Below are 72,089 nucleotides of genomic sequence, written 5' to 3' on the forward strand. Positions count from 1 at the left end.
TTACCTCAGGCCTCAAAGAATTTCAACACAGAAACTTCTGAAGAAATTGAGTTGCTTGCAGTAAAAAAAAAAAAAAAAAAAAAAAAAATTAATTTAACAAGAAAAAATGTCATGAGTAAAATCCCACAAAACAATAGGTAGAAGAGTCTAATCTACAAAATCTTGAGAGATTAGAGTTATTTGATATGAATGTTAAGCAAATTTACTTACTGGGTTTTCAGAAATGAAAGATAAGCTTGAAAATATAAGCAAAAGATGATTATACTTAAAAGAAGAATCAGTCATATCTTCTAGAAACAAAAATATATAATTAAAGTTAAAATTTTAAGAGATAGGTTTAAGAGTATATTAGCACAATTGAAAATATAATTAATTAACTAGAGGATAAAAATGGAGAAATTTTTTAGAATGAAGCTTCAACGGATACATAGAAAATGCAAAAGTGCAGTTAGGGACAAAGGCATGGGATTCTGATTAAACAGAGTGACTCTATCTTTTTTGTCTTACTAGGATTAAGAAGATGAAGTCCAGAGCTAATATTTTGCTCAGGGCACTAGAAGCTACAAAAAGTAGGAATGCATATTTGAAAAGGAACCAGATATATTTGAGAAATACAATATCAAAAATAAGAACTCAATCAATGAGTTTAACAATAGTTTAGAGACAGCTAAAAAGAGAGTCAGTAAACTGTCAGAAGGGAAGTCAGAAGAATTTACTTAGAATGAAGAAGGAGAGAAAATAAAAACAGTAGCAAAATACTGAAGAAAGTATAAGAGAAATAGAGGATAGTGTGAGAATGTCTAAAATACATATAATCAGAGCTCCAGATTGAAGAGGAGAGAATGGGGAAGAGGCTTTTGTACTTTTCGGAAGCGTTGAAATACATCAATACCAGACTCACAAATTCCAATAAATCTCAAGTGGGATAAATAAAAGTAAATGTACACTCAGATATATCTAGATATATCTAAATGTGTAAACCTAGATATCATGGTCTAACTTCAGATACAAAAGACAAAGAGAAAATCTTAAAGATCAATATGACTATTACAATCAGAAGAATCAGTGTGTTCTAGGTCCCTGTTCACTAGAATTCTAGGTTAAGAGTTCCATATTAGCCACAGGGTTCTTGGCCTCATTTTTGAAGTCTATCCTTACTCTCACAGTACCCTCATGTTTCTCCTCCTAACCCTGTATTTATATCATTCTGCCCTCTTTTCTCCAATTGTTAGATTTTTTTGCTCAGGTTAATAAGATCTCACTACCCATTTCACTGTTCCAAGAAGCCTGCAGACAATGTTCTTGGGGCAACAGTTATGATCTCTAAGGGGCCATTGCAAAAGGGACACTTCTCAGAGATCCAACCTGTAATATTGTTGTTCTTTGTGTCTAGAAAAGCCACTTCTGTGCAAAGACTTTTCTCAGTAATCTTTTTGGGTACTAAATTAGAGTATATAGAGATAGATAGGAATTTGTGTTAATCTTGAAAAATTATTGGGGCTGATGTCCAACCTGTCAATAGGGCCTGGAAGCAAAAGAGAGGAGAAGGGAGTGATAAATAATGATGAGGGGAGCAAGAAAGTCATTGAGTAGAAAATGGCACTGTAAGCTTGCATCCTCTGGGGATCTCTGTTGGTCTGGAGGAGCCTGTGCACAGTGAAGTGAATCTAGGCCACATGGGTGGAATATTGACTGAGAGAGAGTGGGAAGAGGGGAGAGAAAAGAAGTATACATGTCCAGAAATAGATGGTGGAGAGAAGATGTAAAAGGAGAAAACTGAAAATAAAACAGAAGAGATTGGACTGATAATAGAGAGGGCAAAAGAAGGAAGGAGAAGTAAAGGAAAGAGCAAAAAGAGGAATAGATACTTTTAGGAAATGAGAAAGGCAGTAAAAGGCAGACTAGTAAAGATTTCTAAGTAATGATAATCAAGGGAGTGTTATTGGGAACCCTAATTCCCTTCCAAATCTGCATTCTCCCTCATGTTCTCATAAAAGTTCAATGAAGGCTGTTCAAGATATCTCCTATATGATACTCTGCTTCAGATTCTTGAACCCCCATCTAGACCAAACCTCTCTGCAGGGAGCACAGAAGTCTGGACTCAACTTTGGCGTAGTCCTCTCCATCCAGCCCTATGCCATTTCTCTCCCTCACTTCCCTTCAAGCTCCTATCCTCTAGCTTGAACCCTACAGGTTTTCCAGCTGCAAGCCCAGCTTTAATCCCACCACAATCCCTGCTCTAGCCAGATGTCCAATATCACAGTGGTGGCTTGGTGCCTTCATTTTTGGTGGAGCCAAACTTACTGGATGGAGACAATGATCTCCTCCAAGGAGGGATATTTCTGGCTCTGTATCTCTGAATCTTATATATTCTGGCTTTCAGAAAAGAGAGTTAATGTTTGAGCTTCAGCATCCTCTGCTTCCCCAGGGAAAGACTGCCTTACTGGTCCTGAAGGGGCCAGAGAATCAAGAGGCCAACATTTTCTTATTCCTCAAGGAGAAAGCTTTCCTCTCAGCTCTTCATGCTCTGGGATCCCTAAGCAGTCAATATTGACCCTGAAGGCATAGGGAGAGTCTCGGAGTTAATCACCCCACACAAATTGAATAGGTAGAATGAGATACTTAGGAAATAAAAGAATGATTAATTATATAAAAGCAAAATCCTAGGTCAAGAGGGTTCAAGGCAAAATGTCAGTGGGTACCAAGTTATGATTTTCCGGAAATTTATTGATAAAAAGTGTGCATAATGTACATAAAACCAAGCATGTGCGCTTCTATACTGATAGTTTGTAGTAACTATAAAACACTCAGATCAGCTCCCTAATTTTTTTATGTTTATGACCAATAGTTCTACTTGAATGAAATATTTTCAAGAAGCTCTATTCTTGTGACACTTTTAATATAAAAATCCAAGATAAACAGTTTACGTCATAATATACTCCACTAGTGCCCGGCAGGTCAAAGATACAATGTGGTAATAAATTTTCTAACTATTTCCCTACCCTGTGGCCAAAGGTCCAAGGCTGGAGATTAGACAGAATAAAATTCAACTCCAGGCTCTGCCACTTGACAAGTTGCCTAAATTATCTGTCTCATATTCCTAATTTGTATATTTGTTGTGAGGAGTAAATGTGATCATGTTAGGAAAGCACTTGGTGGTTATTATATTGTTGTTATTGTTACTACTACTATAAAATCTGCTTTCCTGGCACTTTTGGGGGAACATCATTGGTCAATAAAAAAACCTGAAATATCTGCTGCTACTCAACTTGGAGCCTTTTACATAGAAATGCCCATGTCAGAGGCAGTTTAGTCTCAAATTAGTGCCTTCTATTTGGAGCACCAGCACTTACAATTGTTGGTTTTGTGCTCATTTTCTTTTTTGTAATTTTTTTCGCTCATTGTGTCTTAATAAACACAGGTTGTCTCGCACACTGGCAGTCACAGGTGCTTCTGATTGACTCATCATTTGTGGATTACTGCCTGTGTCTTAGAGATTACCCTCTTACTCTCCCTCTGACCCCTCAAAGTCAATTTTGTAAATGCCATATACCTAAACTTTTTAAGTCAGATATCCCCAAATCCCTCCAGCTCTTTTCATTTTGTTGGTAACTAAGATAAACTTAATTTAATAATATTTAAGCTATGTAAGCCTCCTTTTTATTTGTTGGATTGATTCATGTTGGATGGTTGGGAGATGGAGTGTTTTTCAGGCCAATTATCCTCTATCAAGGTCAGTGTTAGGACAACAAATGAACGCTTGAGTCCCTAGAACCTCTTTGTAATCCTCATTTCCTTTATTTGATATTCTTTCTACTACAAATTCAGTCACAAATTTTCTGTGATTTAAACGACATTTATCATTGGTACTTACTTATAAAAACAAGCTCAGTTGAATGTCGTCTGAGAATTTACTCTCAGCATAAAAACTGCTTTATTGACCTTGCCACATCCCACAGAAAATTGTCATGTTGGAATGGGAGGCTCAAGAGGCTGCTAAGTGATTTCTTCTATACTTATTACTTTCCACAAAAGTCATTTCAGTACCAGAGTTCTGTCTTCCGCACAAGACCAACAACTTTTCTAGGACAAAACTTGTCATTGATTGCATAATGTTGGCTAAAACTCTGAAGATGACCTAGTGACTTCTCTTCAACAATAGAGAGTGCCTGGACTTCACATGACTAACAAATTACTCTAGAATTCTGATTTGCAAATTCTTGTGTTTACTTTCAAGCCTTGCTAAGCACTGCCCTAAACATGTATGTCTGCATCATGCAATGTTGTACCTTTATTTTCCCAGACTACAAGAACTGTAATTAGAGATTGTAATTTTCACCACCATTACCCATACTTCTAGCCTTATCTCCACTAAAGAGATGAGCAAATAAATTAAGGAGTTTATTGAATAATGAAGAGTTATGGGCTGGGAAACAGCTATTGGAGGGGTAATACTAAGGCATATGCTATTGATAACACTAAGCAAAGTAGCTGAAAGATGTCCTCCTGAATATCTTGGGAAATAGGGCTTGGGGACAGGTAGTAGCCACAGGTGAATGGTCAACCTGTGGATGGACAGAAGTATTACCTAACATTTGGAAATTGCAATATGCCAAGCCAGTCTTGCTATTGGACCAGTGAGTGAAAACATTACAGGATTTCTTTTTCTAGCAATACCTCCTATAACTTACAAACAGTTCCTTTAAGACTTTTTCCATTGGAGATTCTAATTTGCTACATAACATCAGAAAAACACTAACAGCCAGTTTTATTATTCACTAAGGAGGGATAAAGGAGAGGTAGCATAAAGAATGGCTTCTTCTACCAACATTTACTGAACACTTTTTATATGACTTGCATGTTATTTTCCCCCTTTAATCTTCACACAGATACTATAAGATAGTATAGTATAGGATAGGTTATATTACCTGATCCATTTTACAGATTAGAATACTAATCCTCAAAGAGGTTAAGCAAATTGTCCAACATCAAAACGCTAATGGAGAAGACAAGATTAGAAGGCAGATTGGTGTGATTTTAGAGCAGATCTCTCTGTAGCAACATTATACCATTAGTCTCAAGTAGTGCCTATGGGACAAGGAGTCATTGGAAAAAAATCCAAGAGAAGGTAGACCTCCATTGTCTTTAGATACATAAACTATACAGGCCAGTCCTAATAGTTTTAATGTCTGTCTCAGTTTTCAAACATTGCACTAAGCTGCATTTTCTTATTTTTGGCTGTACATTCATTCATTTAATCAAAAATATTTGGGTATGTCGTATGTATCAGACACATTGCTGGGTGCTGGTAATACGGAAACAAAAGAGGATTGTGTTGGGTCAAAGAAGCAAAGATAAAACTCCAAATTGATATGGTGAGTTCAATAAGTTACACATGGGAATTACAGAAACACGGATGTGGTGCCCTTAGCTCAGACTGGGAGTGGTGGGAGTGATGCACCAGAGAAAGCTTTCTGGAGGTTGCTGACTTCAGCTGAGTATTAAAAAATGAGTAGGAGCTAAAGAGACTGGAGGTTAAAAAGAAAATTTCAGATCTATTGGGCAATAAGAGCAAAGTCTTTGGGCAAGGAAGAACATTAGTTATATTGGGATTTGCAAGCAGCCTACTACTGCAGCAGAAAAGTGTAAGATAGAATATAAGAGGGGAGGCTGGATTAGGAGGTTTACACAGTCGAAGAGGGGAAATGATGAAGTGCCCACAGCAATAATGAGACAGATTGAGGAGATAGCCCATATCACAGAAGAATATACAAGAGAGAAAAGGGAAAATTTGTGATTTGCCAGTTGTAAAGGAAAAATGTATTGGAAAATACAGTGTTTATGACTACACTGGCTGAGTTTAAATCCTTCCTCTGTCACTTATTTCCTTGTGCAATATTGAGCAAGATACCAATCCTTCCTGAGTGTCAGTTTGCTCGGCTACAAAATGCGGGTGATAATGTTATACTTCCAGCATCTTGGGAGAGTCAATGAGATAATGTAGGTATAGCTTCCATCACAGACTTGCACATATCAGATCCTCAAAAACTGCTAAATAGTAGGACCAAGACTTATATAGTGAAATATTTTACTATTACTAATATAAATCAATAAAGACTTGTTGAGCAATGTGCAAAAACTTGTGAAAGATAATATTATGAGTAAAAAAATAAACAGTAGGACTTCCGCTCACTTGATATTGGTGTGCACAACATTAGTAGAAAAATTATTTTATTGCTTGTATTTACTTCCTGTCATGGCTTCCCTGTATATTCCAGTGTGAAAAACGAGTTATTAAATAAATAAACAAAAAGCATTGAGTATATTGGTTTTTAGAGAAACATTTTTCCTCAGTAATTACTTTATTAGAACATACTGCAATATATACTTTATTAAAACATACAATGAAGAGAGTAGTGAAGATGTCTTTCATATTGCTTTAACTGTAAGTTGAACTTTATATAGGTTTCTGAAGACGATAAATCTTCAAAAATTACTAAAATTACTACTAAATTATTTATATTAAGTGCTAAATTTTTATTTCTTTTTTCCAATTTTTGTCATAAAATACACATACCATAAAATTTATCTTAGCCATTTTTAAGTGTACAGTTCAGCGATATTAAGTACGTTCATATTGTTGTACAATCATTACCACCAGCCATCTCTACAATGATTTTCATCTTGCAAAACTAAAGCTCTGTACCCATTAAACAATAGCTTCCAATGATCCCCTCCCACCAGCCCCTGGCAACCACCATTCTACTTTTTTTAACTGCTACAATGTTACATAATGATTATTTTTCACAATGATCACTATTTCATTACCTATAATTATTTGATCAATGTTTCAAAAATCATCTAAAATAAACATGAAAGAGGGCTTTATGCAAACCATGTCATCCAAAGTTTAGCAGTGGATGCAATAAAAGTGCAGCATAGAACCAGTTCTCTGGTCTAATTTTACAAAGGTCCTGGCAGCTGCTGTGTTTTCATTTTAACTTTGTTTAGTCTTCCCGGTGTTTCTGTGAGCTAGCTATTCATCATCTTTGTAATAATTTTTTTCTGCTTAAAACATCTAGAATTATATTTTATTACTTGAAACTATGAACCCTGATTGAAATAGTAATTGAAGAGGTGTGATGGGTACTTCATGTAATAAATATTTGTTGAGTGTCTCCTATGTGCTGAATATATTTGACCAAGATGAAAGGCACAGTCCTGTGCTTTCATTAATAAGTATACAGTGGTAGTTAACAGATTGATGCTGGAGTTAAACTTCCTGTGTTAGAATTTTAGCTTCATTACTTGCCATATGTGAGGACTTTATCAAGTTGTGTTATATCTTTGTGCATCTGTTTCCTCCTCTGGAAAACAGTTATAACCCTGGCATCCATCTCATGTTTATTATGTGTATTAAGTAACATACACAATACTAAGCATGGTGTCTGATTTGTGGTTCTTTGTATATATTATATGCCACTATTAGTAGGGAGTATAATTATGTAGAAGAAAAGGTAGGCAATGAACCACTGAACACAGGTGTGGTCAGTTTCAAAGAAAAGGACTTTCAGGGTGCTATAGAAGCCTGTATTGTTGGAGCCCAGTGTTTTTTTGAAGGTCAGGTAAAGGCATCCGTAGTAAACCTACAGACTGAACAAGAAAGGAAAGTAGGAATCACCTAAGCAAAGAAGAGAGGAAAGAATATCTCAGAAAGTGACAGCTGAACATGCAGAGGCTCTGTGCTAAGAGAGAAAGCATGTTGTATTTTAGAAGCACAGAAGACAATATAACTGAGTAAAAACAGAGGCACATACTGTTATTTAATTGAAATCAACTTAAATCTCAATTTGAACCCTCATCCAGCAGAATAAAGGTATATTAAATGTAGGTTATTATTGCTTCTTTGACCCAACTATGCCTCCTTGAATTCTACATTTGTCCAAAAATCCCAAAGTTTTGTGAAATAGCAGGTACTTGGTAGGTTCCAGCAGTCAAAGACGTCTCCCCAGTTACTAGGCAGTATTTTTTCCCTTACAGTATTATAACTTCAGCAAATCCATTTCTTCTCCTCTTTGTTCTGTCATTTTTATTTATTCATTTATTTTAAGGTCATATTGGCTTACAACATTGTGTACATTTCAGCTGTACATCAGTTTATTTCAGTTTCTGTATAGACTGCAACGTGTTCACCACCAATGTCCAGTTTTAATCAGTCCCCATACATACGTGCTCCCTTACACTTTTCGCCCTCCTGCCACCCTCTTTTCCTCTGGTAAACACTAATCTATTATCCCTATCTATGTGTTTGTTTATCTTCCACATATAAGTGAAATTATATGATCTTTGTCTTTCTCTGACTTATTTCACTCAGCATAATACCCTCAAGGTCCACTCATCTTGTTGCAAATGGTACAACTTTGTCTTTTTTATGGCTAAGTATTCCATTGTTCTTGATCCGTTCACTCATTGCTGGGCACTTGGGTTGCTTCTGTGTCTTGGCCATTGTGAATAATACTGCACTGAACATAGGGGTGCATATATCTTTCTGAGTTTTTGATTTCATGTTCTTTGGGTAAATATCCAGTGGCAGGATAACTGGATGATACAGAATCTTTATTTTTAATTTTTTGAGAAATATCAGTACTGTTTTCTATAGTGGCTGCACCAGTTTGAATTCCCACCAGCAGTGTATGAAGGTTCCCTTTTCTCCACACTCTCTCCAACACTTGTTATTGTGTGTATTGTTAATTACAGCCATTCTGACGGGTATGAGGTTGTATCTCATTGCAGTTTTGATTTGCATTTCCCTAATAATTAGTGATGTTGAACATCTTTTCATGTGCCTGTTGGCCATCTATATATCTTCTTTGGAAATTGTCTGTTCATATCCTCCACCCTTTATTTGATTGGGTTGTTTATTTTTTTGTTGTTGAGTTGTATGAGTTCTTTACATATTTTGGAAATTAACCCCTTTTCAGATATATGATTTGCAAATATTTTCTCCCAGTTGGTGGGTTGTCTTTTCGTTTTGATGATGGTTTCCTTTGTCTTGCAGAAGGTTTTTAGTCTGGTGTAGTCCTATTTGTTTATTTTTTCTTTCATTTTCCTTGACTGAGTAGACGTGGTATTCAAAAAGATATTGCTAAGATTGATGTCAAAAATTGTACTGCCAAATTTTCTTACAGAAGTTTTATGGTTTCAGGTATTGCATTCAAGTCCTATTCCATTTTGGGTTAATTTTAGTGTATGGTGTAAGATAATGGTCTACTTTCATTCTTTTGCACATGGCTGTCCAGTTTTCCAAACATCATTTATTGAAGAGACTTTCCTTTTTCTATTGTAGGCCCTTGGCTCCTTTGATGAAGATTAGCTGTCCCTAGATGTGTGGTTTCATTTCTGGGTTTTCAATTCTGTTCCACTGATTTGTGTGTCTGTTTTTCTGAACATACCATGCTGCTTTGATTACTATAGCTTTGTAGTATATTTTGAAGTCGGGGAGTGTGATACCACCAGCTCTGTTCATTTTTCTCAGGATTGATTTGGTTATTTGGGGTCTTCTGTTGTTCCATATAAATTTTAGGATTCTTTGTTCTATTTCTATGAGGAATGTCATTGGGATTCTGATGCAATAGGGATTGCATCAAATCTGTAGATTGCTTTAGGTAATGTGGACATTTTAACTATGCTTATTATTCCAATCCACGAGTATGGAATATCTTTCCATTTCTTTGTCTTCATTTTCTTTCAGAAATGTCTTATAGTTTTCAGTGTATAGATCTTTCATGTCCTTGGTTAAATTTGTTACTAGATATTTTATTCCTTTTCTTGTAATTGTAATGGGATTGTATTTTTGATTTCTCTTTCTGCTAGTTCATTGTTAACGTATAAAAATACAATGCATTTCAGTATGTTGATTTTGTACCCTGCAACTTTATCATATTTGCTGATTATTTCTAATAGTTTTTTGTTGCGTTCTTTAGGGTTTTCTATATATATAGAATCATGTCCTCTGCAAACAGTGACAGTTTTACTTCTTCCTTTCCTGTTTGGATCCCTTTTATCTCTTTTTCTTGCCTACTTGCTCTAGCTAAAACTTACAGTATTATGTTGAATAAGAGTGGCAAAAGTGGGCATCCTTGTCTTGTTCCTGTTCTCAGAGGAATAGCTTTCGGTTTTTTGTCATTGAGTATGATGTTGGCTGTGGGTTTGTCATATACTGCCTTTGTTATGTTGAGGTACTTTCCTTCTATACCCATCTTATTGAAGGTATTTATCATAAGTGGTTGTTGGTTCTTGTCAGATGACTTCTCTGCATCTATTGAGATGATCATGTGACTTTATTCCTCATTTTGTTAATATGATGTATCACATTTATTGACTGGTGAATGTTGAACCATCCCTGCATCCTGGGAATAAATCCCACTTGATTGTGGTTTATGACCCTTATAATGTATTGTTGTATTCAATTTGCTAAAATTTTGTTGAGGATTCTTGCATGTATGTTCATCAGCAATATTGGTGTATGATTTTCCTTCTTTGTATTGTCCCTGTTTTGTTTTGGTATCAGGGTAATGTTGGCCTCGTAGAATGAGTTAGGAAGTGTCCCATCCTCTTCAATTTTTCAGGATAGTTTAAGAAGGATTGGTATTAAATCTTCTTTGAATGTTTGTTAGAACTCACCAGAGAAGCCATCTGGTCCTGGACTTTTGTTTTTTGGGAGGTTTCTGACTACTGTTTCAATCCCTTTACTTGTGATTTGTTTATTCAGATCCTCTATTGCTTCTCTATTCATTTTGGGAGGTTGTATGATTCTAAGGATTTATCTATTTCTTCTAGGTTATGCAATTTGTTTGCATACAGCTTTTCACAGTATTCTCTTATAATCCTTTCTATTTCTATGATATCTGTTGTAATTTATCCTCTTTCATTTCTGATTTTATTTATTTGAGTCTTCTGTCTTTTTTCTTAGTGAGTCTGGCTAAGGGTTTTTCACTTTTGTTTATTTTCTCAGGGAACTAGCTCTTACTTTCATTGATCCTTTCTATTTTTTTTGTCTCTATTTCATTTATTTCTGCTCTTATTTTTATTATTTCCCTCCATTTACTGACTTTGAGCTTTGTTCTTCTTCTTTTTCTAGTTCTTTTAAGTGTAGTTTAAGTTTAGTTACTTGAGACTTTTCTTGTTTGTTGAGGTAGGCCGATATTGCTAAAAACTTCCCTCTTAGTACCGCTTTTGCTGCATCCCATAGGGTTCGGTATGTTGAGTTTTCATTATCATTTGTCTCCAGGTATTTTTTAATTTCTCCTTTGATTTCTTCATTGACCCGATAGTTGTTCAGCAGCATGTTCTTTGGTCCCTACATATTTATGAGTTTCACAGCTTTTTCTTCTTGTAGTTGATTTCTAGTTTCATAGCATTGTTGTCAGAACAGATGCTGGAGATGGTTTCAATTTTCTTAAATTCTTTGAGGAATTTAATTCTTTGAGGAAACAAAGTATTATTTCCCAACATATCATGTATCCTTAAGAATGTTCCATGCATGCTTTAGAAGAATGTGTATTCTGCTATTTTTGGATGGGATGTTCTACATATATCTATTAAGTCCATCTAGTCTAGTGTTTCATTTAAGACCACTGTTTCCTTCTTGACTTTCTGTCTGGATGATCCATCCATTGACTTAAGTGGGGTGTTAAGAGCCCCTACTATTATTGTGTTGCTGTCAATTTCTCCCTTTAGGTCTGTTAACAGTTGCTTTATATACCTTAGTGCTCCTCTGTTACGTACATATATATTAATAAGTATTATATCTTTTTGTTGGAATGTCCCTTTTATCATTATATGATGCCCATCTTTTTCTCTTGTTATCTTTTGTATCTTGAAGTCTGTTTTGTCTGATATAAGTACACCTACAACCACTTTCTCTTGTTTGACATTTGCTTGGACTATCATCTTCCATCCTTTCACTCTGAGCCTATGTTTGTCTTTAGATTACATGTTTCCTGAGGGCAGCATATTGTTGGGTATTGGTTTTTAGTCCATTCAGCCACTCTTTGTCTTTTGATTGGCGAATTCAATCCATTTATATTTAGAGTGATTATTGATATATGAGGGCTTAATACTGCCATTTTATCTTTTGTTTTCCAGTTGTTCTATATTTCCATCATTTATTTTTATTGTATTTCTGTCTGCCATTGCAGTTTGGTGGTTTTCTGTGGTTATTTTCTCACTTTTCTCTTCGTTTATGCTTTGTGACTCTGCTCTGATTTTTTGTTTTGTGGTTACCATGAGGATTGTACAAAAAATCCTGTAGATGACATAATCCTTTATCTGAAACCCTCTTATTTCCATTAGCCTATGCAGGTTCTGTCCCTTTGCTATTCCCTTACTATGTTTTTGTTCTCACAAATCCTTCTTTATTCTGCTGTGAGTTTGTGAGATAATTGTATTATAGTTATTTTTACCTTTATCTTTTATGTTATAATTGTTTACTAACCTATCCTGATATAGAGCTGCAATATTCTGATTCTGTTTATCTGTTTATGTCCTTGATCAAGGTTTTGTGAATTTTTTTTTTGAGGAAGATTAGCCTTGAGCTAACATCTGCTGCCATCCCCCTCTTTTTTGCTGAGGAAGATTAGCCCTAGGCTAATATCCATGCCCATCTTCCTCTACTTTGTATGGCATGCCACCACAGAATGGCTTTTAATAAGCAGTGTGTAGGTAAGCGCCCGGGATCCAAAGCTGTGAAACCTGGGCCACCGAAGCAGAGCGCATGGACTTAACTGCTACACCAGTGGGCGGGCCCAAGGTTTTGTGAACTTTTGCTTTTCAGTTTCATATGGGGGGGTCCTTTCAGTGTTTCTCATAAGGCAGGTTGAGTAGCAGTGAACTCCCTCAGTTTTTGTTTGTCTAGGAAAGATTTTATATCTCCATCATATTTGAAGGATAATTTTGCTGGATAGAGTATTCTTGGGTGATAGCTTTTATCTTTCAGTGTTTTGAATACATCATTCCACTCTCTCCTAGCCTTCAGGGTCTCTGCTGATAAATCCGCTGAAAGCCTGGTTGGGGTTCCTATGTAAGTTACTTTCTTCTCTCTCGCTGTCATTAGTATCTTTTCTTTGTTATTGACTTTTGACAGTTTTAATGTTATATGCCTTGGAGAAGGTCTTTTTGCATTAAGGTAATTAGGTGTTCCAATAGCTTCATGTACTAGTATGCCTAGTTCTTTCACCATGTTTGGGAAGTTCTTAGCTTTATGATTTCTTTGAATGAGCTCTCTGCTCCTTTATCACTGTCTTCTCTTTCTAGGATATCTATGATCCTTATGTTACTTTTCCTAATTGAGTTGGATATTTCTCAAAGGATTTCTTTATTTTTGTGAATTCTTAGTTCCCTCTCCTCCTCCACCTGACTCATTTCCAGGTTTTCTATCCTGGAGCTCACTAATTCTCTCTTCCAGATGGTCTTCTCTATTTTTAATCCTTTCTAAATTATTTTTCTCTCACTTATTGTGTTCTTCACCTCCAGAATGTCTGTTCCTTTTTGGAATTTCAATCTCCTTGGTGAAGTGCTCCTTCCGTTCATTAATTTTATTCCTGAGCTCATTGAGCTGTCTTTCTGATTATTCTTGTAACTCACTGAGTTTCTTTATGACAGCTATTTTGAATTCTCTGTCAGACCATAATCTTCTGTGACTTCAAGTGTTGTTTTTAGAGACCTGTTCCTCTCCTTCTGTTCTGCCATGTTACTGGTCTTTGATGAGTTGGTCTTCTGCTGGTGCATTTTTGGTAGTAACTACTTTCTTATTTGGCTGCAGCTTGGTTACTTTGGTTCTGAGCAGCTTCTAGTTGTATTTGAGAGCCTAAACTTTCCTCTCTCCACTGCCTCTGCCACGGGTGTCTCAGTGCCCTCCTTGTACTGTTTGTGTCTTTGGGGTTGCTGGTGCCTTTACTTTAGTCTCAAGTGTTGCCACTGGAGTCACCAGGCTGTGAGCACTTCTATTGCTTCTGAGGTTGCCTGGGTCTTAAGTTCCCCTACTGTCTCTTACAGGCTCTGTGTGGGCTCAGATGCCCCATGTGCCACCTGTGCTGCTATTCCTGGTTTACCTGGGAGTGCTGGTTGCACTGTAGCCAGGGGTGCTTGGTTCACAGGTGTCACTGTCACTATAGGGGTCTGGGGATCTGGGGAATTGTGTGCCACCCCCACTGCTGGTGGAGCTGGTGTTGGGGATGCTGCCACTGGAGGCTGGGTCATCAGTTCTGTTGTGGTTCCTGAAGCCTGTGCTCCCAGGTTCCACCTGCCACCGCTAGGGGGGAGCAGGAGTAAGCAGGTCGAGTTTTTTGTTGTTGCTCACTGTGCAGCCTCTGGCCTCTAGTGCTAGCCAGTGTGTTTTTAAAACCTCATGTCAGATTGTCCCACGCCAGCTTGGAAAATCCAAGTTTTGTATATTATTGCCACTGTTGGAATGACCTGGCCACTGCTGTGGGGTGGGAGAGAGGGGGCGCACATGCTGAATCTGTTAGTAGATGGGCAGGCAGCAAATCCATCCACACTCTCCACCCCAGAAAGACTGCTTGAGCAAGCTATGTCTGTTTTCTCACAGGTGTGTGGGCCAATGTGGGGATCCATGTCCTGGATCACTGCTACCAGAGGAGTGCGGAGATGGCTGCTCCCCTAGTTCCACTACCTCCCAGGGGTCCAGTCCACCCACCTTCAGCTATATAGATGCCTGGATCTCTTATTCATCCTGTTGTGCTGTGGAGGGAATCTTCTGTTTGGCAATGGATGTCCAACTGATTGTAACTTATAGGGGAGAGACCAAGGGAACAACTCACTCCACCATGATGCTGACTTCACTCTCTGTTCTGTCATTTTTACTCATTTGGAGGATCCACAGTCTCTCCTTCTCTGAATTCAAAGGCACTATCTTTTGTAACCCTATTCTCCACTTAGCATCAACTCTTCAAAGGGCATAGGTTTTCCCAAAAGACAGGAAGGGACGTTGACCTTCTCTCTCTGATCAATGAACTTAGTAGTTCACTAGGCAGTGAACTACTAAGGAGCTGGTTGCTTATTTGGAATCAAGATGGTGATCAAGAACGTGACAAAGGACCCCTAGCTAGGAAGAATAGAACATTGAAAGTATTCAGTGCAGCCAGCACTGGATATCTTGTACATGCAGAACAAAAACAGTTCTGGAGGAACTTAGAGATTTCAATATAGCAGATATTGCTAGAGAATAACATGACATCAATCCTGTTTCAAAAGATGTCATCAAGTAACTGAAAAAAAAAGAAGCTTTTCATCAATAAATCATTTAAATATGTGGAGAATTATGTAAGAATCTTTGTGGGAAGTATTAATTCATCAAACTAATTTAAAAAGTTGTAAAATAACACAACCTGTTGAGTCAGATTAAGTGTCAATCACTGTGTTTGATTTGGGGGAAAAGATTAAATACGATTCATCTCTGCCTTTGGGGAGCTCATTAAATAAAGTAGGACACAAAAACTTGAAATAGAATAATGTCAATGTAATGTTTTTCACCACAATGAGATGTGCTCGTGGTGTGATTGAAGTACAAGAGAGCAGCACTTTGTGCAACCTGGGAGTTCAATTAGGGCCTTATGGAAGTAAAGTATCTCTATTTATTCTGTGGTTTTGCTTCGTGTACAGGGTGTATTTTGTGAGCTGGTCACTGGAATGTAGAACTAGGAAAAGTGTTTTTGTCTAGAGTAGTTAGCCTTATACTAATATCAGTTCATCAGGGCTTAGAGGAAAAAATATAACATTATTTGTATTAGAAACAAAAAGAGTCAAATCAGTGATCTAAGTTTCTACCTTACAAAACCAGGAAAAGATGAGCAAACATGTTCAAGGAAAGTAGAAGAAAGGAAGTTAAAATAACAGCAGAACTTGATGAAACAGAAAATGAATGGAAAAAAGATAAATTAAACCAAAATACACTCCTTTGAAAAATATCGTTATATTGATACATATATCTACACACTAATCAGTCAAAAAAATAAAAGAAATACAATATCAATACCAATAGTAAAAGGGGGTGTCATTACAGATTCTATCCACTAAAAGGATATAGGAATATTATGAACAACTTTATGTCAATAAATTTGAAAACAGATTAAATGGGCAAATTCTCCGAAAGACACAAATTGTGGAACTTGACTCAAAAAGACATAGAAACTTTCAATAGCCACATATCAGTTAAAGAATGTCAATTTATAAATAAATATAGCATATTAAAAAAAACCTCAAGGCCCAAATGGCTCCACTTGTGGAGTTCTATGGCCACAATTAAGGGAGAAATAATTCCAATCCTTCACAAACTCTTTTAGCAAATCAACAAATAGATGGGTTGGGAACAATTCCAACTCATTTTATGAAGACAATATTTTCCTGATACTAAAACTAGATGACAACACTACAAAAAAGAAAAACACTGACCAATGTCCTTTATTAACATAGACACAAAAAAATCTTTAACAATAAAGATTGACTCCTGAAATATAAAAATAAAATAATAAATCATGACTAACTTTAGTGTTGCAGATTGTTTTTTTACCTCTCTCTGGGCAAGGTAAAATTCTTTACTACACATCTACTCCTTTAGTTCCAAAGATATTTTTTACTATTGCTGTAGCTATGCTTTTCACATCAGCTTCATCTTGGGTCATGGTATCAATCATAAATTCTGCTCTCCCAACAATCAAGTTTAATCCCTTAAAAATATGAAGCCTGGAGAGACCAACAGCTCATCACCGTATTGTATCCTTTTTTATGTCAGGGTGTGTTTTCAGTCAGTCAAAGTATGAGTGAGTTCAAGCTCACTACTCTATCCTTATTTTCCTACAATGGCTTTTTTTCACTTTTTGTCTCATTCATTATCAAGGAAGTATGTGTAGGAAAAAGAAGCAAAAGTATATAGTATTTAATATTACTGGCATTGTGGCATGGAATGAAGCCTTGATTCTGTTCTTACTGGCTTTGTGACTTTAGGTAAGTTGCATCGTGTTCTGTGTTTCAGTTTCATCTAGATATAAGCATAATACTATCTGCCTCGTATTATTATTAGGTGGGATAAATGAGGTTATATATGCCTGAAATATTGTGGAGACCCAGCAGATATTTTCTCTCCAATTTCTTATGTTAGTCCTCTTCTTACTTCTCACCAGACCACTGATCTGTGCCATTTTATTCCCTACCCCAATACTCTAGGTATTAACTCAATTTCTGTGAATCCAAATTCCAATCTTAAGCACACATTGCACAGACTCACCCCTCACGAGTGCTTACCAAGTTCCCTGTCTTCCATCTTAGGGAATCATGTAGCCACTGTGAATTCAGTTATTGAAATTTACTGTATATATTTATTTTATATATATATGGTTTAGAACAGAGCCTTGATACACCCTAACAGGTGTTAACAAAATGTCTTTGAGTATATGTGTTGGGGGGCATTTCTAATGAAGTCTCCAGGTGCCAGAGAGTCTGAGACATTGAGATTGACATGAATAGGAATTCCGTTTGGTCAGTACACCAGTTGGAGAGAAGCTCCAGGGAAATCTCTGTGAACCCTGCTGCCTGCTGCCCGGTCAGTTGCCAGTTCTTGTTATTTCACACAATATTTATGACAGGTCACATTTTACGTTTTTCTCTCCTTCCTTCTTATCCTTCTCTGTTTCAATCTATAAATTGCTTGGATTAATCCTTTAGGCTCCGTTGGACTGACCTATATAACTAGCAACTCTTATTTTTAATTGTTGTAAAATATGCATACCAAAATATTTACCATTTTAACCATTTTAAAGTTTATAATTCAGTGGCACTTAGTACATTCACAATATTGTGCAACTATTACCACTATCTAGTTCCATAAAATTTTCACCATTCCCAAAGGAAATGCTGTACCCATTATGCAGTTACTCCCCATTCTTCCCTCCCTCTTGCCCCTGAAAACCACTAACCTGCTTTCTACCTCTATGAATTTTCTCTGTGAATTTCATTTGGCTATAGAATCACATATGTGTGGCCTTTTGTGCTTAGCTTCTTTCACTTAACATAACGTTTTTAAGTTGCATCCATGTTGTAGCATATATCAGTACTTCATTCCTTTTTATGGCTAAACAATATTCCATTGTATGGATATACCATTTTTGTTTATGTATTTATCAGTTGGTGGACATTTTGCTTGTTTCCATACTTTGTCTATTGTCAATAGTGCTGTTATGAACATCCTTGTACAAAATTTGTTTGAATATCTGTTCCCAATTCTTTTAGGTATATATACAAAGAAGTGGAATTTTTGGGTCATACAGTAATTCTATGCTTAAGTTTCTGAGGATGTGCCAAACTGTTATCCACAGTGGCTGCGTCAATTTACATTTCCACCAGCGATGTATGAGGGTACTCATTTCTCCACAGTCTCTCTAATACTTCTTATTTTCCTTTTCTTCTATTACAGCCATTCTAGAGGGTGCTAAGTAGTATCTAGTTAAGTTTTTGATTTGCGTTTCTCTAATGACTAATGATGTTGAGCATTTTTGAACAAGTACCTTGGCCTTTTGTACATCTTTAAAGAAATGTCTATTCAAGTTCTTTTCCTGTTTTTTGATTGAGCTGTTTGTCTTATACGTTGTTGAATTGTAAGATTTCTTTATATATTCTGGATACTAGACCCTTATCAGGTATATGATTTTCAAATTATATCTCCCATTCTATAGGTTGTTTTTACACCCTCTTGATAGTGTCATTTGATTCAAAAAAGTTTTAAATTCTGATGAAATTCAATTTATATATTTTTTCTTTTGTTGCTTTGCTTCTGCTGTCCAATATAAGAAATCACTGCCAAATTTGATCATGTAGTTTTACCCCTATCTTTCACTCTAAGAGTTTTATCTTTTAGTTATTATATTTAGATCTCTGTTCTATTTTGAGTTTTTTTTTGTATATGTTGTGAGTTAAAGGTCTAATTTTATTCTTTTTATGTGGATATTCAGTTGTCCTAGTATTATTTTGAGGATAATACTCTTTTCCTCATTGAACAGTCATGGCATCCTTGTCAAATCAATTGACCATAAACATATGGGTTTATTTCTCCACTCACAATCTTATTCCATTCATCTGTATGTCTATTCTTATGCCAGTATACTTTTTTGAACACTGTAACTTTGTATTAAGTTTTGCAATAGGGAAGTGTTAGTCCTCCAACATAGTTTTTCATTTTCAATATTGTTTTGGTCATTCAGGTTCGCTTGTTATTCCATATGAATTTTAGGATCAGCTTTTCCTTTTCTGCAAAAAAAAAGACATTGGGATTTTGATAGAGATTGCATTGAATATATAGAACTCTTTGGGAAGAGTTGCCATTTTTACAACATTAAGTCATCTAATCTATGGAAAAGAATATCTTTCCATTTATTTAGGGCTTCTTTAATTTCCTTCATCAGTGTTTTGTAGCTTTTAGCACACACATCTTGCACTTCCTTTTAAATTTATCCTAAGTATTTTATAATTTTTAATGCTGCTGTAAATGTAATTTTTTCTCAATTTCATTTTCAGATTGTTCGTTGCTAGTATACAGAAATGCAACTGACTTCTGTATGTTGATCTTGTGTTGTGTAACTTTTATGCATTAGTTTATTTGCTCTAATACATTTTTTTGTGGATTCTTTAAAATTTTCTATATATAAGATCGTGTCGTCTACAGTTACAGATAGTTTACTCTTTCCTTTCCAAATTGAATGACTTTTTCTTGCCTAATTGCTCTGGCTTGAACTTTCAGTACAACATTAAACAGCTGTGGTGACAGCAGGCATCTTTGTTTTGTCTGTGATCCTAGCGAAATAGTTTTCAGGCTTTCACCATTGAGTTTAATATGAGCCGTAGTTTTTTCCATAAATACTCTTTATCGTTTTGAGGATGTTTTCTTATTTTCTTATTTTTGAAGTGTTTTTATCATGCAAAGGTACTAGATTTTGTCAAATGTTCTTTGTGCATCAATTGGGAAGATAATTTTTTTTTTCCTTCATGTCATTAATGTTGTGTAATGCATTGATTGATTTTCTTATCTTGAAACACCCTTACATTACTGGGATAAATCACACTTGGTCATGGTGTATAATCCTTTTAATATGCTGTTGGATTTGGTTTGCTAGTATTTTGTTGAGTATTTTTCATCTATATTCATAGCTATATTTTTCTGTAGTTTTCTTATTAAAATACGTAGATTTTGCAATATAGCTCCCATTGTGTGTGTGTGTGTGTGTGTGTGTGTGTGTGTGTGAAATGTCTTCTTGAATGCACTAGATATTTTCCAGTAGACTAAATCATATTCTGTATTTTAATACTATTTCCTCAAGGTCAGCCAGAAGTGACAGGTTAGGGATTTATCAGATCTTCCCCGGGTATGTGCATAGTCGTGTACCTTTGCATGTCTTTCTAGTTTAAGAATATTTCAGAGCTTTGAAAAAATCTGTATGGTCAATTTGTTCCCCATTTTTTCCCTTTTAAGTTTTTTGTCAGGCTCTTGTCAGTTGCAACTATTATTCCTGCTGTAAGAAGCTGTAATGTTAAACAATTTCTGTTGATTGATTTTGACTAACAGCCCAGGGGAAAAGGCTGTTCACAGTGAGTCAGCTTTGAGTCAGTTCAAAAAAAGATGCACCATGTGAGATAGAATTTCCTGGGAGCTACCAGACGGGTCATAAAGAACAGTTCTCTGCAAACGAGTCTCCAAGAAACTTTTAGTCCCCATTCCAGGGAAAGTGGAGTTGTAAGAAAACTATAAATGCCTTCTGTTCAGCATGATAAATAGCATGCCCAAGAAGATGCCAAGATGTGTTTCATAGTGTTGTAGAGACAAAGGTAAGTCATATCACGGTTAGACTGTGAAAAATAGCAAAAGGTTTGGAGAGTTTATGGCAAGATAGTATGAAAAGATGGAGGAAGAATGAAAGTAATGAAAACAAGATGAAGAGAGAATACACACTCATACTCAAAATCTCCTGAGGCTGCACTTTTATCTACATGTACTTATACTTATGACCAAGCAAAATCTCACACACTTATATATATATATTCTTCACGAACATATCCTGTATCAATTTACCTATTGTTTCTGACCCCATATACAGACTCACAAATGTGAATAGCAAGAGGGCAAGGTCTAGCTTTCTCTATCTTCTGGAACTGTGTCAGGTATAATAAAGGTGATCAATAAACGCTTTTGAATTAATGAATTCATGAATGGCCCTGAGGGATAGACTTTTGTGAAAATAAGACCTACAGCTATGGTGATGAAGCATCTGAGAAAGGAAATAAAGTTGCATAATAGCAGGATAACCATGAGACTGTGAGATTAGGCAAGAACGAGAAAGTAGGTGTACATTATCTCTTCTCTTTATGCTCATCAGTTCCAGGAAACAGGAATGTGGGAATTTGGGATGTGGTGGAGGTTGGTGGAATAGGGTAGAGTAAGAAAATGCCACACTGAGGACATCACTGCTGGATAGGTGGATATAATCCCATGTAGCACATTAGAATTAGGAGGTCAAAGGAGGGGCTGGTACCAAGTCTTATTTCTGAACCCAGCAGAGATTGGAAGATATATGAATATATGCTGAAATAATAAGACAGCATACATTATAGAATGATTAAGGATTGGTTGCTTTGATCAATGTGTATGGACTGGAAATGAGGTATTCTCGAAGAGGAGGGAAGCACCAATTTTCAAGCCCTCCTAGAAAATCCACAGAAATAGTGGGATAAGGTGATTTTCTTGGGATGTAGCTATATTTTACTATGTAATTTTCTGCTGTACGGAGCCCCTAAGATTGACCGAGACACCAGACCATAGGCTGGTCATCAATCTATTGAATTTTTGTATAAGGTCATTGAAAGGATGAGAGATTCTTTTTTTATGTCCTGACTGGCCATTGTGTTTTTATTTTCACTTTCTCCTTGCTCTTCAGTCTTCAGTCCATCAAGAATAAAACGTATTTCCTTCCTTAGCTGAAGAATTGTTCTGTGAGTCTTAGCATAAGCCTAACCTCCTCCATGGAATTTTTTTTGAGTCACCTCTGTACCTACAACATTCTGTGCATAATTCTAATATAGCGCTTGTAATAAAAATTTCAAATTTCATCTTTGGAATTTTATCTCCCTTATACTGAGTGATCTCCTTAAGAGTTCATTCAAACTTGTGTTCAAATTGCCTATCAATCCTGGTACATCAAGGATCTCTTAAATATTTAATGGAATAAATTGTGAAGAATACCATAAGTGAGACATCCATAATTGTGAATAAATAATAAATACACTTACCTTGTACCTTCTCCACCCACGAAAGGCAGAAAACTATCTCTGATAGATTCACATTACAAACTTGAGAACTTAAATTGTCTCCTCTCCATCTCTAGCGGTCCAAGTTTGCACAATCCCCCCATACAAACCCACACACACAAACGGAGGCATATACATAGTATACAAACTTCATGAGAGAATTTCCCAAATTATCAAATTATCTCTCATTTTTGCTACTCTTCATAGGTTTCAAATGGGTACAGTTAGCAAGGCATTTGTCTTGACATGGGTTTAAAGCAGGTAGTGCTTGCCTTCATATGCATTTGTCTCTGATGGGTGCCTCTCAACTCAGACATCCCCCAAGAGCCGAGTCTTCCTAAATTTTTTATTTTATTTTATTTTATTGAAGTCACATTGGTTTATAACATTACATAAATTTCAGGTGTACATCTTTATATTTAGACTTCTATATAGATTGCATCACATTCACCACCAAAAGTCTAGTTTCCATCTGTCACAAGTATTCCAAAATTTGAGTCAAAGCTTTCTGTACAATTGCACAATCACTTTCACATTTTCTGTACAACTAGTTTTTCTCAAATAAAGTGTACAGCAATGAACTTCTCCCCTGTTTGCTTCAAATTTTTAGTTTAGTATAAGTAAGTTCAGAATTCCCACATATTCTGGATCAGTGCTATAAAAAAACACTTAATTCCTCTATGTTGCCATAAGGGAGACATCCATAAAGACATGAGGGCTGGGACAGAATCTTGGTAGGAACTAAATTTTAGGATATCTAAAATGCTTCTGCCGTCTCCTCATGGATACAGGGCAGAGATATATACGAAAGTTGCCTAGCCCAAAATATTTAATTTCCCCTCCCTCAGCTGGCCTTATATCTAGACAGCTTCTTTACTGAATGTGTTTAACTTATTCACTTTCCAAATGTTAGACATATCTACATGAAAATAATCTCTCAATTCATGATTCATCATAATTACAAAATACTCTTTCTCAAATATCTCCCTCTCCTTGTCATTATCCATTTTTCAAATCTTATGGGTGATTTTTTTTTCAAAAACAAATTATGATTGGAAATGAGTTTATTTTCTGAAATATGACATTGAAATTGCTTTCTGTCCTGCCTCTTTGTAATCAATCCATCTATTTACGAACTTTTTAAATTGAGAACTTTTATGTGGCAGAATTTTTTTCACGCATATGAATAAACAAAGATAAATTGTTTCTTCTACTCTATGAACCAGACCATCTAGTATTCACAAACATCTGTAAAAATGCATAAACAAACCCATGCACACACATACACACACAGGATTATGCACACTACATTTTGAGGTTTTTATATTTCCTAAAATCGGAGTAGTTGAAATTATAAATACCAAAGGAATCACCGTGTATATTAAGCAAAGATATGTGGAACACTATCAGATACACAGACTGTGGAATTTTATTCTTCCCATTTATTTCAGGATACATTCCAGAGTTTGAATTTCCATTTTGCAGAGGATATTCTTCTTCTCTCTTTTCTCACTATCTGTCTTTTTATTAAGAAAAGTGGCAGCAGAGCAAGACTGGTTCTATTCCTGGTGTCATATGATGCTCAGGAGAGGCTAGCAGAAAGTTAGGAGTGTATTTCATCTCTTTTCTTTTTTTAAAAAATTGAGATATAATTGACATATAATATTGTGTAAATTAGTGTACAACATGTTGATTTGATACACTTATATATTACAGTATGGTTACCACCATAGCTTTAGTTATTGCCACTAACCCATCTCATCATTATCATTTCATTTCTGTGATGAGAACATTCAAGATTTAGTGTCTTAGCAATTTTGAAGTATATAATCCAATATTATTGACTAATATCCTTATTTAACCTCCTATCTGAATAGGAACAAAGGAAGATTAAAATGTTACTTTGTGTTTTACCAGGAATCTGGACAAAGGGAGAAGTGGAGAAGGAATCACTAATGGGGGTGGTCAATAATTGCTTCTGATATGCACAACAGATAACTGTGGCAGAAAGAATGTCTACGCCCAATGACACCCAGTTTCATCCTTCTTCATTCCTTTTACTGGGCATCCCAGGGCTGGAAGATGTGCACATCTGGATTGGATTCCCCTTTTTCTTCGTGTATCTTGTTGCACTCCTGGGGAATGCTACTGTTCTGTTTGTGATCCAGACTGAGCGTAGTTTCCATGAGCCCATGTACTACTTCCTGGCCATGCTGGACTCCATTGACCTGGGCTTGTCCACAGCCACCATCCCCAAAATGCTGGGCATCTTCTGGTTAAGCCTCAGGGATATATCTTTTGAAAGCTGCCTTTCCCAGATGTTCTTCATCCACTTCTTTACTGTCATGGAGAGCATTGTATTGGTGGCCATGGCCTTTGATCGCTACATTGCCATTTGTAAGCCCCTTCAGTACACCATGATCCTCACCAACAAAATCATCAACATCATTGCAGGCATCGCTATTCTGCGGAGCTTGTGCATGGTGGCTCCACTGGTGTTTCTCCTCCTGAGGCTGCCCTTCTGTGGGCACCATATCATCCCTCATACCTACTGTGAGCACATGGGCATTGCCCGTCTGGCCTGTGCTAGCATCAAAGTGAATATTATGTTTGGCCTGGGCAACATTTCTCTCTTGTTGTTGGATATACTCCTTATTATTCTCTCCTACCTCAGAATTCTCCATGCTGTCTTTTGTTTGCCTTCCTGGGAGGCTCGACTCAAAGCTCTCAACACCTGTGGCTCCCACGTTGGTGTTATCTTAACCTTTTTCACACCAGCATTTTTCTCTTTTTTAACACACCGTTTTGGCCACGATATTCCCCAATATATCCACATTTTCTTGGCCAACCTATATGTGGTTGTTCCACCAGCCCTCAACCCTGTAATCTATGGGGTCAGGACCAAGCAGATTAGGGAGAGAGTCCTGAGGATTTTCCTCAAGACAGATAGCTAGCCAGTCAGAAGTCTTGGAAGATCTGTTTTAGAATTTATGTTTCCTGAATTGTAAAAAGTAGGGTTAACTTATGTCTAATCAAATAGAAAGCAGGAAGATAAAGGGGAATATTGAAACCAATAATATTATTTACCGAGAAATTGAAACTTGTCTTTAAGAGTAATGATGTGAATATTGATGATGATATTGGAATTTGTATAATATCTAACTTTACAAATACTTTCATTTATGTTGCTGGATCCTCAAGACAGTGCTATAAAATATATAGCAATTTTTCCACTTTGGAGATGGAAATATTGATGTTAGGAAAGGTGAGTGGTTTATTCAAATTCCATTGTTAGTGGGAAGTAGTAATTTAAGACAAAGAGGGTGCCTTCAAATTATAATCTTTTTCCTATATTCCAGGAATTTTATTAATTGAATAGGATGTAGAATAACGTTGACATTCCTTAAGAGATTATAAACAAAGTGGCAGCCAAGATTATTAAAATAATAATAATAGCTCAAATGAATGCAGCCTAATATTAATGTATTCCATATGCAGTATCTATAGAGAGATAGATAGTAATACAAATTTTACACACATATGTAGTACTCACCATGATCCTACTCAACAGTACTATCATTTTCCCCTAGCACATAAGAAAGCAGGCATATTCATGAAATTAGAAATTAAATAAAGGAAAAGGGAAATAATGGAGCCTAGACATGGCCTATATGATCATAAATTAAAATATATTTAATTTATTTGCTTATTTATATAAACTACATATTATTTATATAATACATTCAATCTACCATGTGTATCTATGTATTACTATCTCTATCTCTCTATCTATACCTATACCTGTCTCTATATAATAAATTCTGGAATGTTTCATGTGTGAGTTTTTGAACATTAGAACAGGCAAAGACACAATCTATTGTCTTTAAACTCTTACATTGGGAATAAATAAATAATAATTGTTGGTTCTGAAGTAGTTCATAGAAATAAGGTTTACCCTCTGGGGATTTGGAAGGTGTGTGGTCATTAACTGTTCCATTGATAGAGCGAAGAACCTGAATGATTTTGGAGGAAGATACTTTTAAGGAGAAGATCTTGAATAAGTGCTCTTTGTATCTACTCTGTCTGCCATTTATACAGTTAAGATAGAGAAATAGAGAAAGATGCAGTAGACCATACTGGTGGCATGCTGAGGAAACTATAAAGCAAAGATACTTCAATTCAGCTGTGATTCAATGATCTCCTAGAGAAAGCAGCCATTAGGTCACTCCCTGGGTGACCAGATATGAGCAAGATGTGCTGTGCAGAAATAGTCTGCTCCTTCTATGTGTAGACACCATGCAATAGTAGAGCATCCTCTGCCCTAGAAGCAGAAAGCCGCAAAGGCTTAATCCAAGAACGAGAAGTTGAGCTGACAGCTTAATTTATGTTTCTTTGATTTTGAGTTTGCTCAACAGGGAAGTGTGTTACACGAGACTTGGTGCAGTTATTAAAAATTCCAAATGGTAAAGTTGTTACTTTAGGAGGAAATAGGATAAAGATGCCAATAGAATTGGCAGAGACTAATGCTGAATCTAGTGTGGTGGAACAGGGAAGCTGGAAGGCATTTCTGGACTGTTTCCTTCTGGCCTGTGTCCAAATACTCCACAGTACTAGAGTCTGGGCTCAATTTCTGTTCTTTTCCTGTGGTAGGTTTCAGAGAGTAATGACATGAAGCATCCTATTCCCTTGGTTCCAGCTGTGGTTCTAGTTGTCACATAAAATCTTCCCTCCTCAGGGCCAGAACAGTGACATAGGACAGGCAGTTACTGGCAGAATTTAGGCTAGGAGGCTGTGGAAGTACTTGATGGTTTCACTCTTAGAGAAGATTCTCGGACAATGCTAAGGCAGCTGAGCCTACTCCAAATGAACCTGTGCGGACATGAGTGCTGCAGGGGAGTTTGGAGGCAGACAAATCTCGGCCTGGGGGGGTGCTAGAGAGAAGAGAAGGGATACCAAGAAACCTGGGGAGAGAAAGTGAGATATACTGATGAAAATAAAATGGATAAATAAAAAGGATTGTTAAGAGTGAATTGGTAGATGCATATTCTTTCACAATCATTTCCAGAGAAAAGTCCTAGAGACCCAAAATATGTCTCCATTTCTCCTTTTGTCTCTGCATCTTCCTCTGGTTTTACTTTGTCTTTCTGTCTCTGAATAAATAGTTCTAACAGTTTAAAAATATGTGTTCTGTATATGTGTTATGTGTATATGTGTGCTTGTATATGTGTGTATGTGTATGTTTGTGTGTATGTGTAAGCATGTGTATGTGTTCATGTACTCATAGAGAGAAAAAGGTGGATGGCATTTATATTGACCAGTATGGATTGAATGCATATTGTGTCTCAGTCATTGAACCGGCACTTCTACATAGTGATGGACAAGATATTTTTCTACTCTGACCCTCCTCCTCCAAAATAATTTCTAAATCTAGTTTGGGAAATAGTCATACAACAAATATTAATACAGAATGATAAATGGAATGGTGAGATTATGTGTCAGGTTAGGTGTGGTACGCAGGGTTTATTAGGGAATAGCTGAAAAGAATTCCTTAAAATTATGAAAGAAAAGGTCACTAAGCATTCTAATAATGGTTATGAGGAACAGGGGTGGTTGGGCAGGGGAAGGGTGTCCCAGGCCCAGGAAATGTAAAACAACACTGCAGGACTTTTCAATGTAGATGGATGGAGAAATAGCTGTAAAGATGAATTATTCCTGGTGAGTTTTTAGATGCTGGCATTGACCAAAGGATAGATACCTTTATGTGCAAAGCTGAGAAGTTTGAACTGTACCCTGTAAGTGATATAGACCTAAAGATCCCCTTTAAGCAGAGATCAGACAAAGTTGGATTTGCATTTTAGAAGATTATTTTGACAATTTAAAGGATGGGCTAGAGGGGCATTGATACTCTCAGATGCTTGACCCCAGGTTAACTGTTTCTGTCAGTTACAGAGATATGGCAATTTTGTTCCCTAAGAGAAGCTCCTGACAGTAGAGAAATCCCTTACCTATTCCTTTGTCGTGTCCCTTTTTTTTTTTTTTTTTTTTTTGTGAGGAAGATCAACCCTGAGCTAACATCCATGCCAATCCTCCTCTTTTTGTTGAGGAAGACCGGCTCTGAGCTAACATCTATTGCCGATCCTCCTCCTCTTTTTTCCCCAAAGCCCCAGTCGATAGTTGTATGTCATAGTTGCACATCCTTCTAGTTGCTGTATGTAGGACACGGCCTCAGCATGGCCAGAGAAGCGGTGTGTTGGTGCGTGTCCGGGATCTGAACCTGGGACACCAGTAGCAGAGCGCGCGCACCTAACCGCTAAGCCATGGGGCTGGCCCAGTTGTGTCCCTTTTATAAGAGAAGATCAGGTACCTTATCCTTTGCATGTTGTGCTTCCATCAAAAACAGTCATCCATTACCTAGATACAAAGTCTGCGCAGATGAGCATAAAGCTCCTCTTCCTCAGAGCCTTGTGATGAGCCCCTCAGAACCTGGTGAACTGTAATGTCACCAGCACTTACTGCTGGAGTCTTTAGCTGAGTAATCTGAGAAACACGGGAATTAACTTCTTCCTAAGTAACTAATTCAGTCCTCGAGGCTCTTGAAGGTATCTTTCTCTAAAATGAGAGTTGTTCTAGAGCTCTGCTGACTATAGAGCTTCAAGGCACTTTTCACAGGAGATATTTAGCCTCAGGCTCAGGACAGGGTCTCAGATGAGAAAGGATAAATGCGATGAATAGACATTTTAGATCTTCAAGTGAGTGTTAGAAAGACAGAAGAGATCAGTTGTATAAAAATGAGTGGAAGAAAGCAAGCCATAAAAGAAATATTTTTGAGGTCCTAATTTTTGAAAATACCTTGCATATATTATCTCACTTCACTGATTAACTATTTTTCATTTTATATTTCATTAAGGTAATTTTCATAGTTATTATTTTTCTCCTAATTTATTTTATGTATTTATTTTTACTTAATGAGTTGAAAGCATAGTTTACTCAATTTGTCTTATAATATATACACTAAAGCCTCGACATCTTCCCCTGAGTACTGATTTTGTTGAATACATTGAGCTTTTGTTTATGTTTGAATTAAAGTAGATTCTAATTTTCTTTGGGTGTTCATTGTTAGCCATCATTTTTTCCAGTGTGCATTTCATTCACAGATAAATGTCAGGGCAATTAGATTTTATTGTTGACTTCGAATGTTATTAAATTGTGATAATTGCCCCTAACTTGTGTCATATATAGTTTTATGTTTGTAATTTGTTGGGGTGTGTGAGTATGTGTATGTCTGTGATTGTGACTTTAAGAAATGGTTGTTTGACAATATTTTACATGTATTTAAAGGGAATGTGCATTTTTGATTTTTTTTTATTCATTCAATTTTACTCTTACTTCCTTTTGTGTGTTTGAACAGTTTGTTTCAGAAAAATTTGGGTTAAAGCTTTCCACAATGCATTTTGATATATCAATTACTTTTTTATTTCTATTACTTTTTCCTTCCAGTATTTTGAAATTATATTTTAATGTGGATAAACATTCTTGACTCTTGTGTCTTCTCTTTTTCTCTTTTAATAATTGTTACTTCGAATTATTTTGTTTCATAACAGGTCTACTGGTGTGCCAACATTCGTACTCATTCCATTTTCTCAGTATGTTTTTTAAAAAATAAATAATTTAACAGTGCTTTGTCATTTAAAAACTTTTTATACAAATTTTGTCATACATACAAAAAGTTGAAAAAATAGGACAGAGAACACCTACATAGCCACATTAAACAATTGTTAATGTTTTCTCACATGTGTTTCACACACACACACACACACACACACACACACGTAATTTCTAACAGAAACATTTTATGGTAAATTATGAGATATCATGACATTTTAACTCTAAATTCTTCAGTATACTTATCCATAAAGTATGGATTTTTGCAATATAACCACTATTCTCCACCACATGAGTCTCTGTGTGTACATGTGTCTTTGCATATCTAAGATTGTCGAAAACACCTGGTAGTTTTCTATATTATATATTGCATTATATTGTATTGTATTATAATGCATTGTATTATACTATATTACATGTAATATCATATTTTATTCTATATTTTATTGTATATGGATTAAGCAAATTTTGTTAAGACTATTCCATGAGCAGTGCTCTAAATTTTACATTAAATCACATTAGGATGTACAGAAAGTTCTGTTGTTCCAGAATTAATGATGCTAGGTGTGATTAATGATTAAGTGACAGTTTGACTCCTCCTTTGTGAAGTTTGTTTTAGCTGCATCTGTTTCCTAACACGGTTATCTGCTTCCTATGAAGGTGAAGTTTGTTTCATCCTATGAGAGCAAATTTTCTAGGATAAAATAGGGAGAGGAAAGAAGGGAGGGCTGAGGATAGAATTTCTTATAATGCCAAATGTTACTAAAGGCAGAGTCAGTACAGGAAATGTACAAATCACAAGTATGTGTTCAATAAATTTCCACAAAGTGATAAAATCCGTGTAACCACTACTCAAACCTAGAAGTAGAATTTACTAGCAACCAGAACCCCCCCGGAAAATTTAACTTTATGTGTCCACTTGACTTGGTCACATAGTGCTCAGATCTTTGGTTAAACATGATTTCTGAGTGTGTCTGTGAGTGTGTTTCTGCAAGAGATTAACATTGTAATCAGTAGACTGAGTCGAGCAGACTGCTCTCTCTAATGTGGGTGGGTCTCATCCAATCTGTTGAACGAAAAAGGCTAAGTAAGAAAGAATTCTTATTCTCTGCCTGACTGTGAACTGGGACATCAGTCTTCTGCCTTCAGACTCAGACTTGGTTTCAGGCAGGAACTTACACCATTGTCTCTCCTGGTTCTCAGGTTCTCAGGCTCAGGCTAGAACTTATCTAATCAGCTTTCCTGGTTCCCTGGCCTTTGGATTAGGACTAGAACTATACCATTGGCTCCCCTGGGTCTCCAGCTTGCTGACTGTAGACCTTAGATTTTTCAGCCTCCGTAACTGTGTGAGCCCATTCCTCCTTGTAAATCCCTATGTGTAACCACTGTCTGTCTCTATCTCTATGTTGATCTCTATATCCATCTCTATGTATCATTTCTTTTTTTTCCTTCCTTTCTTTCTCCCTTCCTTCCTTTATCTGTCTATCTCTATCTATGTATCTATGTACGTATCTATCTATCTATCTATCCATCCATCTATTTATCTTCATCTATCTATCTCCTATTGGTTCTGTTCCTCTAGAGAACGCAGACTAATACTCCACTTTGCAGTTCTCACTTACCAAAAAATAACCACTATCCTGATATTATCCTAAGATGATATCACTATTTAATAGTTTTGCCTAGTTTTTAACTTTATATAAATGGAATCATTATAGCATGATCACATTTATATCTGGCTTTTTAAAATCCAAATCTGTTTACGAGATCCATCCTTGTCATTGCATGTAGGAGTAGTTTGCTTATTTCCATTCTTGTATGTTATTGTGTAGTGTGAATATATCACATTTTATCTATCTATTCTACTGTTAACGTTAGGGTTGTTTCTACTTTTGGTCTGTGGTAGGCAGCCTCAAAAATGGCTCATATTGATCCCAATCTCTTGGTATTGATGACCTTAGGTAATCCCCTCCCCTCGGGTGGGGGTTGGATTTAGTGACTCCCTTCTAACAAATTAAATGGGACAGAGTTGGTGAGGTGTCATGAACACTTGGGATGCTTCCATGTTTTAGTTATTGTGAAGAATATTACTGTGAACATGAGCATACAAATATCTCTTCAGGACTATGCTTTTGATTATTTTAGGTATATGCCCAGACGTGGAACTTCTGGATCATATGGTAATTTTATTTTTAATTTTTTTGAGGAAACACCATACTGTTTTCCCCAGTGGCTGTACAATTTTATGTTCCCGCCAACAGTGAACAAGAGTTCCCATTTCTTCATGTCCTTGCTAAAACTTGTTATTTTCTTTCTTTTTTTTTTTTTCATAATAGGCATCCTAGCATGTGTGATGCCTCTCAATTTTTGATGTGTTTGTTTCTGTCTTTTTATAGGGACTAAAGCACTGGTACAATTTGGAACAGAAGTGGTAATAATTGCTAACTCTAATTTGTTCCTGATCTTTGGGGAAAATATTTCAAATATTTTTGGGCATGATGCTTGATGTGGGAGTTTTAGGAACATAGGCACCATGTATATTTATATTTATTCTCATGTTTTTTAGTGAGGTTGTTTCCCTAAGAATTTGTAGTTTTATGTCAAGTAGCAAATTCACATAAATAAAGTTATACATGATTACCTTTTATTATATTTTGGCATGTGTTTGTGAATTAATTCTGTTCCTTTTTTTCCAGGATTGATATTGTTCAGGGTTTTCAAATTTTAGTAGTTTTTCTGAAAATTAATGTTGTACCTTGTTGAGTCTTTTTATGTTATATTTTTTTCTACTTTATTATTTTACTTATTTATGTTTGTTATTCCTTTCATCCTCTAGTATTTATTTTGCTGTTTTGTTCTGATTAGTTAAAATGAATAATCAGTCTCCTTATTTTCAGCATTGCATCTTTCCAAATATATGCACTTGAAGTTGTGCTCTTTATTTGCAGGCAGTTGTGGTTTTATCAAACATTTTTGGAATGAATACTTTCCAAATAACTCATGTGTACTTACCCTGTCACTAGGGAGATATGTGAAAAAATAAAATACATTTTTTTTTCTCAGAAATCTGGTGAGGACATGATATTATGAAGGGGAGAGTGATTAATATTGTGACATGCAAGGGAATTAATAAAAGAGAGTGAGAAAAACGTCTTTAAAGGGTCAGTTTACATTGATCTATGAAAACAGGTGGCCCGTTAACATATTGAGGAGAAAGCAAGTAGTAAGAAATGTATTCCAATGTGTTCAGATTCTCCCTTTTGGAATTACTTTATTATTTATTTGTTAAAGATACATTAATCTGCAATCGCTATATTTCGGACACTCCTCTAATGACTGAGTATACAACTAGGAAGAAGATAGTCATGGTCTCTGCCCTCAAGGAACTAATATCCTTATAAGATTAAGAGAAAGAGAAATGAACACAATATTGTTTTAGATAGATGTAAATGTTATCAAGCAAAATCAAGCCAGCTAAGGGAATAGAGGTGGCAGGATGACTGTTTCAATACAAAGTCAGGGAAGACCTTTGAGGCAGAGGTATTTGAGGAGGGACTCAATGAAGTGAGGGAACAAGACTTTTGAAAACATTGGAGAAGGGTGTTCCAAGTTGTGTAAATCAAAAAGCAAAATAACTGGGATAAGAATTAGCTGCTAATATTTGAAGAAAGATGTAAAGTGCCATGTTCCTGGATTGAAGTGAAGGAAAGAGTGAGTGGCAGGGGATGGCTTTAAAGAGAAATTCAAGGGCAAACTGACCATCTTAATAAGTTTAAATTGGATAATGTGAATAGAGAAGTAAAGGGATGAATAGATTAGTAGAGTTTCATTCCATGGAGTAATATTATTATAAGGACCAGTGAGAGAGCAAAGTGAAGAGGCAGAGAAGGAGGGAGAGAGAGAGATGATTGATGGACAAGGTAAGGTAGTGAAGAATATAAGATAAGATCAGGGCTAACAAATCAGGCTTTTACCTGGGGCTTTGAAATGTAATTTGGAAGGAAGAAATCATACAAATTCTATCATGTTGGTAAAAGAATGGATTATTTGGGAAAATAAAGAAGCAAAGAAAAGTTCTTGTCCTGTAGTCTCAATGTATGGAGAAAGAATTTGAAAAAGAGATTCTCTAGTGGCTACTAATTAAACTATGTCAAAGTCTCAAAGATACAATAGTACTCATCCCAGCAGAAGCAGAGTTTTAATAAAAACATAGATAGATATCTTCTCTTCAGTATATTAAATAATGTGCTCCAGAAAGATTCCAAATGGTGTTACAAACAGTTGCTTTAAAATTTTGTCGGTTCCTTATGTAACAATTTACAAATCTAGTCCGCTAAACAAAGTCCACAATTAAAGGAGATCTGAGGGATTCAAGATAAGTCATTCTCTACCTTAAACCTGTGAGGCTGCTGTAGGGGTAATACCATTAAGACTCTTAGAAGCCTTACAGATTAGTAAAGAAAGTTTATAAAGTATAAACAAGATCCTGGAAGTCTTTTTTAATCTATCAGAAATGGTGTGTGAGAAACTAACTTAAGTCTTTGAGATCTTAACAAAAGTTTTATAGTCACATTCTTAACTTAATCTTTGTCTTGTAGCCATCTCTTATTTTGAGAATGTTTTGCAGTGAGGAGAGGGTCAGAATGAAAATTGGCTTGATTTTCAAAACCTAGTCCTGGTTCCTTTATATCTCCCCTAAACTTTGGTTGAAAACTGAATAATCTCATTTTTAACTCATCTCTGTCTATCCAGTTTTATTATAGATAGATAAAATAAACCATTTGCCACTTTCAACATTCTGCCTAGAAATCTCTTTAGCCAAATCTACCAGTTTGTTATATAAATATTTTCTGTTTTCCATGTTACTGAAGACGACAGTTTGGCCAAACTTTCTTTCACTGCATTAAAATGATCCCCCTTCTTACAGCTCTCAATTCTGTCTTCCTCATTTTTCTTCCTGCCCTCTCTTCAGTCTTCTTAAGGCCCATCAATCTTGCACTCTGTGCGCGGCTCCCAGACTGATGACGCATTTTTTGGGTTTTATTAAGATGGAACCTAATTTAAGGTAGCAGATTTTCTTCTGTTTCTTTTTATGCTTGTGTATAAAGCATTCCAAAACTTAATGGTGTAAAACAACAAATCAAATATTTTATCATGTCCACAGATTCTGTAGGTCAGGAATTCAGAGAAAACATAGCAGGGAAGGCACTTATTTTCTCTAAAAACTCTGGAGTCTCAGTTTGGGTAGCTCAAATGGATGAGATTGATTTAAAAAAACTTGGAGACTGCAACAGGTGGGGTTATGTGATACAAAGCTAGTCTCTTCTCTAAGTCTGGGGCCTAGGCTGGGATGGTGGGTGGATGGACTCAGCTGAGACTCTCTTGTCTGGAGCTAAGCTCTGCAAGTTTCCTTATGTCTGAGTGGCTTCCCTCTGCCCTCTTCATCAGCCTCTTTCCCTGCCCCTCTCATTAAACAACTGGTGGATAATGATGAGTAAGAAGTTAGGCTCACTTTACTGAACTTCCTTCTCTCTAGGATCTTGGCTCCTTGTATCTTTGTTGCCTTTATGGAGTCTTTCACCTAAATAGTTCATGAGGAGTAGGGCAAAGGAATTATAGATATATCATATTTAAGCTGTAACAGAGATCTATATCTAGATCTAGAACAAAAAGAGCCAGGGAAGACTGATGGAACATGTTGTTGAAGAAGATGGCAGATAATCATCTGAACAGCTCAGGTGTTAAACAAAAGCTTAGGCTTTTAATTTGGAAAGCAGAAAAGATACAGAGTCTTATTGGAAAGAAAAGAGTAGATGACTCTTGCCCCATCATTCCAGTGTAGGGAGGGAGGTTTCTTAAGAGAACTCCCCAGTGAATATCACTTACTCTATGCCAAGAACCCAGGTAGACTACAGTCCCCATCCCACTGGAAGCAGGGCTACTGCACCAATATAAATGCTTACTCCTTGCCTAGGAAAGTGTGGACCCAGAGAGATGTCAGATGATGTTTTCAAAGTATATCCTCTTGAGGCATTTGGAAAGCAAGGTGAGGCTGTGTTATCCTTAGTTAGGGCTGTGGCAAATAACATGGGAAATGATCAATGATTTCATGCTAAGCTAAGATAAATTGACGGAAGGAAAGTAAGTGAATAATGCAGAGTTGGGGAAAGGATAAAGGGAACACACAGACAAGCTTTGGACACTGCAAATTTTATACCCATAAACCATCATGGTTACATATGTTTCTACAAGTACATATATCTCTTTGCATTCATAGTCCCACACATGCAACCACACATGAGACGCGGAAGAAAACTCTGTATCAGCTCAGCTACTCTTTCTCACCTTACATACTAGGGACCAAATGTGAACACCAAGAGATCAAAGACTATGTTTTCATGGAATCTAGCACATTGCCTGGCCTAGTAACTGAGATAAACAGGTACGTTTCTGAACAAAGGAATTCTTGAATGAATAAATCATGAAGCATAACTGTTAATGCTGGTAGAATTTGTTTCATGTTGTTTTGTTTATTTTTCTTAATTAGTTTTTTTTTTTTTTTTTTGATGAGGAACACTGGCCCTGAAGCTAACATCTGTGCCAATCGTCCTCTATTTTTTTATGTGGGATGCCATAACAGCGTGACTTCATGTGCGGTGTGTAGGTCCGTGCCCGGGATCCAAACTGGTGAACCTGGGCTGCTGAAGTGGAGCATGCGAACTTAACTACTACGCCACTGAGCCAGCCCATGTTTTGTTTTATTTGTAGTAGGATCCAAGAACAAAGTAAGAAGGTGTCTGAGAAGTGGGATAACATGTGTATAGTTCAGGTCATTTCATAATAGCATATGCCATGGAATGGGAATTAGGCAGAGATAACATGAAAAGATAGAGAGCAGAGTTTCTCAGCCTTGACACTACTGCCATTTTGGGCCAGATAATTCTTTGTTCTGGGGGTCTGTCTTGTGCATTGTAGGATGTTCAGCAGCATCCCTGGCATCTACCTACTCAACACGAGTAGCACTTGCCCCAAGATATGGCAATGAAAAATGTTTTCAGACATTGCCAAATATCCCCTAGGGGAAAAATCACCCCTGATTGCAAACTACTGGCATAAACAATCTCTTCTTCTTAGCTTTATCAAGTACAGAACATGAAATGGTGTTTAAGTGTGTGGGGCAAAGTGAATGGGTAGGTGAAGACCACGGAATACAGTAGAGTAAGGAGTAACATGAAGCAGAACTGAGAAAATGACTGTCTGATGTAAGTTCATTTCAGGGAAACCAATGAACTCATACTACAAGGTAGGGCCAGTGATAATTTTGATTCCTGTTCTCAAAATATACATGTGTTTCTCTCTACCTGGAATAAACTTCCTAAGCTTCTTTGTCTGTAAAAATACGGTTGTTTTTGATCCATTTTACCTCCTCCATGGAGTTTCTTTTGTCCTAATCCATACTCACAACACTTTCTGTATATTTTTGCCATAATGCAACATCTTATTCAAATTTTATCCTTTCATTTATGCCTTCTTCACTACATTGTGAGAGCATAGGTTAAGTCTTATTTAAATTTTCTGTCTAAATTTCTATATAATGTCCCAAATTATCCCTTCTTTCTGCTATTCCTAATAGGCCCTAGATGGACCACATTCTTTGTTAGAGGCTGGTCCTATCCTGAATTATAGGAGGCTATGACGCTTTTTCTGTGCATCTATCTCTGATGGGTATGACTCAAATATGGATTCCCCCAATTTCCAGGTATCTCTCCTCACAATCTATCATTTCCACACTGTTTTCAAAATTGTTTCACCATAGGAAGTTACTCAATAAAAAAACTTCTCCATTCGTGATTGTCTTAAAATATTAATTCAGGATAAATAAATCCAACATTTTGCGGCTCACGCTAGTTATTATATAACAAATCACTTAATAAATTCCTTTTTATTAAGTACTTAAAAGGAGACATCCAGTAAAACATCAAGATCTGGAATAGAGGACAGCTTTGTTGGACTCTAATCTCAAGGGTACCCAAAGTAATACTCCCTTTTCCATGTTTAAGAAGTATTAGATAGGATTTGAATAGAGTAGAGCTCAAAAAATTAGAAACTCCTTAGGTATCCCTGATTAGACTTCCCAAGACAGCTTCTTAGGTTAATTTGAAATTTTGTGGATTCAATGTATAATAAGACCATTTCAATTTAAAATATTTTATAAATCCATGTTTCACTCTAACTTAAAAGTTCCTGTGTAAAACGTCTCCATTTTCTTGTCTTTATTCATCATTCAAAATATTTTGGATGAAGATGACTTTTGGAAGGCCTATGCTACTTTTGGAAATTATGCTACTAATCATCTGGGGCATGCTTGTTGTTATTGCTTTCCTCTGGCTCATTCGTTTAACAAACTCTTTTTCTGAGAATATGTATGCGTGAAATAGTTTTAGGTGCATGAATAAACAAAAGTAAATTTGTGGTCTCAGATTTCAGAATCAAATATTCAGAGGCAATCAGTCAAATATTATATATATCCATATATACATACAAATATATATCTATATATACATATATAGGTGTAAATGGTCCTCAATTTCCCCAATAAAAGAATGGATTGGATTACAAATCCTAAAGCATTTTTTATTTACATAAAATGCAATATGAGTAACATCATCAGATATAAAGAACAAAAACCTTTGTTATTCCTGCTCCTTACCTTGAGCATCCATCCTGATAGACAGATATTCTTCTCCCTTCTCTTCTTGTTCAAGCTTTTATGAATAGGAATGATCTGGGAAAGAGTGAGACTGCCTCTCCATCTGATGTTTAGGTAAGGAGGGCAGAAAAGTTTTGCTAAAATTGAATGGGAGAAAATGAATATTACAAATTATTTTGCATTTTACAAGGAGTCTGGAAAAAGAAGTAAGTGGAGAAAGAATCACCAATGGGAAGTCAACATCTAACAATGATATTCACTATCACCAGCAGTGGCAGAGAGAATGTCCATTCTTCATGACACTCAGTTCCATCCTTCTTTGTTCCTCCTATTGGATATCCCAGGGCTAGAAGATGAGCACATATGGATTGGATTCTCCTTTTTCTTTGTATATCTTGTTGCACTCCTGGGGAATGCTGCTGTCCTGTTTGTGATCCAGACTGAGCGTAGTCTCCATGGGTCCATGTACTACTTCCTGGTCATGTTGAGCTCCATTGACTTGGGTTTGTCCACTGCCACCATCCCTAAAATGCTGGGAATCTTCTAGTTTAGCCTCAGGGACATATCTTTTCAAAGCTGCCTTTCCCAGATGTTCTTCATCCACTTCTTCACTGCCATGGAGAACACTGTGTTGGTGGCCATGGCCTTTGACCACAACATTGCCATTTGTAAGCCCATTTGGTACACTATGATCCTCACCAACAAGATCATCAGCATCATTGCAGGCATTGCTATTCTGCAGAGCTTGTGCATGGTGGCTCCATTGGTGTTTCTCCTCCTGAGGTTGCCCTTCTGTGGGCACCATATCATCCCTCATACCTACTCTGAGCACATGAGCATTGCCCGCCTGGCCTGTGCTAGCATCAAAATCAACATAGTATTTGGTCTTGGGGATGTGTTTATTTTAGTATTGGATGTGCTTCTTATTATTCTTTGCTATGTCAGGATCCTCTATACTGTCTTCTGTCTGCCCCCCTGGGAAGCCCGGTTCAAAGCTCTCAATACTTCTGCCTCCCATATTGGTGTTATCTTAGCCTTTTTCATACCAGCATTCTTCCCTTTCTTAACACACTCTTTTGGTCACTGCATCCCCCGATATATACACATCCTCTTAGCCAATCAATACGTGGTCATTCCACCAGCCCTCATTCCTGTAATCTATGGGGTCAGGACCAAGCAGATTAGGGATCAAGGTTTCAAAAAGATGGTTAACCATCTGTAGCCTTAGAATGTCTTACAGTCCATATTTTCTCCATATGCTCGTTAAAAGGGGTTTATTGTCTAAAAAGATAGAAGGCAGGGACCAAACGTGAATATGAACAGTAATGACATTCCTTTCTCCATAATCTTTTAAATTTAAAGATAATAATGAGTTTATTGAGGATAATATTATAATCCATAAGGACTGCACTTATTACAAAGTGCTTATATTTATATTGTTTGAACATCAGGGTAGACCTATAAAGTAGTTACTCCATTCACAAGTTTTCAGATGAAAGCTTGATGCTTGGGATTGTTAAATGTCTCTTCTGAAAATCCAGCTGTTAGTGGGAGGTAGTTTTAAAATTGTACCACTTTATGAATCGCCAGAAGAAATACGAAAACAACAGAATGAAATTTGCTCAGGGATTGTAGATAATTTTGGTGACAGGATTCTCAAAATTATAACAATGACATTATTTAACTCATTAGCATTTACTGTTCTAAATAGTTTACTTATATTAACACATCTATTTCTTCTGTGAATTTTATTATGTGGTTACTCTTAATATTTGCATTTTCATATAAGTAAATTGTGGATGAGAAAATTCTCCATAACAAATTATGATTGAGATTTTGGCTCCAGGCACTTAGGGGAACAGAAGAAGTCAGAGATTTAGAAATAAAATAAAGAAAGTAGGGAACAGTGGTGCATAATTATGAATATGTATTTACTGAATGAACATTTATGAACTTCTGCATGTACTAAGTTGTATGTGGCTGTTTGGTGATAGACAGATGGAAAGACAGAATCCTATGTCCTGAGAAACCCATCTTGGGAGAGTTAGGCTATTAAAACTTAAGAACATTATGCATAACATTACATATTAATTTATATTTGGGAAGAGTTTTTTAGAAACTTTGTAATAATATTCAATAAATATTCTAAATACTGGGCCAATATATTGAAGACAGCCATGCAAAACTAGAAATATATTTGACTTCCCTTTCTATAATAATCATGTAGCAAATTATTGACTTTGTCCATAAAGGAGGGGTTTTTTGAAACTACATTCATGTGAGTCTGCCAGAGTTATATTATCACTTTTTCTTTAGTTAAAACTTCTGATTCTTCATCCGTTTATGAGCATGAAAATTCTACTGCATGACCAGAAAATGTCATAGGGAAATTTAAAAAGTTAGATATTGCCTTCTAAACTTGCATTTAATTCTGACAAAAATATTGTAAATAGGACAGCATAGATATTCATATATCATACTTGCTAAAAAAATCCATAACTACAGCCACATTTTTTGTATTTAGAAAAGCTAATAGACCAAGAGAACATACCAGGGCAATCGAATAAACAGATATCAGACAAATTAATTTAGTCAAACTAACCTAGATATACTCTAGATAAGGTAGGAAAACTTTAATCAAAGAAAATGTGGTATATATACACAATGGAAAATTACTCAGCCATAAGAAGCGATGAAATCCATCCATTTGTGACAAGGTGAATGGACCTTGAGGGTATTATGCTAAGCAAAATAAGTCAGAGGGAGAAGGTCAAATACCATATTATCTCACTCATAAGTAGAAGATAAAAACAACAAACAAACAAAAACATAGAGACAGAGATTGGATTGGTGGTTACCAGAGGGGAGGAGGGGAGGCAGAAGGGCGAAAGGGATGATTAGGCACATGTGGGTGGTGATGGATTGTAATTACTCTTTGGGTGGTGAACATGATGTAATCTATGCAAAATAGAAGTATAATGATGTACACCTGAAATTTGTACAATATTATAAACCAGTGTAATTGCAATAAAAAATAAAATGAATAGAAAACAGAAGAGCTCATCTACTGGTACATTAACAAATAAAATAATATTATCATATTCAGATATAAGTAGATATAAAATTAATAACATTAATCCTCAGAAATTTAGGCCTTTGGATAAAATAACCACAGTAGGAAAAAAATTTTCTGAAGACTTTTTAGAGGATGAATATACAGCTTGAAAATATGTATTTTAGTAATCAGAGGACGAATATTAAAATTATCTGCTTGGCACACTTAGTGTAGACATTAGTGGTGTTTACCAACATTTCTAGTTTTCTTTTTCTTCCAGCAACGTGGGAGGTTTACGTGTCCAACCTCTTGCAGTTAGACTCGGCCATGTGACTTGCTATGGCAAATAAAATATTTGTAGAAATGACTTAACCTGTGTCAATTCTAAAAGAAAACATTTAAAAGTGATTGTGTGCTTCTCTGTTTTCTCTACCCCTGCTCTTGTGCACCCTGAAAGCTTTTGTTAAGATGCCATGTCATGGGCTGGCCCCGTGGCTTAGCGGTTGAGTGCGCGATCTCCGCTACTGGCGGCCCGAGTTCGGATCCGGGTGCGCACCGACGCACCGCTTCTCCAACCATGCTGAGGCCGCGTCCCACATACAACAACTAGAAGGATGTGCAGCTATGACATACAACTATCTACTGGGGCTTTGGGGGAAAAATAAATAAAAAAAAAAAAGATACCATGTCATAAAATTCTGATGCCTTCATCAGAATAGATCCCTGAGTGACTACAATATAGTCCTACTCCACCCCCAAAGCCTGCATTAGTTATGTAGTATGAAGAAGAATTAAACTTTTGATCCTTTAACACTGAAATTTGGGAGGTTATGGGTGTTACCTCAGCATAAACTAGCCTATGGTGAATGATATCGTATTCATGCGCAGGAAAACTGTTCAAATATATATATTTAGCTAAGAATAACCAAGGTTTTCCTGAAGAAGAAAGTTGGAAGTCTTACACTGCCAGAAAATAAGATGTGTTCCAAAACTATAGTGAAGACCTATAAAAAAGCTATCATAATTGGGAGGGTGTGGTTTTGGTGCAAGTATAGAAAACTAGTCCAATGAAACTGAATGGAGAGTCCAGAAACAGACATGAAGGTATATGCTTATCTGAATTATGGCAGAGATAACATTGCAGTATAGTGACAAAAGATGATGTTTTCAATGAAAGATACTGGATCAATTAGAGAGCCATATGAAAAAGTAATGAATCTTGAAATTTATCTCCTGTCATACAAAAAGTCCTTCTCAAATGAATTGTGGATATAAACTTGAGAGGAAAAACAATACGGCTTCTGGGAAGAAAGAGAGAATATCTTCATAACCTTGGAATAAAGAAGGATTCTAAAATAAGACACAATTACATACACATATACATGCTAACAATATTGGAAACATATTGATTAATCAGTGTATATTAAGTTTTAGAACTTCATCAAATACACCATTAATGGGAGAGTAGGCAAACCAAATGACTTGTCTTACAGAATATATAGAGGACTGCTATACATTGATCAGAAGAAGGAACACCACAATGTAGAAAAATGAACAAAGGACTTGTATGGGGATTTTGCAAAGGAGGATATCCAAATTTCTAGTGAACATGAACAGATGTTCTACTTCCTTAGTCATAAGGTGAAATACATTTAAAATCACTAAGCAGTTCCACTATACACTGACCAGAATGAATAAAATGAAAAACATCAAGTGGTAGCAAATATGTAGAACAACTGGAATCCTCACACATTGCTAGTGAGACGGTAAATTGGTAAAATCATTTTAGAAAACTGTTCGGCGCGATCTCAGAAAGCTAATCGTGTAAATACCCTATGACTCAAAAATTCCACTCCTAGTTATATAGCCAAAACAGGTGTTACACACATTCACCTGAAGATATGTACATCAATGATCACAGAGCACTGTATGTCACGATCAATAATTGTTACGGCTCCAATGTACATTTATTTATTTATTTATTTATTATTATTTTTTTAATTTTTTGTTTATTGCAGTAACATTGGTTTATAACATTGTAAAAATTTCAGGTGTACATCATTGTACTTCTATTTCTGCATAGATTACATCATGTTCACCACCAAAATACTAATTACAATATAGTAGAATGCATAAATAAAGTGTGATATATATATAAACAGTGAAATACTATGGAGCAATGAGAATGAACAAACTAGACATTTAACAATATAGTGAGTGAAACGAGCCAGACAGAAAAAAGTTAAATATATAACTTTGAGGGTTTTTATATATATATAAAATATCATATGTATGTATTTTAAGTTCAAAAACAAGAATGATAACACAATAGCTGAATTTTCAAATCAGATTCACACAAACCAATGCTCAAGTTTCCAATGATTCAAAGAATACAGAAAATCAAAATGTTTCAATGAAACATTCTTCCTCTGGAGAAAAAAGATATTTCTCAATATCAGTCTCCATGTCCTCTCCATAAAGTTCCTTTCTCTCCCTCGGTATTTCTTCTAATTTTTAATTTAACATGTGAGGTTTTCTTTGAGCAATATATGTGTAGAAATTAGTTACATAGATTGAGTTGTTTTGTTTATGGTATATCCCCATCTTATACTACATTACTTATACAGATTATTGATTATTTTCCATTATCTTCCAAGAGAAAAAAACCCTTCACTTCCTAGTGGGCACACTTAGTCTACGGTGTTAGAAGTCAGGATTGTGCTTACTTTTTTGGTGTATTAGTAACTGGAAGCTGATGAGGTAACTTCTGATTTATTGGTAATATTCTGCTTCTTGACCTGTTTGATGTTGACACTTTGTAAAAATTTATTAATCATATAGTAAAATTTTTTATGCATTTTCCTAGAAGGCTGTTATACTTTAATATAAAGTATACTAAAATATGCCTCGAGAAATAATGAACATAAATTTTAAAAGTAACACCTAAAAGTACAAAACTTTATATTTTTGCACAAGACCACATAAAAGAAAACGTTTGTGACTTAGCTAATGCAAAGTTTTCTTAGGTATGACACTAAGGCATTATTCTTAAAAGAAAAATAAAAGATAAATTGGCCTTCATTAAAAAACAAGAACTTCTGCTCTTCAAAATACACTTTTAGGGAAGGAAAAAGCAAACCACAGACTGAGAAAAAATGTTTGCAAAGCACATATATGATGAAAGACTTTTATCCAGAATATATAAAGAATTCTCAAAACTCAATAATAAGAAAAACACTCCTTAAAAAAATGGGCAAATGATTTGAACAGGCGTTTTACCAAAGAAAATTACATGGATGGCAAATAAACATATAAAAAGATGCTCAGCATCATTTGATCTCAGGGAAATGCAAATTAAAAACACAATGAGGCAGGGCCAGCCCCAGCGGCCTAGTGGTTAAGTTCAGCAAGCTCCACTTCAGCTGCCTGGGTTCAGTTCCAGACGTGCACCTACACTGCTCTGCTGGCGGTCATGCTGTGCTGGCGGTCCACACACTAGAAAAAATAGAGGAGGATTGGCACAGATGTTAGTGCAGGGCAAATCTTCCTCAGAAAAAAAAAAAAAAAAACACAACGAGGTAGTTCTACATTCTATTAGAATGGTTTAAAAACAGCCCTGAGAATGCCAGCTATTGGTGAGCATGTGGACCAACTGATAGTCTCATACACAGGAAACATCAATTCCCTCAGCCAACAAGCAGTAATAAAACAAAAATACAAAACAAAACAAAAACAAAACTAGAGTTTATTACTTGCTACAGCAAGGGAAATCACACAGAGTGATGACACGGTGGTAGTCTCAGTAAGAGTGTGGCAGGAAGAGTGGGACATTGGATTTGTGCTTGTTTGGGGTGCTTTTCAGAAGTAGGTGGTTTCAAGAAAAGGGACTAATTCTATTATTGAGTATCTTTTTTATTGAGATATAATTAACATATAACATCGTGTAAGTTTAAGGTGTACAATATATTGATTTTACACATTTATATTGCAACATGATTGCCATTGTAGCATTAGTTAACAACCTCTATTTTGTCATATAATTATCATTTCTTCTAGCGGTGGGAATAATTATGATCTAGACTCTTAGCAAGTTTAATGTTTTTAATACAGAGTTGTTGTCTGTAGTCACTGTATTCTGTTTTAGATCTCCAGGACTTATTTATCTACTACTGGGAAGTGTGTACCCTTAAACAACATCTCTCCCATTCCCCCACCCACAGCCCCTGGTGACCACTATTCACCTCTCCGTATTTTTGAGTTGAGTTTTTTTGATTCCGCATGTGAGAGATATGACAGTATTTGTCATTCTCTGTCTGACTTATCTCACTTAGCATAATGTCCTCAAGGTCCATCCATGTTGGCATAAATGCCAGGATTTTCTTTTTTCTCATGGCAAATGTAATTCCACTTTATAAATATGTAAATCTATAAAGTCTATAAAGTATATATATATATATATATATATATATATATATATATATATATATAAAGAAGATGTGAGATATACATATATCCGTTGACAGATACTCGGGTTGTTTCCATATCTTGGCTATTGTGAATAATGCTGCAATAAACATGGGAGTGCAGATACCTCGTTGATAACCTGTTTTCATTAAGTTGGGATATATACCCAGAAGCGGGATTGATGGGTTGTTTGGTAGTTCTACTTTTAATTTTTGGGAAACTCCATATCTTAATAATTTTTACATAGAAAGTGAGAGAAATGGAGTGAGGGCTAAAACTGTATTTGATAAAATAGGTGTAGTCTCTCGTATTAGCCAGAAAGACACATTTTTTGGGGGGATGGAGGACAGTATTTTTATTTTTGTCTCTGCTCAGACATGATTATGAAAGTGTCTTGTTTTTATTTGATTCCATCATCACTGACACAAAGTGACTTTGTCTGATGTTCATGTTTTGTGAAATTGTTCATGTTAAATGGGTATTATCATGATCAAGATGTTAGTGCCAGACCAGCTGACAGCTGACAGCTGTTGGAGTTACTTTTTTCTTTCTCAGAAGAAAACCAGTCTCCTATGATTCTAGACACAGTACATAATCTTTCTGTGATGTCCTCAAATAATATCTGTTTCTATTTTACTTTGCAGTTTTTATTGTGCCACCTTCCAACTCCTTTTTAAAGGAAATTGAATTAGAAAGCCTGGAGGTCTTACTGGTTATCTGAATTTCTGTAGCTCTAAAGTTAGCACCACATAACTTAAAACCTAACTATTTGCATATTTATACGTGGTTAGTATTATCTTCGCAACCAGAACATAAGCTTCTTGGGGGAAAGATTTACAGATGCAAAACATATCTGAGCACACACTTAGCCCTAAGTAAGTGCTCAATGGCTTACTTGACTTCTAGATCAGTAAGTGATATTTGCTGAAAAAAAAAAAAAGGAACAATCATTAGAGAATAGAATAGCTTTGGATAACAAGATGGGGAAATTACAGAGTGGCTCAGATATCGTTCTTGTGGGACTGGTGCCAAGAGAGTAATTAGAAATGGTGGGTTGTTAGAGAATGAGAAATTCTTGCCAGTTGGAAACCTAAGGAAGAGATTTACAAGTCCCAAAGGATTCCTTTGCTGTGTGCGTTTTTATGCCTATAAACATGTGAATTCACCATCTTTCATGCTCTCCTCCCATGGAGCCCCAGAAGAGCAACTACTCCTGGTTAGGGAGAGGATTTTCAAACTTAATATAAACTTTCCTCTTTGAACTACAGTTACAATGCTGAGACACTGGAGCAGTGATTACTCAGGATGGTGGACTCTTTCAATATTGGCTATACCTGAAGCTGGTGAGTTGAGTATAGCCTTGGCTGCTATATGTATTTGAACATATAGATTGGGAAAGTCTGAACTTGGATCTATTGATTTAACCCCCTCATTATCTTTATATGTGATACAAATATTAATTTGGAGGTGATAAATCAAAATATTTAACATGCTTAACTACCAAATTTCCGGTAGTTCTGTATATTTTAGTGTTTTCTCAATTTTTACAAGTATATCTATTTTTATTCATTTTTTATTTTTATTTTTATTATTTTTTTGGGTGTGCAAGATTGGCCTTGAGCCAACACTTGTTGCCAATCTTCCTCTTTTTGCTTGAGGAAGAGTGGCCCTGAGCTATCATCTTTGACCATCTTCCTCTGTTTTGTATGTGGGTCACCACCACAGCGTGACTTGATGAGTAATGTAGGTCTGCACCCAAGATCCAAACCCACAAACCTGGGCTACCGAAGCAGAATGTGCTGAACTTAACCACTACACAAACAGGCTGGCCCCAAAGTATGTCTATTTTTAATGATAAGGAAAATAAAAAGAAGGAAACTAAATAGTCAAACAAACAATTTGTTTTGTGGAGGTATTGTTGAATTTCTCTCTCTTCCTCTTCTGTTTACTATCTTCTGTCTTCCCCCTTCTCTTTCTCTCTCTCTCTTCTCCTCCCTTCCACTTCTAACTCTCTCTTTTAACATAAGTTTTCTGAACTTTATCAAGTTAGTGGTTATTTCAGAATGCTTTTGGTATTTAATTTCCAAAAAACGACATTTTCAAAATTTTTCCAAATCAAATCAATACATTTTCTATTTTTATTTCATTGTCATTGATGGTAAAGAGCAGCAATTTTTTATACCTTCAGATTACAAATAGTATATATCTTCCTAAAAGCATACAATACATTTTTTCCATTCTGATTTATGCATATATGGCTACATTTTTACATACATATGCACTCTAGATTTAGTCTTCCATATTATCAAGCGATATTAGCATTAAATAAATAAGCTGTAGATAAAAACACAAAACAATTGAAAAATAATAATAAGAGGTTTTTTTAAAGACACCACTTTCCCTTTCCTATAAGCATGACTGTTGGCAGGACTCCATCATGCATTACTCACTGGCTCTTCCAGTTTATCCATCTTTTACTGTTTTTTCTAATACCAGGGTCTAGTTTGGAAAAAGCAAAATAATCCTCTTTCCCACTCCCACATCATGAACATGTATTTATTTATGTAGCTATCCACCTCTCTACCTATTGGGTATGGGTTGGGAGAGTGGATCTTAATTGAGTTGAAATATATCTGGCATATAGCAGTTGCTCCTGAAGTAGGCCTGCTCAGTGTCGTGCAGAGGAACAATTCTGATCTGAGAGAGAGGTCCCCCTTTACCCAGGACTGCAGAATACTTGATGGAACATATTTCTGGTCTTAACACAGATCTTGAGCTTTTGTTGCTCATTTCATGTAGAGATCAAGATTTCCTAGATAGAGGAAATAAGGATCTCCTACATAGGTGACAGGCAGCATGAGGCTGTTTTGCAGCAGTTCTTCTCCCGTTTTCTCTCCTAGTCTATTTCTCTCCTATAGGGAGGCCTCCTGAATTCCCTTACAAGTCTAACAAGTTTACAGGGCTTTGATTAGAGATTTCACAAGTCTCTGGCATCATCCTTTGCCCCTTGCACAATTCTTTTGTTTGGCACTCTAATATAGAGAAAATAACGGTGTTTATGCTGAAACAAGTTGACATTGTAAAAGATTGAATAACTCAGATTTTGGAACATCCACCACCGTGAAAGATTTTATTGATGTCTTAGAGCTGCACAATAGTCAGGAGTTTCATTAGAAGACTAACTTATACATACATAAATCTATCTATCATATTTTACTTCCCATTTCTGATTGCTATGATCGCTTGCTTTTACTAAACTCTCCCTAGAATTTCTGCCTGATATTCTCCTTTTATTACATCACAGCCTCATTGATAGCCCTCCCTTATCAGGAAAACCTCTGATCAAAGAGTTATCTTCTTTCTATCTTATGAGGATTATGGTTTTCCTTCTCATTTCTCCATCCTTAACTGCCAGATATGTTGTGTGATTTCTGTTCCCATCCTTCTAATACAAAGACTTTTGACCAAGATTTAAAATTAGTAATTACCTACTTATTCAGTCTTTCATTAACAACTGTTTTGAGTGGCAGCCATCTGCCAGATGCTGTGCTAGAGAAGTAATGATGAACAAAACCACTCCCTGGCCCCCTTTGCAACTCTGCATGAAGCTTACAATTACATGGGAACTTAGACATTGATTAAATAAATATACAGAGAGATGTGTAGTAGAAGAAGAGGGTCCTAGGAGAGAATATTACAAGCCAACACACTGAATTCAGTAAAGGCCTTTCTGAGAAAGGATAACTAAGGTGCAGATGTGGAGGATAAATAGGAGTATGATGCTGGTTCTTTTCCTCACATCTGTCTTGGGGATCCATTTAATAGGTACATTTTCATATTACAGACTTCATCTTTCTTTCTTTTCTTTCATATGGTCATGCTCTTTTATTCTTAAATTTTATTTCCTAAAATCAGAAGTGCATATTGTATTGTGCAACATCTTAACTCCTGTGGCTTCTAGGAAGAGGTCATGCCTCCCATTATTAACACTATTTCATCTTCTTCAAAGGGCTATTCTTTATGTATTATAATTAATAACACATTCATCTTTGGTTCCTTCTTCTTTAGAAATGTGAATTTAGACCAGTCATATTAGTTAAATATGCAAGAGGTAGTAGAGAATGAGGAAGAATAAATTCAGAAGAAACCTGATGATACTGATCATGATTCGCAACAGAGCTCAAGAAAGTGAATAAAGGGATAAGTGTCTGAGACTAAATGAAATTCCAGTGAATAAATACATTTGAGCAGAACCCTAGGAATACCAGGAAGTCAGAGAGCTGGATGACTGTAACAAAGCAACTTTGTTTTGAGGATGGAGACATGCACCTGTGATCCAGACATAAAACAAATCCACTTATTCAGGAACCAGAATCTGTTCTGTTTCCCTCATGTGGATGATGTGTGTAGCACATGATGTAATTTGTATGAAATTTCCTTTTCAAATCAAAATAAATAATATTAAATGCTATTTAATACTATTATTTTTATAATTATTCTCTTCCTTCTAATAGCAGTGACAATAGTAAGGATAATAATCATAACAATAATAACAATATTAATAATATCCATGGTTCCCCATTTTGGGACAAAGTTGGAAATAATATGGATTGTTTAGAAATGAAGTGAGCCCAAATTGTCTCTTGTGAGAAATAGGGGAAATAAATGGCAAACCCAAAGGGTTCACTCAATGTTTTAAGCTTGAGTCAGTCTCTCCAAAAATGGTGGTTTTACATCTAAAGATTAATTATGTTGCATTGAATTTTATTAAATCAGTGGCTTCAGAAGGCAAGGTCCTTGTTCCAAAGAAGAAAGCAGGCGTCTTCATCTGCTGATGGCAATAGTAAAAAGTAACAACACAAATTTAAAAGCAGCAAAAAAATATACTTAGATTTTGATGAAAGTTATTTATGAGTGTGTTGAGAAAGAAGGATAAGTCATTTAAAATAGCAGGAATAAAGGTCCATTGGTTATAACTGGAAATGCCCAGAGGCATATATTGGACTCTTATTTCTAGTTAAACAAATAATCACAAAGGATGCTTTTGAAATCTACAATATTGTCAATGCTCACAGATTGTAACCATTTATCAGTGGGATATTAACGTGTGTATCTTCTCATAATTTGTAATTAAGTATTTCAAAAAGTTAGAACCTCATATAGGATCTTATATCAGCTGGCTTGGTCTACATTCTCACTAAAATTAATTTAGATTATCTCCTCCAATGTCCAAATATCTATTCATTTCTTAAGCAATATTCTTCTTCCTTTGTCATATGTATTAATGAAAGTAAATGAGAGGAAGAGAAGTTAAGGGAAAACATGATCATTCTTCTGTATTTCTGGAGAAAATATACTAATTACATCTTTTTTGTTCTTATTCAGTATGAGCAATATTGGTGAGACTTTGGGAAGCCTTTATAGAACTAAATATTTCTTCAAATGAGTGGAGTGTGACCATCAGAAGCCCTTGTCAGTATGTCTCCAGCCAATATCTCATGTATTCACCCCTCATCCTTCCTGCTGTTGGGAATCCCAGGCCTGGAAAATATGCAACTCTGGCTTGGCTTCCCATTTGGTACAGTGTATCTGATAGCCCTTCTGGGGAACGTCATCATCCTTTTTGTGATCCAGACTGAGCACAGCCTCCACCAGCCCATGTTCTACTTATTGGCCATGTTGGCTCTCACTGACCTGGGCTTGTCCACCGCCACCATTCCCAAAATGCTGAGCATCTTCTGGTTTGGTCTCAATGAGATTGATTTTGGGGGATGCTTAGCTCAAATGTTCTTCATACACCTGTTTACAGGTTATGAAACATTCATGCTTGTAGCCATGGCATTTGATTGCTACGTTGCCATTTGCCACCCTCTTCGATACAACACAGTCCTCACCAACAGAAATATTTGTGTTATTGCTGGAGTAGGAATGCTGAAAATTTTTGTTTTGGTTTTTCCGCTTGTATTTCTCCTTCTAAGGCTTTCATTCTGTGGACATAATATTATACCCCATACCTACTGTGAGCACATGGGCATTGCCCGTCTGGCCTGTGTCAGCATAAAGGTCAATATATTATTTGGATTAATCCTTGTCTCTATGATACTTCTGGATGTTACTTTGATTGCCATCTCCTATGTGAAGATTCTACATGCTGTCTTCAGACTCCCATCCAGTAAGGCCAGGCTCAAAGCTCTTAATACTTGTGGTTCCCATGTGTGTGTCATCTTAGCTTTCTTCACTCTAGCATTTTTCTCCTTTATGACTCATAGATTTGGCCACAATATTCCACGTTATATCCACATCCTCCTGGCTAATTTCTATATTATCATCCCCCCTGCCCTTAACCCCATTATTTATGGAGTAAGAACCAAGCAGATCCGAGATCACGTGGTGACGATTTTCCTTTTTAAGGAAGTTTGACTCTGAACACTTGATTTGGAAATAATCTTCAAATATTTTCCCTTTCTATTCTTAAAAAAGGGAAGTATCCTTAAGCTTTTATAGAGCAAATTCTTTACAGAATATGATGTTAAACGCAATTTTCCCCACTTATGTGCAGTATCAAATTAGAGATAAATTTATGTAGGAAAATTTCTGTCCCTAGACTAAATATAAATTTTATTTTGAAATGAATAGCTGTCATTTATTACTGTTACAAATATTAAAATTAGGATTTGAGTATAAAGTCTTAATGCAACTCAACTACTATTAAATAGTCTGTTTATACAGAATTCATCGATTATGGTGGTGAACAGCTATGGTGCCCAGAACCATCAGAGTTGCGATAGGACCGACTACACAATGTTGCAGGATATGGCTTCCAGGAGTATTAATCAAAGAAATAAAACACAGATCTTATTTATTCCATGGCAGAATTGGCCCCCTTAATCATATAACCACAGGAATGAAAATAATCAATAAAACAGGATAGGCGTCATTTTGTATTCCTTTTTTATAAGTTTTGAAATAGCAACTGCAGCAATTACATAGAGTCAAATATCTCAAAGGACGCAGGAGACCTCACAGGCTTTGAGTAAGGTCAAAATAAAGCACAGCAGAAGAAAGAAACAGATACAGCAGGCATAGAGATCGAAAAATTTCAGGCACAACTTCCGAGACGCTTTTTCAGTTACACAGGATGAGCTTCATCTTTGCTGTTAACTATCAAAAAGAGTGCAAAGATATCTCCTCTTCACCCAAACTAAGGCACAAGTTTACTGACTCTTTTGAACCTAACTGGTTGCACAGCAAAAACTGGCCCATAATATGAGTGGGCCTCATCCAGTCAGTTGGTCTGAATAGAACAAAAGACTGACCATCTTGAAGCAAGGAGTTCTGCCAGTGGCTGAATATATCTATTCCAATTATGCATTCTGCAACCAGGGAAATAACCACAGAATGATTTCAGGGGCCCACTAGGCCCCAGTGAAATGGACCTGAGCTAAAACTTCGTTGATCACTTGACCTCACAAAGTCTCTACTCTGATTGTATACACCTCGTCAAAATAAAAAATATATATATTTAGTCTCAAAATGCACTACTGATAAAATGAAAAATGCAAGCCCCAGATTGAAAGAAAATACTTGCAACAGCTATATACGATAATGGATTTGTATGCAGACTCTATGAAGAATTTTTACAGGTCAATAATAAAAAGACATAAAACTCAATTAAAAAATGAAATTAATTTTAATAGATATTTCACAAGAAGGTGTGCAAATGATCAATAAACTCATAAGAAGATGTTCACCATCACTGGTCATTAGGGAAATGCAAGTTGAAACCACATGAAATACCATTACAAAAATTGCTGAAATTAAAGGTCAGCCGTACCAAATGTTATCAAGGACGTGGAGCAACCAGAATTCTCATACACTCCTAGTCAAATGCAAAATGGAAGAAAGATTTGGGAAAACAGTTTTGCAATTTTAAAAATAATGTTTAACGTACACCTATCATATACCCCAACCAACATACTCCTAAGTATTTACCCAAACAAAATAAATAAAAACAACTGTTCATACAAAGACTTGTACACAAATATTCATAGCAGCTTTATTTGTAATAGCCCTGAACTGGAAACAACCTGAAGGACTTACATGATCTTAATTTTTTAACACAACCACACAAGGCAAAAAAATCTTTTAATATACAACACTTCATGCGTTATAATATGTATATATTCTGAGACAACTAGTCAAACATATTTCAGTTAATCAAGGAATGAGCTAAAAGCAAGAACAAAAGATAGTGCAAAATTAGTGATCACTAAGTAAAATAAATTGAATAATCTCATTTAAGTAAATATAGCCATCACAAATATTGCTAGACCATTGGATATAATTCCTAAAATATTCTATATATGCATGTTGAATATTATAATCTAAAAAATATTTAAATATAAACCTATCCATGAACATGCCTACAGGGTTTATAGTTAACTGTGAATATGTACCTTTGTAGGTTTATGGAGAGCTCTGCTACTGTATCCTATTATAGATTATTAATACAATCTTTATATCCTTACTACTTGTGCTTGGAGACCAGGCTTTTACCTTGTATATTTGCTTTGTTGTCTCTTTTTTGTAGTATTATCTAAAACAAAAGAAACAAAAAATAAAACAAACCAAAAGAAATAAAAATAGAACTTTTCCTATTCAATTGGAGGAAATAGAAATGACTATTAGTAATATTTTTTTAAAAATGCTATTATGTTTTAACAATTTTTAAAATGATAATACAAGCACGGCATTTTTTTTTTTTTTTTTTTTTTTTTTTTGCTGAGGGAGATTCGCCCTGAGCTAACATCTGTGCCAATCTTCCTCTACTTTATATGTGGGACACTGCCACAGCATGGCTGGTGAGTGGAGTAGGTCCACGTCTGGGATCTGAACCTGTGAACCTGGGCCGCCAAAGTGGAGTGCAGTGGACTTTAAGCTCTCGGCCATGGGGCCAGACCCCAAGCATCATATGTTTTATAGACTTTAGTTTTTAAAGAAGTTTTAGATTCACAGAAAAATTGAGTGGAAGGTACAGAGATTTCCCCTACATTCTCTGCCCCGACACACGCATAGCCTCCACAATTATCAACATCACTCACCAGACTGATACATTTATTACTATTGATGAATCTACATTGACACATCATTATCACCCAGACTGCATAGTTTACTTAGGATTCACTCTTGGTACTATACACTTTATGGGTTTGGACAAACTTATAATGACATGTATCCACCATTGCAGTGTCATACAGGGTTGTTTACTGCCCTAAAAATCTCCTGTGCTCCTATGCTATTCATCCCTCCTCCACTCCTCAACCCCTGGCAACCACTGATCTTTTTACTGTCTCCATGTTTTACCTTTACCAAGGTGTCATATAGTTGAAATCACACAGTCTGTTGCCTTTCAGAAGGGTTTCTTTCACTTAGTAATATGCTTGTAAGTTACCTCCACATCTTTTAACGGTTTGATAGCTCATTTCTTTTTAGCACTGAATAATATTCTATTGTCTGGATGTATCACACTTTTCTATTCACCTACTGAGGACATCTTGGTTGTTTCCCAGTTTTCACAATTGTGAATAAACCTGCTATAAACATCTTTGTACAGTTTTTTCTGTGGATATATGTTTTCACTCCTTTGGGTAAATACCAAAGAGCATGATTGCTGGATCATACGGCAAGAGTATGTTTGGTTTTGTAAGAAAGTGCCAAATGTTTTCTAAAGTAGCTGTATCATTTTCCATTCTCACCAGCAATGAATGAGAGTTGCTTTTGCTCCACATCCTTGTCAGCATTTGGTGTTGTCAATGTTCTGGATTTTGGCATTCTAATAGGTGTGTGGTGATATCTCATTGTTGTTTTAATTTGTATGTCTCTAATGACACGTAATGTGGCACATCTTTTCATAGGTTTATTTGTCATCTTTTTGTCTACTTTGGTGAGGTGTCCTTTAATGTGTTTTGACCATTTTTTAATTAGGTTGCTTGTTTTCTTATTGAGTGTTGAGTTCTTTGTATACTTTGGATAACAGTCCTTTATCAGATGTGTCCTTTGCAAATATTTTGTCCTAGTCTGTTGCTTGTGTTCTTATTCTCTTGACACTGTATTTGCAGAACAGAAGTCCAGCTTATAAATTCTTTCTTTCATGGATTGTGTCTTTGATGTTGGTTTTAAAAAGTCATTACCATATCTAACGTCATCTAGATTTTCTCCTATGTTTCTTCTAGGAGTTTTATAGTTTTGTGTTTTACATTTAGGTTTGGGATACATTTTGAGTTGATTTTTGTGAGGGGTGTAAGGTCTTTGCATGTGGAAGTACCAATTTTATAAATGCTCACTGAAGAGTATATAGTAAAAAAGTTTCCCTCACCTCACAGACTTCTTTTTCCCTGGTTCCTCTTCTCAGAGACCAGCTCTGATATTAGTGTTGTTTATTTCATTTAGAGCTATTTAAGCATACTTCTTCGTCCTTCCATAGCTATCGTTATATTTATCATTACATTTCATTGACATATGATATATTGTTAAATTTTTCCCCATGTCCAGTCATCTGTGTTATCTCTAGCCTTTACTGATAAAAATGATAAAATAAAAAGTCACCCAGGTTCAAAGAGGTAAGTTCATGTCATTCCGTGGACATTTGAGGGTCACTGAGTACAGGGATTTCAGCACCTGGCACAGAACCTGCTCCATAACAAGGAATCCACAAGGGTAGGGCAATCAGTTGTTCTGTTCCTGGAACTGCTTGACACATTTAATTGGATGGATGGGTGGGTGAATGGCTGAGTGATAGTGTATAAAATATGTGGTACAGATGGAAAGTTATAAAGGAGATAAAAGACAGTTTGGTTGTATTATGAATTCTAAAGTAAGTTCCTAAGGGAAGCTTGAGAATTCTCCTCAAATATATTACGGGTAGGAGGGCAGGGTTAATTTGGCTCATTGCCTTCAGGCTGGCTGCCTAGAGATGGAGTTGGCCTCCTGCACAGTTCCATAAAAATTGGATACAGTTGAACATTGAAGGCAGATAGTTTTGGTAAAATGATGAAGTGGCGGATCAAGCCTCTGATGTATTATGTCATATAAATTGTAAGCAAAGTGTTATGGCCCTCATGAGGGGAGCAAATGAGGGTCTCTCAACTTTGAATGCTGAGGTTGCGGGACAGAATTGGGGACTAAGTTTCTGCCTTGCAGAACTGCTAGAACAGCAAGAATTAGACCCAAGTTCGGGCAGTAAAGAATTTAAATCTCTGTCTGTTCTCTCTCTTTTCCTAGTCTCTTCTCTTTCATTCCTCCTTCACGCACCTTCAGTAGATGTGATAGCCCATGTCAATAAAAATCCAGAAAGATTTCCAACTTTTTTCCACTGATCACTTTATTTTCCTATTTTGATGGACCTACTTAGCTAAGATGTGGCCTAGGATCTGGAATCCTCATCTATTTTGATCTGAACTCCTAGAGATGATGTAGAGGTCCTATCAGATACCAATATTTACTATTATGAAATTATACTAATTTACATAGGGTCATATAGGCATATGGATAGAAAAGTAGAGGAATGAGTCAAGAAACAGACCCATCTCTATACCAATACCTGATTTACAACAATAGTGTCATGAAATACAGTGTGGAAAAGATGGACTTTTAAATAAATGGTTCTGGATTAACTGGGATATTCATATAGAAAGCTTGATCCTTGTTTCACATCAGACACAAAAGTGAATTCTAGATGGATCATAGACTAAAATGTAAAGGTGAAATAATAAAGAATATTGAAGGTAACAGAGAAGAGTATCCTCATATTATTGAGTTCAGCATATATTTCATCAACAGGACACAAAGATCAATAACTTTAATGGGAAATATTAATAAATTGGACTTCGTTGAATGTGAAAACTTGAATTCCTCAAAAACCACCATGTAAAGAGTGAAAAGTCAATTCACACAGTGGGGGAAGATATTTTCAGGGCACATATCTGAGAACTAATTCATACACAGGCTACAAAAAGAACTCTTACAACTTCATAAGAAAAAGATAACCCAATTCTAAAGAAATGAGCATAGATTTTAAAATGGTGTTCCACTAAAAGGAATATCCACATGGCCAATAGTTATAGTTTTCACAGCATCATTAGTGATAAGGAAATACATATTAAAGCCACAACACATTAACATTACATACCTTGCATAATGGCAACAAATAAATACACATATCCACCCACACACATACAAAACTATTACCGCTGGTGAGAATGTGCAGCAATTGGGTTGTACATAACTAGTGAAAATGTAAAATTATATATAATCTTGGAAAAGTGGAACTTTTTACTAAAGCTAAAAACATACCCTCCCAATCACCCAGCAACCATACTCTTAGATGTTATAATTGACTGTAAATATCCCCTAAAAACCATATAGAGAAATATTTGTAACAATTTTATCAAAATAGTCAAAAATGGTATAAAACCCAAATGTCCATCCAGAAAGGATAATTAAATTTGGTACATTCATAAAATGCAATACTATACGACCATAAAAAGTAACAAACTACATCTATAACAATCACATGAATGAATCTCACAGGCATACTTTTGAGTGAAATAAGCCATAATAAAAGATGCATTTTATATAATTTAATTAATATTAAAGCCATAAAGTATCTAAGCTATAGTAGTAGATACAAAAAAATTATGAACTCTGGAAGTTACTGACTGGTAGAGGCATGAATACCTTTTCTGGGTTCTTGGTAGTGCCACATATGTTGATCTAAACAGTGGTTACACAGGTTCTGGGCTGCCCGTAAGGTATGCAGGTACTCAGACAAACTCTTCTTGTGGGGCCTCTGACTACATAAACAATTTGAATCACCCAAAATCAGCACGCCAGCACCATTCTGGTAGACTAACCTCTAGCAATCTCATAAAATGAATACTGCACCACCTAGTGGAGCAAACTGTTCTCCAGGACACTACCCTAGAATTGGGAGTATTCAAAAGGCCCTGAACAACTCTATAGGCATTATCCTTGGAGTTCTCTGGGCATCTGTTCAACACCATGGATGCAAGATATTGGGTTAGGGAGTGTCCCAAAGGAGAATGTTCTAAAGGGGTGAAATAAGGATAGAACCCACGTGGGGTACCTTGAACTTGGGGAAGGGTGGCTAGTTCCGGCTACTGGAAAGGGATTTAGAAACTTTCAAGAATGGTATTCCAAAGTACAGGACCTCACATAGTTTGTACATTCATAAAAAGCCATCAAGTGGTATGTGTAAGATTTTTTCTTACTACAAGTAATATGATAATATTTTTTGGTTAATATATTTTTTATTTTTTTTAAATTGAAATATAATTGATATAGTTTCAGGTGTTCAATATAATGATTCGATGTTTGTATATATTGTGAAATGATCGCCAGAGTAAATCTAGTTAACATCCATCACCATACATAGTTATAAATTTTTTTCTTGTGGTGAGAACTTTTAAGATTTACTCTTTTAGCAACTTTCAAATGTATAACACAATATTGTTAACTATAGTCACCATGCCTTATGTTACATTCTCATACCTTTTTTTTTATTATTTTTATTTTTTTTGTTTATTAGAATAACATTGGTTTATAACATTGTATAAATTTCAGGTGTACATCATTATACTTCTATTTCTGCATGGATTATATCATGTTCTCATGTTCACCACCCAAATACTAATCACAATCCATCACCACACACATGTGCCTAATTATCTCTTTTGCCCTCTTACCTCTCCCTTCCCCTCTGGTAACCACCAATCCAATCTCTGTCTCTATGTGTTTGTTTGTTGTTGTTATTATCTACTACTTCATGAGTGGGATCATACAGTATTTGACCTTCTCCCTCTGACTTGTTTCACTTTGCATAATACCCTCAATGTCCATCCATGAAGACTTGACTGTAAGACCTGAAACCATGAAACTTCTAGAAGAAAACATAGGGAGTACACTCTTTGACATCGGTCTTAGAAACATATTTTCAAGCACCATGTCCGACTGGGCAAGAGAAACAATAGCGAAAATAAACAAATGGGACTACATCAAACTAAAAAGCTTCTCGTACCTTTTTTATTTTATAACTGGAAGTTTGTGCCTTTTGACTCCCTTCACTCATTTCACACACACACCACCACCTCTGGCAACGACCAATCTGTTCTCTGTATCTATGAGTTCAGTTTTCTGTTTGTTTTTAGATTCCACATATAAGTGAGATCATACAGCATTTGTCTTTCTCTGACTTATTTCACTTAGCATAACGCGAGATCCATCCATGTTGTCACAAATGGCAATGTCTCCTTTTATTATGACTGAATAATATTCCACTGTATATATATACCACATCTCCTTTATCCATTCATCCATTCATGGACATTTGTGTTGCTCCCATGTCTTGGCTATTATAAATGATGCTGCAATGAACATGGAGGTGCATTTATCTTTTCAGGTTAGTATTTTCATTTCCTTTGCATAAATAACCAGAAGTGGAACTGGAGGATCATATGGTAGTTCTATTTTTAAGTTTTTGAGGAAACAGTGGCTGCACCAATTTACATTCCCACCAACGGTGCACAAGGGTTCCCTTTTCTCCACATACCCACCAACTCTTGTTATTTCTTATATTTTTGATAATAGCCACTCTAGCAGGTATGAGGTGATATCTCACTGTGGTTGTGGTTTGCATTTTCCTGATAGTTATTGATGTTGAGTACCTTTTCATGTACCTGTTGGCCATCTGTATGCCTTATTTGGAAAATAAATTTTTAAGTAAAACAATCAATTTTTAAGCACCTACTATGTGAGTAACAAGGTCTCATGAGGTAAACATTAACCAAATACATACCATTGGTCAAAAATTATAAGACATGGGTAGGATACTGAGGCTCATCTGATAAGACACAAGGAGGAAATGCAAGTTGAAAAGGGCTGGACATTATGGTGATTGATAAATGACAACTGAATGAACAACCAAAATTTGTGAATCTGAGAGTAATTTCTATATATTGTATTAGATTTGACCTGTGAGCCTGTAACTGAAATGTATAGGAATTCACCCATTTAGAGATGTTCATTCCTGAGCACCTTAAATCCCCTACCATACTGATGCTTCTATGAAGTTTTGCTTTTCTCTCTCTCTCAATAGAGATATAAATATATTTATATTTATATATGCTTTGCAGTGTTGCATACATACACATCTACAGACAGACCACTTCACTTTGAACAACAAATCACTTATGGGGAGTTCTGCATAGATATGATCACCCTGGGAAGATTCCACACAGAGTCACATTCATAGGGAAAATTTCTCCAAATTCTTCATCCATTAAGACCCTTAAAATGTTATGTACATATTTATTTTTGTATTATATATATATGACTTTTTTTCTGGCATATAATAAGTACCAATAAAATTATGGATAAAACTACTCAGCAGTAAAGAAAGGAATAAAAAATCTGTCACAATTATTAAAAACTTGTAGTCCTTGATGTAGGGATATATATAAATTTGTTAATGTGGCCAACAGAATTAACTATCTGCAAATAAAAAGAATCATTTTATTCCAAATAATGCCATCTATGAGACCTACTCTGTAGAGGTTATACAGGAAAGCATTCCTAATAAAATCTTATAACTAAGTTGTCCAAAACTTTTAGGTATGCTATAAAATTTCACAGTGACTGTTTTGACATCAATCATATTATATGTTCTAGATGGAATATCTAGGGAAATTATGAATGAAATAATACAAAGGTCAGAGTCTTTTTTCTGTTGCAAGATTCTGTAGTTGAGAAACACGTTCTCTTTTCCCTAGATTAAAATGAATATCTCTGAGAGAATTTATGTCAGTCTTTTTTCAAAAAGATGCTTGAAACTTGCTCCCTAATCTGCTTAGTCCTCACTCCATAGATGACAGGATTAAGAGCAGGTGGAACAACAACATACAAATTGGCCAGAAGAATGTGAACGTATATGGGAACATTCCTGCCAAACCGGTGGGTCATGGAGGAGAAAAAAGCTGGAGTGAAGAAAGCTAGGATAACACAGATATGGGAGCCACATGTATTAAGTGCCTTGAGTCTGGCATCTCGAGAAGGAAGGCAGAAGACAGCTTGGAGTATTCTCACATAGGAGATGACAATCAAAACCACGTCAACAAACACTATTGATATAATAATTAATCCAAATATCATGTTTACCTTTATACTGGCACAGGCCAGTCGAACAATTCCCATGTGCTCGCAATATGTGTGGGGGATTATTCGGTGTCCACAGAAGGGAAGCCTCAAGATGAGAAACACCAGAGGGATAACTAAAATGAAATCGACACCAAACACCACAACAAGGATGAGACCAATAGTTCTGTTAGTGAGAATCAGGCTGTACCGCAGAGGGTAGCAGATGGCAATGTAGCGATCAAAGGCCATGGCAACCAACACAACGGTTTCCATAGCAGTGAATATGTGAATGAAGAACATCTGAGCGACACAACCCCCAAAGCTAATTTCCCTTAAATTAAACCAGAATATGCCCAACATCTTGGGGATAGTGGATGTGGACAGGCCCAGATCAATGGAGGCTAACATAGCCAAGAAGTAAAACATGGGCCGATGAAGACTGAGTTCATTCTTGATCACAAACAGGATAGTGATGTTCCCCACAAGGGCAATCAAATATACAGAGCAAAAAGGAAACCCGATCCAAATGTGCATCTCTTCAAGGCCTGGCACTCCCAGCAGGAGGAAAGAGGAGGGGTGGAACCTGGTGTCATTTGAGGGGGGCATCCTCTCTCTGTTCTTTTATAATCACAAAGAAAACAAATAATCAAACAATTTAAGAAGTCAAACAACAACATCGCATAAAAGAATACAATAAATTTGGGGCAGTAATCAGTAGAAAATTGTGAAGGAGATTACACATCAGCCATTAAAGTATGGTTCATTCAGACATTCAAAAATATTAACAGTTCTGCTAAGCGTAGCAAACAAATCAGACAATAATCTGATTTCATAATATTATTATTTTTGGGATGAGACAGACTGTAACCAAATAAATAAAAAAATTATGTGTATATGTGTGTATATACATATATATATAAGTAGATATAAGAGATATAAGTGCTTTAAAGAAAAACAAAGCATGACAATTGGATAATGACAAAGCTGGTGTCATTTTAAATTTATCACGTGAGAAGTCTTCTCTAACAAAGTGATATTTAAACAGATCCATGAATGCAATAACGGGATGATTTAGTTTAAAGTTAATAATAAACATTAAATATGTTTAGGACATGGGATGACATTTCAACTAGATTTCTAGAAAGAAGACTCCTTTAGCCCTGTGGAGCATGAACTGGAAGTGCTGAGAATTGCTCTTCTCTGATAAGGCTGTGACAACAGGGCTTTAGGAAAGTCAGTAACTCTCTCTCTCTGGGGGGATCAGGAAGCAGGTTTGTGAGGAGCAGTAAGGAAGGAAATTGTACTTCCTTCTTACTTCATTTTCTCCTTCTTCCGTGATACACGGCTGGCGTGGTAAACTTCATGGCTTAGGGTACTTCTGCTTGAGAGGTTCTCTGAGCCTCTAGGCTACGAGAGACTCAGGTAAGATGGACAGACCAAGGAAGTATTTACAAGGGCTTTCTATTGAAATTTCTATAGAAATTTATTTAAAAAATTCTAAATATAAAATAAAATGTACCTTGTTTTAAAGCACTGTTTGATCTATACTTTTAAGAAAACTGAAATTAAGAAGAAACAAAGACTTTACCCCTTAGACAAATATTCAAATAACACGGACCTTATGCTCCTCTGTTCCTCACAGCTCCAATCCTATTTCAGGGGTTTTTGTTTCTCAGGCCTCCTGTCCCTTATTTTGGTGCCTCACTGTCTGAGCCCGGCCTTGAGTAGCACCACCTGCTTTGGCCATGACCATGAGTTTAGGATCAAACTACAACAATATTTCCCCTTCCAACTTCATTTTATTTGTCATCCCTACAAAGGAACGTTTACATCTGTGTTGCAACAGGTTTCCAATCCCCAGCCCATCTCCCACAGAACCATTAATCTCTAGGGTCTGGAGAGTTCCTCTTCCTAAAGAAAATAGTTAACCCTCCTGTGACTATATGTCTGATCTGTGGCTGCCACCTTCCATTATTAGTCTCTACTCTGACCATCCCCACAGACTCTATCCCTGAGCTTCACTTTTGGCCTAGCAGCATTAAACTCTTAAAAGATAATGACTTTGATTTATAATAACAGAAGCAAGGTAATATAAAATCTTATATTATCATTACATTTCATTATTATGAAAATGTATGATAAAGCCTGGAGAAATAAAGAGTATAAAAATAACGCTAACACCATGGCATGTAAAAGTAGTTCTGAACAGTAGTGTGCAGGAGGGCTCCAAGGCCTTCTGAGATATTCCTACTCTGGTTTAAATAAGGGGAAATTGACAATGCACATTCCAAATCTTTTAGAATTGTGTTAATAAGTGGAATTTCTTGGAGATTAGAACATTAATAGGTTTTTATGTTCTCCATCACATATTGCATTCTGGACTCACACACAGAGATCCAGCATCCCCTCCCCTGGGACCCACCATCATTGTGACCTGGAAGTAGCAGCTCTATTCTGCCATGTCAGCATTCAGAGCTCAGACATTCCTTGTCACGCTGTCTAAGCTCCATGTCCTTTTTGTTCTGACCAACATATATTAGGTTCCCATGGTCTAGGCTACAGCAGAGATGAGCAGGTTTACCCAAGCAGGACAACAGAGTAACTGGTGTAAAGAAGCTACAAATCCTCCCATGTGTGAGTGGACACAGGTTGGTAAATGCAATATGGGAATCTGAGAAGTCAGTGAGAAATGAGAGAATAAGACAAAGGGAAGGAATAGTAGAGAGCTAAATAATTTACTGCCATATGTGACATGGTAAACTGCTAGCATGAACCACTCTCTCAACTTCCAGCATTGAATTTATGACTCCTCTGTAGCCAGTTTTCATGGTGTTCTATAGGAGACCAATTACTTCTCTGAGGGGCCAACCTGCAAGGAATCTGAAACATTAACCTTTACTTACCAACTATCCACTTATCCCAAGGAGTGGCCTCTATTTGTCATACCCAATTCCATCAGAAACCCAGACCAATTAATTCCATAAGGCTGAGAATCTGCTCATTGACAATATTAACGATGACAATGTTGGATGGTGAAGAATGTACACATGAATACTGCCAAGGTGCAGTTTATGAGGATTAGCTTTATTCAGGGTGTTCATATCATTAGGCAGGTGATAAATTCTTCAGGGGAAGCAGGCACTGGGTAGATACAATTTGTCTTTGTGCCAGTCTTTCTAGTGTCCTCTTGCTCCCAGAGCAGTGGAAGATATAAGGCATAAAATAACAATTAGAAAAGGTTTGGATTTCCTAATGGTAATGAATTATCTTTCCAATGCAGTGGAGTCTACAGTTGGAAGTTAGTGTCTCTGATTTTTCATTCAAGTCATCAGATAACAACAGGCTCTCAGGGAGACCTTTGGCATGTGGTTCTCCCAGGGTCACATCTATGGAATAACGGTTTAAAAATTCTAACCTCCGAGGGATGGAGTACAATCTTATAATCCTCACTATGTTCATCTTCCAGACGGTTCATATTCTCCCTTAATATACTCTGTATGATGTGAACTAGGTGATCAGTGCATGACACCAAAGCCTATGACAATCACGAAGAGAGCCCCTGCATCTCAGTGTTTTTGCCATAAAACAGAGTTGCCAGTACAATAAATCGTATCACATTTGTATCCTTAATCATGGAAGCTCATCTGTTAGTTCAGTGAACTTATCTGGTTTCTCCTATAGCTGTCAACTTCATGATGGGGGGAAGAAGACTTGGAAATCACAGTTAAGTGGTCATAGGTACCATATACTGTAAGGCCCCCTCTTCTTGTTTTCATTTAATAAGGGAAAATAGCATCCCAACAACAGCGTGCCATCTAAGGGTGACCCTCAGTCTCAGAATGAGAGTCAGGGAATTCACTTATTTGTTTCACCTTGCTATGGCATAGAGATCAGGGGAATTGCATCAGGAGTCTCTCCCATGCCTTTAGATTTTTAAATTGTATTTTCTTCTGCACAACAGAGTTTATCTTCTTCTTCAACATCTATATGCTAGTTTAGCCTGTCCCTCAGTGAATCTATGATGTCTTGGTCAATTCTCTCCAAGGTCATTAAAAACAAACAAACCTTAGAATATTGTCTCTGTTTATGAGACATTCACCACTGGGAAATCACAAGCATTGAAAAACAAGTCACCGTAAATATTTGTTGACCTTCCTCCCCATTCCAGTCCTTAAATTTGACTGTTGCTGTCATTCAAGCAGACTCTTCTTACCTTGAAAGTGGTTCTTTGATCTCTACTCACTTGGTTCACTTTCGGAAGCATACACTTGACTGACAGATGCTTAGCTCACTGAGCTAATTGTGCCAGACAGCACCCTGACCAAGACTTTAGGAAGAAAATTTGTTGGAAGAAACTTATAGAGAAAGAAGTAGCAGCAGTAGTGCAGATTTTTTCTTGTCAATTGTGTTCTGGGGAAGTATATGGATATTTTGTGGGGCCAGATGTCAGACTCTATGAGAAGAACCCTGACCCTTGGGCTGTGGGGCTTTAAATTATGTTAAATCACCAGTCTCTTCCCTGAAATAACCAGGAACTGGGATCCCAAACAGTAAGATGGGCTAGAAAATTGGCTTCTAAGTTTATACCACTGTCACACATTCATTATTTGGGGGAATAATGATTAGAGTGTTTAGGGGACAGGGGTCCAAATAATGCTGATACAATAGCCCAGCTGTTGAGTCTTCCTGTAGTCTCTGAAGACTCAGCTGGGGTTAGATGTGCTTCCAAGCTCACACATGTGGCTGTTGGCAGGAAGCTTCAGTTCCCTACCCAGTGAGCCTCTCCTTAGGCTGCACATGACGTGGTTTCTCCAAAATTAAATGAGCCCTGAGAGAGACAGAGAGACAAAGAGAGAAAGAGACAGAGAGATAGAGAGAGAGTTGGAAGCCACAGTATCTTCTTACAATCTAACCTCAGAAGTGATATACCGACACTTCTGCCATATGCAGTTGTTCACACAGACTGGCCCTGGTACAATGTGGGTGGGGACTATGCAAAGGTGTAAATACAGGGGGTCTTTCAGGGCCATCCTGGGGACTAGCTAATATAAACTATTAAAATAGTTGAAAACAAAATAAATATAATGAAACAGATAAAATATTATTTTAAAAGGTGGGGATTTATTTATTATTTTGCAGTCTTTCCCATTTAGTAATGAGAGAATGTTGTATTTTGTTTTTTCTTTGTTTCTTCTTCCTTTTTTTTTCAGGGGAAGATTCACTCTAAGTTAACATCTGTTGCCAATCTTCCTCCTTTTCTTCCTCACTGGCCCCCCCACAAAGCCCCAGTACATAGTTGTGTATAGTTGTAAGTCCTTCGAGTTCTTCTATGTGAGCTCCCACCACAGCATGGCTACTGATAGATGAGTGGTATGGTTCCACACCCGGGAACTGAACCCGGGCTGCTGAGTTGGAGTGCACTGAACTTTAACCACTAGGCCATCAGGGCTGGCTCTGTTTCTTCCTTTTTATAAACAAGTTTATTAATTCTCTGGATGATAGGAACTACATTAATATAGATTGCTAGTTTTTGAATTTTTGAACCGAATCCTCAGATTGGATAAGACTTAGGGAATTCCTGGTATGGGGATAAGCATATTTGGGATGTGGAGAGGGTATATGACTAACTGTAGATCAAAGGCAGATAGCAGTAAATCAATGACCCAAATGTTCCTTTCTTTCCATGTCCATGTACTTTGCTTTGTGGTTTTGAAGTTTCTTCACTAAAAAGATAGAGTTTGTTTTTCCACCGATTGAATATAGACTCAGCCATGTGACTTGCTTTGTCTATTAAATTAGACAGAGTGATGATGTGCCTGTTCTGATCCTAGGCCTCAAGAAGCTTTGCATGATTCCAATTGTCTTATGCTTATGCCACTGACAGGGGAAGACAGGCTTTCCCACTGGTGCCAGAAGGAGGAGAGAAAAGATAGGAAACAGAGCTGTCCTAGTAAAGGGGACCCAGCACCATTCTAGAAGAGAACTTAGCCAAACTTTAGATGCATGACTGTGCCCATTCGAGATCCTCCAAGCTCAGATAGGATGAGTTAATCCTCTAATTACATGAACTCTGATAATATGTGTTTTGTTTTAAACCCACTGTGCCTTGGTATGGTTTTTGAAGCATTTTATGTAGCAAAAGCTCATATGCCATTAAAGTTTCTGATTTAATTATTTTACATTGTAGAAGTCAAATTTCCACATGTAAGTAATTTTCATGGCTAATACTTCAATTTTGAGATGGCTAGAGAGTCTGCTTCTAAAATACCAGTGCTCTTTTCATATACTCATCCCATCTGCCATAGCACTACAGCTAATATTCGTGATTGTATGTCAACAAGTCCATTATCTCCATATCCTAGAGTCCTGTGGCTAACACTATGCAATCCCTATTCATCCTTCAAGTCCTAGTTCAGTTCACACTTCTCTCACTAACCTTTCCTTTCTGGTTCAACCCAAAAAGACGTTTTCCTATGAATTTGTAGACTGTTTATCTTGCCCAATTATTATATATATATATATTTTTTTTTTTTATGAGGAAGATCGGCCCTGAGGTAACATCTGCCAATCCTCCTCTTTTTGCTGAGGAAGACTGGCCCTGGGCTAACATCCATGCCCATCTTCCTCCACTTTATATGGGACGCCGCCACATCATGGCTCCACAAGCAGTGTGTCAGTGCGCGCCCAGGATCGAACCAGAGAACCCCGGGCCACCGCAGCGGAGCGCAGGCACTTAACCACTTGCGCCACCGGGCCGGCCCCTATCTTGCCCAATTATTTAACTATTATTAAATATTGCCTTTCATATATCCTTCTTTATTTCTAGAGGATCAATTAATTAAAAAGGTTATAAGAATCCTGAATATTTATTATATTATAACAGAGATTCAAAATACATAAAGCAAAAATTGGTTAAACTAAAGGATAAGTAGACAAATCCACAGCTATTCTCACAGTTTACAACAACTCTCTCTGAAAAATTGATAAAACAAGTAGATAGAAAGTCATTAAGTACAGAGAAGACAACACTATCAGCCAAATTGGCTTAATTGACATTTATAGAAGACTCCACCCAAAATTAGCTGAATACATCTTTTTGATAAATGCACATATTAATAAATATGGATTATATTCTGGGATATATATATATGTGTATACACACACATGCATATGTATAAACAAACTTGCAAGGCATATTCTCTGTCCAAAGTATAATTAAATTAGAAGTGAGTAAAGTAAAAGCTATCTTAATTGCCCCAAATATTTGGAAAGAAAGGAATACATTTCTCAATAACCTGTAGGTCCAAGAAGAAACAAAAGCAAAGTTAGAAAAGGATTTTGAACTGAATGAAAATGAAAACACTGGATTCCAAAATTTATGGGATGCAGTTAAATCAGTGCTTAAAGGAATTTTATAGCATTAACTGACTGTATCAAAATAGGAAAAAGGTTAAATTAACGACCTAAAAATTCCCCTAACTGAACTATAAAAAAATAAGCAGAACAAAAGAAATAGTAAAGATGAGTAAAAATCAATGAAAAAGAAATGGCAAAAAAATTAAGAAAAACCAATGCAAATAAAAGTGTATTGTTTGAAAACAAATCAAGAAAATTGATTAACTTCTAGCTAGACTGAGGAGAAAATAAAGAATACATAAAATAGCAATATCGGTGTCACCATCTAATTGCCCTGAGGAACTCGATGGTGAGTTCAGAAGCATTTAATTGTTTAAGAGATGCAATCACCCCCTACCCTGAACCAGATCAGCCTCACCACAAGAGTGTCTATGTCCTTTGCCTCATTTTTAATGCTAAGATCTCGTTTCTGGGAGGAGCTTAGGCCTTATTACCATAAACTGCAGTGTCAAGTGAATGCCCACCTCTCTCTTTTGAATATTCATTCCCCATCTGAAATAAAAGGCCCCTGCTTCCCTTCGTTCAGGTATGCCAGGACTTTGGAAATGATTCTGCATGGCCTCGTATTTGTTGCAAATATACCTACTTTGTGTGACAACTACTTCTGGTGGAGAGTCTGATTTAACTCAACAGGAGGCGAAACCACTTTGATTTGTGTAACAGGAACGAAAGCAGAGTTACTACCACAAATCATGTAAACATCATAAGGATAATAAAGGGATATCATGAACAACTTTACACCAATTGAGACAAAGACAAATACCATGCGATTTCACTCCTATGTAGAAGATCAACGAACAAACACATAGATAAGGAGAACAGATTAGTGGAGGAAAAAGGGGTGGAAGGAGGGTGAAAGGGGTAAAAAGGCATATGTGTATGGAGACGGATTAAAAACTAGACTATTGGTGCTGAAGAAAAAAAAAGTTGGACAGTATTATCCATAGCTAAATAAAGAAATAAATAAAAAGAGATAACAAGCTCAAGCTGGGGTGACTTGCCCCCAAGACAGCAAACCAAGGTTTAATTACAGTCTCAACCTATCCCAGGAATGTGACCTTTCTAACAGTCAACCTGAAATTTCCTGAATAGCACTAGTGAGGTGACCTGCATGACAAAACTCCTGCTGTTCCCTTTCTCCCCCAAAAAAGCCCTGGCCTGAAACAATCCCTTTCCTAATAACTTTCTTTCCCCACCCTCCTTCTGCCTATAAGAATCTTCCATTTTGTACAACTACTTGGAGTGTCTCTCTACTTGCTAGATGGGATGCTGCCTGATTCACGAATTGTTGAATAAAGCCAATTAGATCTTCAAATTTACATGGTTGAATTTTGTTTTCTTAACACAACTTAGATAAGATGAACAAATTTCTTGAGAGACGAAAGAAATAGAAGTGTCGACGCAAAATAACCAATAATCATTCTATAGACAAGAGAAATAAGGTGAGTTTACTTGAGCCAGAGTGAGGATTACAACCCAGAAAGGCTTTAGAAAGCATTCCGGAGAAGCATGATTTTCAGTACAGTTTTATATATTTTTAGAACAAAGAACATACTTTAAACACACCCAGGATACATTTTTATCAAAGTTTCAAAGAGGTATTCAATTGCAAATTAGCAGGTCAACATGACCATGAGGCCAGGAAAGGGACTAATCCGGATGTTACCAATAGGGCGTTACCAACAGGGCATAGGAGGGGAAGTATGCGTTCTTATCTTGAGAGTGTATTCTTCACTTTAATGGTTAAGCAGGTGTACAATGTATGTCTGATAGGCCATAGCTCAGGCTTTTTCAGTTCAAGCCGAATCAGTTTTGAACCTGAATAATTACCCCATATACCTCAATATATGTTTGTCATATGAAAAAAGTTAGAAGAATAAAAATTAGACCACAATAAAATTAAAAAAAATTTTCGTCAAAATACAACATTTTAAGATAATGAAAATGGAAGCCACAGATTGGAAGAAAGTATGTGCCAACATATGTAACTAACAAAGAGGTCTTATCCAAAATATACAAAGAAATCCTATAAATTAAAAATGAAAATAAAATTCTAAAGAGAAATGGACAAAAGTCATTAGCGGTCACCCAAAAAAAGAAGTTATTCAAATAGCCAAGAATTTATGAAAATGTATCCCATCTTCTTCATCATCAGGAAAACGCAAAGTAAAACCATAATGAGATACCACAACACTGACGATACCAAGT

At 36.3% G+C, this 72,089-nt stretch overlaps 3 protein-coding genes and 1 pseudogene across 3 annotated transcripts; 3 read left to right on the plus strand and 1 right to left on the minus strand.

The window, feature by feature from the left end:
• The first annotated feature begins 24,377 nt into the window (after positions 1-24,377).
• Positions 24,378-25,319, plus strand: LOC101407108 (olfactory receptor 52E8). Its single transcript, XM_004418618.2, has one exon. The coding sequence runs from the start codon at positions 24,378-24,380 to the stop codon at positions 25,317-25,319; it is 942 nt and encodes a 313-aa protein (XP_004418675.2).
• A 13,701-nt stretch (positions 25,320-39,020) lies between these two features.
• LOC101406843 (olfactory receptor 52E8-like) lies at positions 39,021-39,959 on the plus strand (annotated as a pseudogene).
• Positions 39,960-51,734: 11,775 nt separating this feature from the next.
• Positions 51,735-52,676, plus strand: LOC101409100 (olfactory receptor 52E8-like). Its single transcript, XM_004418326.1, has one exon. The coding sequence runs from the start codon at positions 51,735-51,737 to the stop codon at positions 52,674-52,676; it is 942 nt and encodes a 313-aa protein (XP_004418383.1).
• A 9,456-nt stretch (positions 52,677-62,132) lies between these two features.
• Positions 62,133-63,071, minus strand: LOC101408854 (olfactory receptor 52E4-like). Its single transcript, XM_004418325.1, has one exon. It carries the CDS (start codon positions 63,069-63,071, stop codon positions 62,133-62,135), a length of 939 nt encoding a protein of 312 aa, XP_004418382.1.
• Positions 63,072-72,089: the final 9,018 nt, after the last annotated feature.

The sequence above is a fragment of the Ceratotherium simum genome, chromosome 7 (assembly GCF_057802395.1).
Source record: "Ceratotherium simum simum isolate JZ-2026a chromosome 7, ASM5780239v1, whole genome shotgun sequence".
Lineage (NCBI taxonomy): Eukaryota > Metazoa > Chordata > Mammalia > Perissodactyla > Rhinocerotidae > Ceratotherium > Ceratotherium simum.

Coding starts and splice junctions, on each gene's coding strand:
- LOC101409100 (XM_004418326.1), top strand. CDS start 51,735: ATGTCTCCAGCCAATATCTCATGTATTCACCCCTCATCCTTCCTGCTG.
- LOC101408854 (XM_004418325.1), bottom strand. CDS start 63,071: ATGCCCCCCTCAAATGACACCAGGTTCCACCCCTCCTCTTTCCTCCTG.
- LOC101407108 (XM_004418618.2), top strand. CDS start 24,378: ATGTCTACGCCCAATGACACCCAGTTTCATCCTTCTTCATTCCTTTTA.